Source organism: Schistocerca piceifrons, chromosome 11 (assembly GCF_021461385.2).
Source record: "Schistocerca piceifrons isolate TAMUIC-IGC-003096 chromosome 11, iqSchPice1.1, whole genome shotgun sequence".
NCBI lineage: Eukaryota > Metazoa > Arthropoda > Insecta > Orthoptera > Acrididae > Schistocerca > Schistocerca piceifrons.
The window spans coordinates 70,266,896-70,338,984 of record NC_060148.1 but is presented as its reverse complement, the minus strand read 5'-3'; the positions used below and the strand labels follow the sequence as shown (position 1 = coordinate 70,338,984).

The following is a 72,089-nucleotide window of genomic DNA, read 5'->3' as shown; positions in this document are numbered from 1 at the left end:
ACTCCTTAGGTTCTGCAAATACCCGTCTTCCCAGTACAGGCAACTGGGGCAGGTCGCAGCTACCGATAGGGGGCGTCGACATTGCCCCGTGGCGTAATGATGTACTCCGTGACGTCATATATACTTACGGATACAACAAAACGCGGTGATGTTTACATGGATGCTATATTAGGTATTTTTTCTAATATAGGTTGTGGTGGAAAAGTGATGTGTTGCATAGCCCGAGGTCCAGGCTGGGTTGACAGGTTACAGTACGGTTTTCAGTTAGCGGAGCCAAAGAAATGGAGTGTTACAGTAACGATAATTATTGCTGTGTCAGATATTTTATGCACGTTACATTTCGACGAGTGTTTTACGTCCGTTTTGATGTCGTCATGGATCGAAACACAGTTGGAACGGCAGGTTCAGTATTTTTCAGCATTGGGCACAGTTCGTAGCTAGTGTAAACGTACGTTTACACCTGTGTAAATTTGCGTGTGCGCAAGACGGACGCAGCCTTTGCACAAAGAGACATCGGTGCAGCCAGCCTCGTACGCCTGTTGACACGTGGGCGCGGGCAGTCCACACGTCCCAGACGAATACAGGCCGTGCTGTCCCGTCCACGGTTTTGTTTCGTTTGCTCCGTTTTGCTGCGTCACACTATTAAGTTCTAGTCTTTCGTGCGGTTTCAAATTTTTGTTTACCCATTGGCCTAAAAAGGAACAAATGGATCTGAAGAATATTATCGTGCATACTTATGACGCGAGTTATCGGAATCAACTAATGTGTCTTCTGAATGATATAATGGATAATCGAGTTGAGCTTTTTACCGCTAATGTTATGAGAAAACGTGCTTTCCAATGCAGTGGTAACGCGTATCAATTACTAATGGCCTTTTGAATAATATTCATGTTGATTTGAGACACACTATATAGTGCCTGCTCGCTATCGCTGCATGTTCGAAAACAAAGAGCATGAGAAACCTGGCTGTAGTAAAATTATAAAGATTACAACTTAATTAGAGCAGTCAACCACGAATATGATATGCAAAGTTTATTTACACAAAACCGTTACCGATTTCCGATTTTCAAAAAAAAAGTTGTTAGGTGGCTTTCAAAAGGTGATCAGTACTTGCGTTAACCGCCATTTAAAAGAATATTCGTTTCTGTGCAAAATATCAAACCTTCACGATCGGTTTTTCTCTGGAGATGTGAAGTTATCGACTAAATTTTCCCATGCAGATGACGTCCGAGCTTTGTGCTCGGGCACTACATTACTAGATGGAAGGCAACAGTGAACCCAGCTACAGAATCAGTCAGTATGCCTTAATTGAAAAATAAACAGGACGCAGGATCATTCGTGAGTGGTAACGAAAATGGTGTACATTATCGGTTCAAGCCAGTGATACAGGACAGGTCCATCTGCCCTTTAAAGAACGTTAGGTCAGTTACTGTGGCACTTCGTATCTTGTAATCGGTATTTCAGGTAAGGAAAGGAGCCACTCGATTCTATAAGTAAATTGTCAGCAAGACGTGAATTAAAAGTTAATGAATAGCAGCACTGATAGCTCACCATACCTGTTAGAAAACACTATGGTATATAAATTTCTCATCATTGTTTTGCAGGAAGAATAAAGCTATTGACGTATTAATTTTTCGTTCTTGAGGCTGCACAGAAAGAAGTTCTAGATTTAATTACGGAATTCAAACACATACTTCCTATTAACGATACCTGTGTCTTGGTCTATGAGTTCGTCAGTCAGGTGTGAAATTGCGTTGGGTTGCATGATGGTACGTAATGAATAGTGTACTGGAAAGGAGTAATAAAAGTCGGATACAAGTAGGCATATACTCACCATTTACGTACATCATCGTTGACTGCTTACGGCAAGATGGCAGATAGTAATGTATGCAGTATAAATGGTAGCATTGAAGTCACTACATAGTTTTGACACTGTAAGATTAGTTAGTACAGAAGTGCTAGTACATTTTGTGAATGAAATATTAGGCGCTGCGGTGATTAATTGGAGATGCACAGAAGTACTTTGATTCTTAACATTATCAGGAGAACCCTTGGAGGCAGGTTTTATGTGCAAATATTATCTATATTATTAAAAGAATTTGTAAATACAACATTGTCAACCTTACCGACAAATAATTAACAGAACTTTTGGCGTCACACGAAAACAGCAACGGGATCGAAATTATGAGTTGAGTCGCTCAGTGACCATACCGTCACAGCAACGCAAGACGACACAGGAGGCGAAATACAGGGCTACCAATAAATCATTCACTGGTTTCCAGAATTCTACATTTTCCGAAATATTTTTCGCCTCAGCGAGTTTAGACTGTGCCGAACAGCTGATCTTACGAATGCAGCGCCTTGTGAAAATGCCGAAAAGGCGAGAGAAGAGTTTTCGTGTGTTGTGATGTGCGGGATATTTGACCAAATGTGGCAGCTTCGGCCGTGGAGGAGGGTGAGCGAGATTTTTGTACAAAGAAGTCAACAGCAGCGACAAGCCGAGAACTCTAAATACCGCAGCAAGGTGTGTGGAAGACCGTGCGTCGGCTGTTACACTTCGAACCGTACAGTCTGCAGCTCGTACAACAATTAAAAGCGGAAGGTTGCGGCCGGCGTCTTCAGATTCGCGCCACAACGGAGGGAGCACTGGAGGATGAACCTCCATGCTGAACCTTCATGCTGATCTTCAGCGACGGAGCAACCTAGAATTTACCTGAAAAACTTAATCTCCGCAATGTGAGTGTGGGCTACTGAAAATCCCCATGAAATTGCGGCGCATGAACCAGATTCGCAGATGGTTAATGTTTTCCGTCCAGTGTCACAGACAAAGCTCAATGGGCCGTTTTTATTCTGTGAAGGAACTATGACGATCCACAGTACGCCACACTCTCACATGGCGGAGATAAACACTTTCCGATAAATGCGAGGTTGTTTCGTTGCTGAATATGAGCATCCAGACGAAATGTCCATCCTCAACCGGTCCGTGCATTGTGGCGCAAATCTGAAGGCGCCGGCCGCATCCTTCTGCTTCTAATAGTTGTGAGAAATGCAGACGTCGCGGTTCAATGTGTGACCGCCGACGCACGGTGTTCCACACACTTTGCTGCGGTATTTGGAGTTCGCGGCTTGCGCCTGCTGTTGACTTCTTTGGACCGCGTACATAAATCTCGTTCACCCCCCCCCCCCCCCCCCCCCCCAAATGGTTGCAGCTGCCACATTTGGTCAAATATCCCGCATATTACAACACGAGAAAACTATTCTCTCGCTTTGTCGGCATTTTGGCAAGGCGCTGCATTGTTAATGTGAGGTGGTCAGCACAGTTTAAACTCGCCGAGTTTGCTGTTATATTCGTGCTCCAATCATATTTCTACATGTAATATTTCGGAAAATTTAGAATTCTGGAAACGAGTGAATGATTCATGGCAGCTCAGTATTTCGCCTTCTGTCTGTCGTCTTCCGTTTCTGTAACAGTATGGTCACTGAGCTCATGGTTTCGATCCGGTTGCTGGTTTTATGTTATGCCCAAAGTTAGTTCAATTTTTAGTCATATCGGTTGACAATATTGTATTTACGAATTCTTTGAATAACGTAAGAATATTTTTACAGATAATCTGCCTCCAAGAACACCCCCTAAAATGTTTACAAACAAAATACTTCTGTGCCCTTACTATTAATCACAAAAATGGTTCAAATGGCTCTGAGCACAATGGGACTCAACATCTTAGGTCATAAGTCCCCTAGAACTTAGAACTTCTTAAACCTAACTAACCTAAGGACATCACACACACCCATGCCTGAGGCAGGATTCGAACCTGCGACCGTAGCAGTCCCGCGGTTCCGGACTGCAGCGCCAGAACTATTAATCACAGCAGCGCCTAATATTTCTTTCACAGAACGTGCTGGCACTTTGCCCCTTCCTGACCACACAGCGCCGACACTGAAGGTACCGCCTCTGATGCCAGTACTTACACTGTGTACGTTACTGTCCGGAATCTTTCCGTAAGCAATGAACGATTACGTACGTAAATGGTGAGAATATGCCTACTTGTATGGGACCAATAATACTCCTTTCTGTTACACAACTTACGTACGTACAGTCATGCTCAAAAGTATCCGAACGAATCGAATTGCATTTCGCCTGATTCGCATGCAATCCGCATAACGCAGCTGTTTAGCAGATCCTCTAATCGCCCCTCAGTACAGTCGTTTGACTATTGAAAATGGTCCCAACAAGTCACCACTAGGAAACACTGGCCTGTATCGCAGTAACTCAAGATGTAAAGTAATACCACGATACTACAAATATCAAGGAACCCCTTATCACATATAAACTGTCCTTAACGCTTGTAAGCTCACATTTATTACAATAAATGACATACCTCAAATGTTACCACTCTCATTGTTACGTCGGATAGGTAATGCACGTAGTAAGTTCGTCATATTCATGATTTTTTCTTCAAAGTAACATACCGTACTTATTATTTAACGCAAAATGACATTAAAAACTTATATTACACGAGCAGCTAGTTGAGAGTATGTATGAACTTCAAATGATACGACGAACCGTCTCGTTCTGCATATGGATTCAAACCCAGGTCATGTAGACTAAGCAAAGATTTCGTGACTGACGGAAACTAACAGTCATTCCTGACTAGGCATACAGAGAGTGATATACCTCGATTTTAGACAGTATCAGTTAGCAAATATCAACTATAAATTACATAACGTAAACATTTTTAACGGACGCGGATTCCTACCCAGCATCTATTGTCCTTGTTAAGGAACTACGAGAGATGTTAAATATTGCTTCTTCACATGTAACTTATTAGAAATGCCGTGACGTGAAGCTTTGTGTTGGACTGGGGTTCGAACCCAGAACCTATTCTCAGCAACATTTCTCCTCACACTGTCACCCGCCTATTCCTGTTCCGCTCGCGAATGTCGCGTGGCTGGGGCAATCCTCGGCAGGGCCTCTTATACTGGCTGCAATTCCTCAGTTTTTCTCGTCGTAGTCATTTCGCTGCAAGCCTGAAAGCTGTACAGCGTGTAGTTCAGGATCGCTAACAAGAGATCAATTTTTTGCATTCATATGACACAATTGTATCGTCAGTTGTTTTTCTAACCATTTCAGGAGTGAAAATTTTTTTGATTGATTCAGATACTTCTTTCCCAGCTGTACTTCTTCGCTGAGGTTTATGGGCCAAGTTCGCACAACCACTTTTACGTATTCTTGGAGCTGCTTCTGGATGCACTCTACCAGAACTTGTAGCACATTGGGAGTGTTGTCTGTGTGCATTGTTTCTTCATTGCCTCCACCCCTCCCCGCATCTTCTTTATTTTTATTCTCTTCAATGTCTGTATAATTCTACTCGAAATCCTTTAACTCTGATACTTGTTCGTCTATTAGATGTTAAGCGAAAATTTCCGCCTCGTTCAGGTCTCTATGACTCATTGTAGAAAATCTTCCTCAAAAGAAACACGTTTGCTCAACTGTGACAAACTGCTAATAATAATGGTTAGTCTATAAATCAACCATGAAAATGAAACTAAGCAACTAGACATTCAACAATGCGCCATCAAACTGGCATTCTGGGTTGCCAAATGAGATTTAGACCGGATTAGAATAGCGGTCGCAGGTGGCGTCAACCCAGTGCAAAATATGCCCTTGGGCACAAAAGTTAGTTGTTATTCCTATTTTCAAAAGTGATGATGGGCGATCTGTTATGTTAAAATGTGTGGATAAAAGTCATATTTCAAGATCGCTAAAACTCCTCTACTGATTACTAGTTTCAGATCATTGACGAGACTTCTTCAGATCTAAAATACAAAAAGGTAGCATAAAAGAGGGCAACTATAGCATAACACGTTTTATGCTTAAAATTCCATAGGATTATAGTAGCAGCCCTTGGTGCTGCAAGCATACATACGTTTACATATTGTTCTAAATCATCTTGTATGCAACATTCACTTACATAACACACAACATCGCTTAGAAACGCTTTCACATATACTTGTCACTGTATTTGTCTGTTGCAATCCATAGTGCACTGCATAACCAATACAACTTCACGACACTTTTATACAGGTCGATGATGGTTGCCTTATTGCTACAGATGTTCATCTGAAGAGGAAGTTGAAAAGGATCGTAGTCTGTTGTCATCAACCTCTCAGTGTGCTTCATCGGCTAACAATGCTCGCCCTAACTCGTATCTGTAAATTGTGTTTTACATTACGACGGACATCTTCAGTTTCTACTATAACTTCACACTCACGATCTCATGCTAATCCTACATTTACATGTTTTGAACCATAAGCTAACATGTATGTACTAGTAAATAGTAGCATTCTGAAATGAACTGATAATATCATAGAGCTGTATGGTTTATATACCTCTCTGCAGTATAGATGACCTCGAAATCCCAAGACTTAATGCAATAACATACAAAAATTATATAGCACGACGACAGGGCATTTAACACACTTTCTAAGCAGTGAAGACATAGTGAAAATGACAATGTGCCGCGACTCTCGTCGGTAAGTACTATTTCAGTATCCACAGTCCAGTTTACTTGAGGATACAGAGACCAAGACCATGGGAGAAGCGTAACTGATAAATCATATGTAATTATTTGATGAAATTATGACATACACCTCAGGATCCAGAAGACAGCCCCTGGGTAATTACATATCCTGATGATAAAGCATGTAAATAATCGAATCAGCACGTGTGAGGGTAAAGAGATCTCTGGAATTAGAACGATTTGATCATCATGTGACGTCACAGCAGCGGGCAAGACATGCAGCTGTCTCAAGCATGTTGCAACATGTGACCCTGTTTCTGTTATGATAATACTGAGGCCATTGAAACTGGAATATTTAGAAAGCGACATTGAATTGTCTGCAAAAAGAGCACTCACACCATGCTTGAGATAAGCACATCAGCCTTCTCCACTGCTAATCCATTTCAAGATCCTCTACTGATGTCTAGGGATATCGAATCCTGTCTGCAGGAATGGGTCCTTGACTAGATGCTTGTTGACTATTGGTGACGGATTCCACTGAATTTTCCGTAAATGGTTGACAATCAAAGAGAACACAACGAGGTTTTCTGCTGTGCATGATGAGGGTTTCCTTAATTTCAAGTGTTGATGTTCTGCCTGTAGAGCATCTCGATGACTGGCTAGCTGAGGATTCTTCAGAATGTTCTTCCAGACCTTTAGGAGAGCTGGTTTCTTAGAGCTGGGGGTGGGATGATGCTGAGAACAGGAAGTCTTAGAGCGATTGTACTCTGAATACATTCCATAATACCTGATTCAGTTGGACATCTATCTTCTTAGTATGAGCACTATTGATCCTGGTCGAACAGTAATCTTCAGAACAGAGCACCTATGATAGGGTTAGAGCTATGGATCTCAAAACACGAGCATTAGCTCCCCATAAGATACCACCAAATTTTTAAGGCTGTTCTTTCTCGTTTTGAGTTCAGGTGCTACTTGTAAGTCAAGAGTTCTATCTAGCGCTGTTCCTACGTATTATGGTGTAATGCAGTACAACGAGACTTGGTCTCTGAATCTGTCTTCTGGTGTGCACTCTGACTGTCTTCTGCATAGATGTGATGTAGATACAATTATTTTCCGTGGATTTAGGTGGAGCCACTATTTCTTGATGTATACATCTAAGACTTCCATATCAGTGGATAAAGAGGTTTCAGCATCATAAACGTTGAGGCTCTGGGCTACCAAGCAAATGTCATCAGTATAAATCAATTTTTTTGAAGACTTTTGGTAAGCTGTGCATGTACAGACCAAAGTGGTAGTGGACTCAGAACAGACATTTGAAGTAAACTATCATTTGGTTTAATTACCCTGCATCTGTCATTGTGAGAATGGATATGAAATGATCTATTGTTTAGCATGTTGTTAAGTAAGTCCTTAAATTTACGACACAATCGTGAATTTCTAAAGAAGTGCTTCTCACCAAGCAGTGTCGAGAACAGCTGATAGGGCCAAAAAGGCAGCTACACTTACTAATTTCTGCTCATACTCATTTCCGATATAAGTAACTAGAGAGAGTGTCTCTTCCTTAAATTACTTTCGCTTCTTAAGCTGGGCTAGCGCCTTTATTCTTAACGAAAGAGTGTGTTTCGATTGTTACTATATGTTGAGAGTTGCACTCTGTAACTTCGTTGGTGTAACCAATAGTCTATGGAAAATGTGGTTCATTAGTCAGCATGGTATGTTTTCATTATTTCTATTTGCTTAATTCTTTAATATCTGAAAACAGTTTACTATTCACATTCACCCGATAGGTACTTTCCAATTACTTACACAGTTCCAAGATATGCTATTAGATGATGGCCTTCAAGCCTACAGAATTCATAGCCACATTGCATTTACCATGATTGGCATATCATTACGCATTACTACGTAACTTCCTCAAATTTGGTTAAATCTGAGGCAATTCCCTGTTTATTGTTTCTTTCACAAGCTAACAATAGTTGATTGGCAACCAAAACGTGTAATGAATGGTAAAGCAATGTGTTTTTGCGATCAAGAAAATGAAAAGGTTTCGTAATTAAGTTTTAATGTTTTAGAAATACATAAGATCACTTAATGCAGCTCCTGATAAGTCAGGTCTTAACAACATGTGATTAATGTCAAGATCATTCGTCGACTACTTCAGACTGACTTTGTTAAAGAATGTCTGTTTCTGAGTTGCTGATCCAAATTACAGTCACTGTTGACAGGAGAGAGGTGAAAATGAAAATATTTAAGTTTAGTACAAGCAGCAATGTGCCCTAGCAGACGTGTTACTCTTTGAACGGAAATGTGCTTAATGATGTGGTGACAGTGTTCATCTTAATCTGAGGCTCTTATTTGGTTTGGACGCAGCGTGTAATCCTGGTGGATTGGAGGACGATGTTACTCTTACAGCTGAGTCCTGGCATTCGCCTTATGAGTGGGTTAAAACCTTCCTTTAAAAAAGCATCACCTGCGATTGTTTGTCGATCGTTATGGCATTTTGTGTCCTGTTACATTGTACTAGTAGTCTTTAAGACTAATGCTTAGGAACTAATCTCTAGTATGATACGAAGGGATTTGTAACATAACCGTGTAAGTCAGAGGTAAGTGCCATGTTATATAGAAGAAACTGGAGTCATTCTGAATGGTGTAGTGGTCTATGTCTTTGTATAGTCAATAGCACAGCTACATCATATTTAGAATTTCTGCTGTCGTGACATCACATAGGTTTTGTTTTTTGCTAATGTAGTTATGTCAGATATATATCTTACTGAAGGCAATATTATAGATAGGGAAGTGGTCATGGATGTAAATGAGGTGGGAGATGTAACTGTGCGAGATCAAATTTGACAGTGTTCTGAAATATCTAAGTCGAAACGAGGCCCAGGGAGTAAACAGTCTTCTGGCAGGATTACAGGCAGCCTCGGGAGAGCCGGCCACGGCGGTGCTCTCCCACCTGTTGTGCCAGGCGTATGAGACAGGCGAAGAATGTAATGTTATCAATTCCAAAGAAAGCAGTTGCTGGTAGGTGTGAAAATTACTCGTCGTTGTAAAATACTAACACAAATTCTTTACAGAAGAATGAAAAAACTGGTAGACGCCGACCTCAGGGAAGATAAGTTTGGATTCCTGAGAAACGTGGGAACATGCTAGGCGCAACCTGACCAAATGGAGGCGCGGTTGGTAGGACACGTTCTGAGACGTCGACAGGTAACCAATTTAGTTTTGAAATGAAGTGTGGAGGGTAAAAATCGTAGAGGAAGACCAGGTGGTGAATACAGTAAAGAGATTGGGATGGATGTGGGCTGCAGTATGTACTTGGAGATGAAGCGGCCTGCAAGTTATTCAGTTGAATGGATAGCTATTTTTAAAACCAGTCTTCACACTGAGGGGCGAAACAACATCTCTCTGTGTTATAACATCTTATTTTCCAGTTGACGTATTTCTTCATTGTTTATAACTGACTGTCAGAGTACCTCTGAAGATGACGTGAGGAATACATATTTATTTAAAGTGGGGGTAGTTGAAGATCACAGGTTGGTGCAGAAGGATAGATGTCGTGGATCCACTGTATTTTAATCTACTCGACTTGCTTAGCGATGATTCCTGCTTGTTTGTGAAGGGGCTGACCTGCTCGTTAATTCTGCCCCATGTCGGGCCCTGACAACAGTACGCAGTGTCATCTGTGTACAGGGCTCTTCTTTCGATCCTCGACCCTTAGCGATGTCAGCCGTGTTGTTGGTGTGTAGCAGTGGAGACGTGACTGTCCCACGTGGCGTCTCTGCGGCTGGCATAATACTTGTCCAATGGTGATCACCAAGCAGCGCTTGTACTTACCTGTTTCCAGTAAAGTTTTTAGCAAACTGCACACTTTGGCATGCGAAGTTCAAAAGTAACGTTTCAAAGAGCAGCCCAGCATGCCACAACCAATGCAAGGCGCGTTCGCCGTCCACGAGAAAGCGTGCTGGCGTTGCGCCTGCCGTGTTGCGTTCAGCCTGCGTCGCTCTGCTGCTCAGTCCTGGGACCGGGTCACCTGTGCTTCAGAATCTGGGTAGCTATGTTGTACGTAGTATATGCCATAGTGATTGATAAAAGGCGGCGAGTCATTTCTGAGTCTTGCGTGATTCAAAATGGCTACAACAAGTTTAATATTTTTCTTGTTCAATTTTTCAGCAAATATCGCAGATCTAACACTGAGTCTCCTGTTCCTTTAGCTGGGTAAAATGAGGGTATATAATTAACGAGATCAGTTGGCAGTTCCTCGGCAGGATGCATCGTTGTGGTGTTTTATATGAAAGACTCTGAAGCATCTATCTCAGCTTCTACTAGGGTCTGGTTTGCGTGACAGATACAGTTATCTAGATTGATTTCTCTACCTGCTCATGAGGTACGTGCTGCGACTGTAATACCAACTTCTTTTTCTCTTACTATGCCTTTAGGGAGTTTGTTTTTAGAGCAGAAACCCAGTGTGTTGACAATGCAGATAGTGGCAATATCTTTCTTAGGCTTGAATGTGAAGGTTAATTCTTGTTTCCTGGTGTCTCAGGCTAGGTTGGGCATAGGCCTCCTTGTCTATCAATATGGCGATATAGACGTGGATCCGTGTTCACCAAAGAACGTAGCTTTTTAGAAACTGCTGTTATTATTTCCCTTCTTTCAAATATCATGTTGGGAAGGGCTGTAGTGAAGACTCAGAGTATGTTTTCCGTCTGATTGTTTTCGTGTCATTCTTGGACCAAGACCGTGATAGTTTAATCAATGCGCTTAATGTTTTCAGTTTTGTTTGCTGAGATAGGCTGTTTTGGTCTTTCTTTGCAACTCTCATCACTATTAACGTTATCAGTGTTGCTGCTCCTGCATTTTGGTGCTTCTTGTTTCGGGTCTATTTTGCCATTAAAAATTCTATGTGCTCGACTCCGTTCTTCACATTTCTCTTTATATCGCAGCTTTTCGTGTCTTATTGGAAAGTGTTGCAATATAGACGTTGCTGTTATTGAGGTAGTGTTTAAATAGTCCAACCTTGTGAGGTACACAGTGCATTCTGAAATGGTGAACAAGTAACTTGTTAGTTGGTTCTTTGTAACTGTACATGACTGGAAGGAATAGCGGGGAATTTTGATTTAGTTTCCCGGTACCTTTAGGTCCCCTTCAGTTTTTTCGTTTGTTGTATCACGGTCAAAATTAGTTATCACAAAGGCGAGCGTGAGTCTGTGTGGTTTCTCTATTGATTAGTGTTTGGCGTGCGGTGTGATTTCTGTTACTGTTGTTTCAGATCGGTAAGTAACTCAAACTGTTCTCTCGGGTTTCGATATCTTATGGGTGAGTTGTGATGTTGGCAAATTTTTTCGGATTTTTTTGTGAACGACTTGGTGGCCCAGGCAACTGTTTTAGTGCAGGTTACAACGATTTGGCGGTTTCTTTGCCACCTTCTTAGTTTATAGTAGGGTTTGCTAAAGTGCCATAAGTTGTGTTAGATGTGCTTTAATTCCATCTGCACCCAACCAGTTGTAAACCTTGTTCTTCGTGACATGTATTTGGATGAGTGTAAACTTTTTGTAATTGGAGTATCGTGTTTGTGGCGGCTTTGCCTGTTTACTTCGGGTTTCTTGTGCGGGTTTGCGGCTAGTTCGCGTAGCGTTGCGTTTCTGGAGATCTGGTGGAGACAGAGTTCTCTACTTCAGTCTGGTGCGCTGAAAACTGTTGTTGCACATCGGAAACAGGACGCCCTGCTTGAGAGCGCTCGCAGTCAGCGTTGAGTTCTGTGCCTTTAGCCTCGGCAGATGCGAGTTGGTCGTCCCTGTGTCAAAGTGTGGCGGTTGTGCAGACTGCCGATCCCAAGTCTGAGTCGCTCTGACAATGCTGCATTTGACGGCAGTGGCGCGAGCTACGCATGATGCACTTTGCGGGGGACATCGTCTGAGTAACACCAAGGAATATAGAATAAAAAAGGTATGCCAGATTGGCTTAGTGCGCTCTCATTGGTCAGCGAATTGTTACGTCACCCGGCAGCCAGACGGCAGCAGTCTCCGTTTGTAGAATATGAGAGATTGCAAAATAAATGTTTTCACGTCTCTTCTCTTCTCATATAACTTAAAGGTTCGCGCTCACAGGGTTGAACACACTTCATGTTAATATTATATACAAGGTTTCCGAAAGAAATGCATTAAATATTAGTAGCAATGATGATATATCGCCACGCATAACTAGTGGACGATGTTCGTATCCGCATTCATGCTCGTCTTTTAGACATCTGACTACGGTAAATGTTTTACAATTGGGTACTGCCCATTTCACCCATGTTTTTGTAAATAAAAAGATAGTAATCTTCGAACTTACCTTACAAAGCTGATGCAGAAGCTACGTCGAAGATGCTGAAGGCGACGCTGACCAGTGCCGATTTTTCCTTGCCGAATTCCGTTTCATTGCATCAATTTTGGCTCTTTTGTTTAAATGTCTAATCCGTATAAAAGTTCTTGTTCTGACATATAACTGAACTATTTTGCTATTAAGTTCGGGAAATTTCGCACTTAAACATGATCTGCTAAGGTTGTCATCACTCTATTACAATGAGAAATATTTGATCCGTGAAAAGCAGCAAATATAATTTCTAACTCACGTATTTTAGCAAACCAGTCAGTAGAGGGAGAAATGAGGCCCCCTTTTGAAATAATAGTAATCCAGTCTTGCTTCAGACTTAATTCTGTATCAACAACACACTGCCCTGCTGTATTTCCCAAAGGACTGTCAACGTTTTGGGACTTGAATGCTATATATCCTGCTAGATATTTTAAAGCACGTCTTCACTGGTACACACTGAATCACTGTGCTCGAAATCTAAGAGCAAGTTTTCGTCATCTGTAGCGACGTCAAATGATTCAGCAGTTACTCTTATACATAATTCACTCGAGAAAAAAACGTGCAAAATCTTCCTCAGTTTCATCAGCTGGTTCGGATAGTTTTCAGAAGCAAAATTCTCATTTCTGTCCTCTGAAGTCGAAGCACCAGAAGACAAAGGTATTTTACTTGCACTTCCAGTCAGTATCAATAAACGAATTCTGTTTTTCACCTCGAAGGGAGTGGGATTGTTGTAGAAGACACCAAGGCCACGGATTCTGGAAAATAAATTTTCCAGACAATCTTGATTAAGTCTGGCTGTCAATATATAAATAGCTCCGGAATTTTTCATGTCATTGTAAAGTCCAAAAATGAATTTATTGATATAATGAATCCCTTCTGAAACGGGAGAAGACTGTTTCTTTTTTCTACTCGCATATTAGAATACATTTCAAGAAATCTTTTTAGAGAGATTTCCTGACTTCTGATATTAAACCCGTAACCACTTCTAAGGGGAGCTTTCTCATCTTGAGGGTCTCTCGAATTCAGCACATCGAAAACATCGTTCACGAGCTCAATGAAGCTTCCTTCGCGATCTTTATGCAGAACATATCTCACCGCTTGGGCAGTGCGACGTGAAAATACCTGTGCAGCCCTTCGGACATTCTGACGATCACGTCCACTAACGTTGAGATGAACCTCTGATATGTGGTGATTGATCGAAAGATCGCCTTTCTGATGTCGAAGAAGATCTTCTATAACCATTTTTGTAATCACAATACCATCAGGCAAAGTGATTCCGTCATCAAGAAAATGATTTCTTAATGACTTAAGCAAATGTGGAACATCAAAAATAACCCAGACTTTTCTGCTATGATCGACAGGGTTTGAAAAGAATGTCTTGGATGTAGACGCACCAAGTTGTTTCCACACATTCATATTTTTTTGGTCCCATGTCACACGTAACAGCTACGATACGGATTCCTGCTGTTTCAACTTCTTTTGTGACATTCTGCAACAAATCACTAGACATTGCAACATCAAAGTCATAATACACTGGCTGCTTCCATTTTGAAAACAAGCTGCGAACCATGACGACTTGGACATTGTTGTGTGGTCCGAGTACTACATCGTCGGATGAATCGTAAGTCACACGACCGTCAGTGCTCATGTCGTCAAAGCTTAGGACACCAATCGCCTCTAATGATGTGAACATTTCTGACCTACCTTTAATTAACTCCAAAACTGGTTTCAAAACACCTGGTTGGCACTTCAACTGTTTCGTCCATGTCTGGAGTGTTGACCTGCAGGGAAAAGGATAATTCTTCCTCCTCAGGTAGCCATATGCTTTAGGAGACAAAGCTCTCAATGTGAGAGCATTTGCAATGTCCTCTGAGCACCACTTTACTTGCTTCCTCTTCTTTAACAGACAACGAATTTGTCCTGGTGTGAAACACTGAGAAAGTGTACTTCTCACATCCGAGCATACACATTTGTGCTTCTTAGTGTGAGACACATCACGTTTTACAGATGTAGCTTGCTTTATAGCTTCCTTCATGGACTTAATTCTTTGTTCCAGTCGAACATTTTTAATCTTCAAACTAACCAATTCTTTCTTCAGTGCTTGAATTTCCTGGTCTTTTAGTGAAATTAGCGGATCAGTAAAAAGTATGTGTTGCTGGATTTGTCCAGCTTACGTTTCTTGGGAGATAAAGATTTCAACGTTGAGAGAGCTCTTCTTTTGACTGTTCTAGTGTCACAGCGACGTTCTCTCTCTGTTAGAAAACTACCGGTAACATTCGCGGTGCTGGGACCTGGAACTTCGAATACATTTCCGTGCCAGTTTGGTATTTTTAGAGACGGAACAGCATTGTCCTGTAGCAGTTCCCGTGTAGGTAGACCTAACCATTCATTCTGCAAGTCTCGTTTGTAATCGCTTTCACAAAAATGTTCGGAACAAACTGTTGCATTATTAACATTAATTTTGTCCTCTCGTTTACAACGAGCAATCCACTTACGCTGTAGTTCAACATTTTTTTGGAAAACGATGATAAATTACGCCTTCAGTCTTGCGTCCACTATTGCTACATTCAGCAACTGCACAATACGACGTAATTGTAGGCATAATACCGAGAACGAAGCTACAGGACTCACGGAACAATTCCTTTCCAACTGAACATTCAGCAGGACAAGAATTACACACAAACTAACGTGTTACACGAACTCACATGCACGCTTTCGATAGAAACACTGAGAGACACCGTTGTAAACAAACTGCAGCAGCTGCCAGGTGACGTCACAGCTCGAGATTCATCATGGCTGATAAAGGAGTGGGAGGTCGCATTGGCACTCCCGTGAGTAACACGTGTGCTGACGAACAACTACGTACATATAACAAGAGTTCAAGCAGTTTCGGCTGCGAGAATGCTTGTCTCCAGATATATCAGAGGAAACCTCTTAGTAGGTATATCGGTTGCAGAAGTTAATGCTTGATACCCCACGAGTGAAAGGGTTGTAACAGGTGATTCCCTGACCACCGATATCTGCTCGCTGGTTCGCCTTTTTGAAGATCAGAACGTGACAGCAGCGGCTGTAAGCAGCAGCAGGGAGTGGCCAGTGGTGGGGCTTGCAGTCCTCTGCTGCTCCTGATTGGCTGAAAGGCCCACGTGTAGAAGGATTTCGTGGAGAGGCTCGGAGCTCGGGGAATCGAAAGCTGGCCGTCGGCGCCCGTGTGGCCGACGTGGCGGGTCGCGGGCGCTCTGGAGCGGAGTTCTGTGTCGCGACGCACAGCGTTCTCGAGTTTCCAAACGCCTTCTCGTTTGCGCGCATCCATTACCGCTTCAGAACTTTCCTGTCGTTATCTGCGAATGTTGAAATAGTAATTAGTGTGGGCGTTTACGGCGAATTGTAGCTCAGGGAAAACTCGGTGATGTTAGCGAAGTGGTAGTGGTCCTCCGACTCAGACTGACTTGGCTGGGGTAATTGGATAGCGATAATCTCAGTTTGTTATCCAAATCTGGGAGTAATGTTTTTTGAGTGACCGTCTTCCTGTTGGCTTTGAACTGTGTATTTCGTGCAGCCAGTCGAAAGTTAATTCCTGGACTCGGCTGTGAATGTTCCCAGCACTGCGGTCGGAACTCGGGATCTTGCCTGGGGGTAAGTAGGTAGCACGAGGGCCGTTAACTACTGGCTTTCGAGCGATGAGGTTCGATACTTTCCAGCGGGTCGAGGCTCGGCTGGCGACCACTGTGTCGGGCCGACTTTACGCGTGTCCCGGTGGTGCAGGACGCTTGTGTGGGTGGGCCCCGTGTCGGCTCTGGCCGCCACCACCTAAAGAGAAGGCCGCGGCGCGCTCTCGTGGCGTCACGCAAAGCGGGCCAGGGTTGGCTTGGCGCTGCGCTGACAGAATCGAGGCGCACGGCCTGCAAATCTTCGTCAAACGGGTTTACAGAATCTGTTGAGCTGCCGGCGCCCCCCTGCGGCCAGGCGGGCTACACCCGGCACCTGCCTCCCTCGTGGCGCTGCGGCCTCTGGTTCCACTGCGTCCAGACGGAAACCGCGGTTAACTCTGCAGCTGCCTGCTAAGTGCGCGATGATGGCTGTACTTTCACAATTCACGAAAATCACTCCACGTAGTACTATTTATCACAGGACTTTCAGTTGGGCTGGATACTAAATTCACACAGACACTCCTTTACTTTGCTCACTCAGGTTTTATTTGAACAAATGGGAGATCGTCTATTGATTACGAATCACAACAATTTCGGCGTACTGTGCGCTTCTAGTGAAGCTACTATGGCACATGTTTTCCAGGACTCACAGTACTGGCACAAGTTTATCCTTCCACAGTACTGTTCCTGTAAATACGCCTTTAAGTAATGTTCTTCCTTGCCCAAGAGTGGCACATGGAACATTAACTTTTAACATCTGCCATAGTACCCTTACAAACCTCTAGCTTAACAAATCACCATCTTGTCTCACAAACCCAATAATGTTAATCTCATATAACTCTGCCATTCGACATTTTGCGTTCACTTCAAGCCACATTTCGCACAACAAGTCATGTGTTACTTTCTTACTATACCTGTTTGAGCCACTCTATGTAATCGAACCACTAATAAGCTCAACAAACCCATTTACACTTTCATGCACACACCACTTCAGTCATTCACCCCTCTCTTTTGATTTTATAAGTATCTGAATGTCTCTTGTCATGGTACTTGAATTACAAATCATGTAAAAGTACATCTTTCACACACACACATGGAAAATTTCTTTCTTTCAGACATAATATGATATATACAAATATCATACATTATACATTAATAAAATCGACAAACTGCAAAGAGAGATCCTCGACGGAAAACGGAGAAAAAACGTCCTACGAATATGTGTCCAGAAATTCACCATCGCCACGGTAGATGACACTGACGTACGGGAATTCCTCCGACAACGTGCTGCGTTTTCCTTGTATTTAACACGCCGTGTGATTGACGCAGCCTATTGTATACACAAAGCATTTCCCAACAATTTTAGTAAGTAGTCTCAGTGCATTAGAATAGGTAGACAGAGGCTACCACTCACAAAGAAGCACACAGTTATAAATGAAGGAGACGTTAGGAAAGAGAAGTACTGGCTGTACGATATCAGATTGAATGACATTTAATATTGTCATACCAGGTAGAGTCCATTTTATTGCTGGGTTTAATGCAGTGTAGTGTGGAGACAGTTATTTGCGAAAAATACTGAAGGAGGCTACAGCGAGGATTCTGAAAAGGGAGACTGTTCATTGTTTCTCCTGGCCAGATTCCTCTCGGCTGCCGAACACAGCTCTACACCTGCAGGGATGTCAGTTGGGTTCCACCAAAGAAGTATCCTGTTCTTGAGTATGGGGAGCGTCGTTCCATTGCAAACAAAACAGACGAAGAGCACTGGTCCTTGCACCATCGTAACTAGATGCATATAGTACACAAACTGCGCTATGCCCTGAGCCTGGTGGAACCCAATTCTAATAATAATCCCTGTTCCACTTAATATAATGGCCTTAACTGACATAAAAAGACATTCCTTCTTTGAGGCAAATTTCTTGTTATCAACAATTTCGAGTTGCCGCATGGAGCACCGATTACGTAGGTACATGTATCCAAGCAGTCCGAGACAAACCAAGTTGAATGCCACAGACAGTGAAATCCCTGCAAGGACTACTATGCGACTGTGGATCAGGTAATATTTACTCGTCTTTTCCAAAGCAACAGCTGCCACACATACTATACTCCACGGTATAAACACACACAGCACCTCACGACGGAATAACTGGCTTACTTCAGCAGGTAGTAGCTGGTTAGGAAGCCTGAGATGGCGAACACAAGAATACATCTGGTAGCAGAACGAGTTCAGCCAGATACAGCTGAGAAGTGTGAGGGCGCTGTCTATCAGCACTGCTGTAGGTAAGTCAGGGACGCCTGCCATACGATACACGACCTCAGAACACAGGATCTGGGTTATGCACGTGATCTGAAAGGACAAGAATATCTTTCCAGGCAAGTTGCGTAACTGGGGAAGGTACATGTATACTCCGGCAGTCGAAAAACGGAAAATGATATTTATCAGTATAAATGAGATTTCTAAAGGCTTCAAGCTGTCTATTTTGAAATCCTTGTATTTCAAGGTGGCGTTGTTTAAACTGTTTCTGTAGTTCAGTGTTTCTTCTGTTAGCTTCTGATACAGTACACTGCTACTACTATGGAATAATGGAAATGCGTAACTAGTGAACTTACAATTATAGGAAGTCCTAATGGAGGAAAACTCGCGACACTTTAGCAACAGAATAGCTCTGGAAACAGAGCAGATGGCGTCTGTAGCGTTCGACTGCAGACATGATTGATCATCAGGACTATCGAAATAGCAGCGAGCATCGTGCACCGACTGTATCATACTAAACGGGACGTCCTGACAAATGCCGTACGAGTTGACAGCCATCCAGGCCAGCAGACAGAGGTTGACGTTTATCCTCTGCGTGTAGGCCAGGTAGCTGGTGACGGGTAGGTGGGGCGACCTCTGCACCACGTCGTCCCACAGCTGCTCGCGGCACCGCTCGCGCTGCTTCACGGCTTCCAGTGGCAGGTCTTCCAGCGGACACGTGGGGTGGTCCAGGGCGTTCACCAACAGCTGCACGCAGTCAGTGTCCACGGAGAGCGTAGCGTGGCTTCTGTCCTCCACCTGCCACTCCTCGTCTGCAAGAAAACGACAGCAAGTAGGTGGTGGCCGTACACTGCAGGCAGCTGAACCCAAAGTCTTCTCTGGATGAGGAGCCTGGGCGTCGTTTACCCACATCATACAGGTTTAGTTACCCAGAAGTATGTAAGGCGGCATGTCAACACAAAGTAAGAGTATTAACAAAGACAGGTATCATTGTTAATATTCACGTCTATTTCATCAAGTCCAAGAAGTCCCTGCATCGCTCTTGACGTAGTAAAAATGAGGAAGTTTATAGGTTTTATTGATAGTCCTGCACTGAAGATGTTAAAAAAAAACAATGTTATCAGAATTATATTTTTGCAGTCTTTGAGTTCCGAATCCATGGACCAACAGTTATCTTGTAAAGGAGAGATTAGTGGAGGATTCGTGGGTTCATGAACATCCGCAGATAGGAAAAACTATGTAAGGTATGATGAGACCATTTGCCGCAGTCCCCCTCGTAAAGTAGCCATGCCTGATTGAGATAAATGTCCTGTATTTTTAGGCTGTCTCAAAGACAGACCACATATTGGAAGCAATAAAAAGTGAGAGGAAACGTGTGTCACCCACTCTTAATCAGATGAGCAGTCTCCAATGAAAATCATTTGCAAAAGAGCAGTTGGACTTCAAGCATCTTCTTCAACAATGCACGACCACACTGAAAAAATATGAATACGAAAGGATTTAGGCCCATGTTTGTTACTGAATTATCTGACAATGGTGTGGAGCAACGATTTGTAACCTACTGTACTTCGTTGTGGCGACTTCTGCCATGTCTCGCTCAAGAGTGTTGGTTACTTATAAATGTGCCATATATCACTGTTTGCTCAGGAAAAAATTGTTTTCTTGTCTAAGGAAAGTACCCATTATCAGCAAGAGTTGGAAAGGAACCTACCTCACATTATGTGGGTCATTGTGTGATCAGAATACCTGTTAGGACCACATTCTTTTGAAGCTTGCATGAATGGGAACTTCTATTTCTCTGTACAACAGAAGTTTTCAGTATCTCAGCTCCATGACAAGGCAATCACGGATCTTGTGTGGTTGTAGAAGAAAGGAGCTTGAGTCTCGTTTTGTTGTTCAGATGTGTGGGTTTCTTAATGAACAACTTATTCTCGGATTGTATTTGGTTCTGCAGCATTTAAAGCCTCATTAAAATGGTTATCACGAAATCCCAACATTACCACCTCAACAACCTTTTGAAATCGTCATGACAAACTTTTGATCTTACCACGCAAGTAACTGAATATGAAGAATAATAAAGCCGCATGTGGCTCAACGTTGAAAGATTAATGGAAAATTGACACAAGTGTTGAGGAAGTCTTTCTAAGCAGAATTACTAGAACCATCCGCAATAAAGCAAGGGGGACAGCGAGACACGTAGATATCTGAGGAAGGTGTGATCGTCCATACACTGATCCGTTGGATACGTATTTTTTTTATATCTAACTACGTCCGTATAGAATATACTCTTTTGACATAACTCCACAGGCGTGCTGTACAAAGAAATAGGATGCAGGCTGAATTCTCGTCTGTATGATATTTCACTTTCCTCCGTGAACTTAGTGACCCCATCACGCAGCGTAAAAAAAAGTGATGGAGCATATTTGTCACCAGTTTGTTTCGTTAGCACGAGATTGTCGAGAAAAAGCACAACAAAATACAGTAACTGACGATTTTGGAAGTAAAGTACCTTTACCACAATGAACGATTTACTGTTAATAGTCTGTTTGCATGAATTCAAAAACACGCAGAAAAATGTAATTACTTCGTCTCACTTGTACCTTGGGTAATGATAATGATGCAGCAATAAATGCAATTGTGACATATATGCCTCAGCTGCTGAGTGGATGAATGTGGGATTACAACTCCAGAGATTTGGGATTCAGGCATTGCTCCCGAGATTCCTTATGTCAGTTATCTCTTCTTTCACCTCTGACATTGATTTATGGAAATCGAAAATGTTGGAACTGTAGAATTGTTCGGAGACCCAATAATTAAGTGTGTCCCACAATTATTAACTGGGTAAGTTAGTTCAGAAGTAGGAAGACGGCGAGTGACCACAACCTGCAGTAGGACAATGGCTCGTGAAGCACTGTGGTGACCAAACCAGGCTTCAGCTTGATGACGGCTTTACCTACTGCATTCTGAGAAGTCCTGATGGTCGTTTTCCTCGAGCACTATTCCTGTTCAGAGTACAAATCAAAGGAGAATGATACTGATGTGCTACACATCATCCAATGTATACAGGGTGAGTCATCTAACGTTAGCGCTGGATATATTTCGTAAACCACATCAAATACTGACGAACCGATTCCACAGACCGAACGTGAGGAGAGGGGCTAGTCTAACTGTTTAACGCAAACCATACAAAAATGCACGGAAGTATGTTTTTTTACACAAACATACGTTTTTTTAAATGGAGCCACGTTAGTTTTGTTAGCACATCTGAACATATAAACAAATACGTAATCAGTGCCGTTTGTTGCATTGTAAAATGTTAATTACATCCGGAGATATTGTAACCTAAAGTTGACGCTTGAAATCTCCGACGTTCAGTTGCGTCTTGTAACAAACACGGGCCACGGTCGGCGAGCAGCATCTACAGGGACATGTTTACGATGACGACCGTGTTTACGGGTGTGGCTGTAGTGCACTGTTGTGGTTTGGTCTAGCTGTCGCAATGTCCGCATGTAGCGCTTGCTGCTATTGTTATTCTGCATTCGTCTCCGCACGCAGACCAACTGTAGTACACCGTGTTACCAGACGTCTGTGATAGTGTAGTGTTGTAGGAACTGTGACCATGGTGTATTCGAACTCTGAAAAGGCGGAGATGATACTCATCTATGGCGAGTGTCGACGAAATGCAGCTGAAGCTTGCAGGGTGTATGCAGAACGGTACCAGGACAGAGAGCATCCAACGTGCCGCACATTGCAAAACATCTACTGCCAACTGTATGCAACAGGTATGGTCGTAGCACGCAAACGGGTCCGTAACAGGCCCATCACAGGAGAAGCGGGTGCAGTCGGTGTGTTAGCTGCTGTTGCCATGAGTACACGGGACATTGCGAGAGCCGGTGGACTGAGTCAAAGTAGTGTCATGCGCATACTGCATCGTCACCCCTTTCACCCGTTTCATGTGTCGCTACATCAGCAATTACATGGTGTTGACTGTAATCATCGAGTGCAATTCCGTTAATGGGCATTAACAGAGAATCCGTTGCAGTTCTACCTGTTTACCGATGAAGTGGGTTTCACAAACCACGGGGCAGTGAATCTACGGAACATGCATTACTGGTCCGTGGACAATCGTCGCTGGCTCAGACAGGTAGAGCGATAGAGACCGTGGACTGTAAATGTATGGTGCGGAATCATTGGCGACCACCTTATTGATCCTTACTTCATTGCAGGGGCCCAAACAGCTGCAACATACATCGCGTTTCTACAGAATGATCTGGCAACGTTGCTCGAAAATGTCCCACTGGAAACACGTCGACGTATGTGGTATCAGCATGATGGTGCACCTGCACATACCGCAATTAACACTAGGCAGACCCTTAACAGGATGTTCGACGGGCGTTTCATAGTACGTGGAGGATGCATAAATTGGCCAGCCCGTTCTCCTGATCTTACACCTCCGGACTTCTTTCTGTGGGGTACGTTAAAGGAGAATGTGTACCGTGATGTGCTTGCAACCCCAGAGGATATGAAACAACGTATTGTGGCAGCCTGCGGCGGCATTACACCAGATGTACTGCGGCGTGTACGACATTCATTACGCCAGAGATTGCAATTGTGTGCAGCAAATGATGGCCACCACATTGAACATCTATTGGCCTGACATGTCGGGACGCACTCTATTCCACTCCGTAATTGAAAACGGAAACCACGTGTGTACGTGTACTTCACCCCTCATGGTAATGTACATATACGTCAGTGAAAAAGACCAATAAAAAGGTGTTAGCATGTGGACGTAATGTGCTGTTCCAGTCTCTTCTGTACCTAAGGTCCATCACCGTTCCCTTTGGATCCCTACGTAATTCGGTGCTCTCCGATACACACGATCGAACAGCGGAGGAGTGGTACTCAAGCGTCAACTTTAGGTTACAATATCTCCGGATGTAATTAACATTTTACAATGCAACAAACGGCACTGATTACGTAGTTGTTTATATGTACAGATGTGCTAACAAAACTAACGGGGTTCCATTTTAAAAAAACGTAGGTTTGTGTTAAAAAACATACTTCCGTGCATTTTTTTATGGTTTGTATTAACCAATTACACTAGCCCCTCTCCTCCCGTTCGGTCTGTGGAATCGATTCGTCAGTATTTGATGTGGTTTACGAAATATATCCAGCGGTAATGTTAGGTGACTCACCCTGTATAGTTCATTGGCGTGTTGAGCGCAAATGTATACCCAGTAAGACGAATAAGTTGTGAAAGATTCTTATACACCGGCACATTCTGTGAAAGGCCGAATGCACGACTTTGTCGTAAACACTCCATTTTCTTTGTTATTCATTCCACTCCCACCACATTATCGCGTGGTGCGCAAGCTTCGGACACTTTGCTGCTCTTCAGCCTATCGAAGTTAGGCCAGTATAGTTTTTATGGGAGAATGAATAAAATGATAGGTTTCAAAAAAATAAAAGACATAGCGTTTCTACATAAACACATGTACATTGAAGTTGATGATGGTGCTATGGTGAAGATAAGGCTCTTGCTTCTGGCAAGTCACTGGCAGTCAGTTCCCAATAACTACTACGAGGGTAATACAGTATGATGCAGGTGCCGGCCAGAAAGGGTGTATGTATTCAAGGTGTTGGAGTGGGCTGGGAAGTATGATTGACAAGTTGATGTGGGTAGAGGGAAGTGTGAGGGAGGGATGACAGTGGTCAGGAGGCTGGAAGCGGGATCATCTACATATTGAAGAGGCGTAGACGCTAGGATTATAGCTGGTTGGAGGAGTAAGTGTCTACATACTATTCTGGAACAGGAAGAACTAGCCAGCTGAAGTTCCGCTCGAATAGGATACAGAAGGGTGGCAAGTGGAGGGTGGATATGACATGTTGGTATAGGCGCACCAGAAGCCTAGGTATCCAGAGGATAGGCGAGAAAAAGTGCTTTTGTTCCCCAAGTTTATGGGACGTTTACAATTTGTGACAAAGTCTGATGAACTTCAGAAGAGAGGGCAATCTAATCAGCTGGTAGAGGTTCGTCTGAGACTGCAGATATGATACAGAATGCAAGGTGTTCTAAGACTGTAAGGAATGGTAAATTTTTGAGAGTGCTGAGATCCAAGCTATATTGGCGAAAGTAACACTGGGGCCACTAAGGCTTTTGGAAAGACGAAGGAAGAAACAAGATCAGGGGTTAACGTCCTGTTGGTGAAACAGCTATTAGAGCATAACCCAGAATTGGGAAGAACGGGGAAGCAGGACAGCGGCGTCCATCCATAGGAACCGTCGTGTCATTCACCTTAAGCTGTGTAGGGACATCACAGAGAAACTAAATATGGTCGAAAATCAAGTTTGGAGCCAACAGCTTATCACAGCATCGCCTCGTTTAGTGGGTTTTACCCAAGTACAGAGGATGGCTGAATGATGGAATCCCCACATTATCGAGTTTTCTGTCTTTCCTGTTTGTTGTAAGCTGGGGATGCGTGATTATTCCAAGATATGAGGAAGTGAGAGTCCTCTGCCCATGTCAGCAGAGAGGAATGGAGCAGCAAGTCCACCGCCTTACTGCAAGCGCTTATCTTCCTCCACGTAATTGGGCACTGTCCTTGCATTATGAGAGAACTGTGACTCGGAGTTATCTGTTGAGTGTACATGACTGTAATGGATGTGTTAAGAGCTTAACATCCACATCTGACACACATGTTGTTGTGTCATGCTTTTAATAAATTTACAAGTAGATAGATGAAACAGTCAATGATCAGAACGCCTTATTGTTTGGAAAGCAATACACTTATCTTTAGCTCCTCGTGGCTGTGGCTGTGTGAGCACGTGTGGTATTAATTGGGGTCCAAATACACAGGAGCTGCTGAAAACACTGAGCGGCATTACAGTGCAAGTCTGCACATGATGAGCACTGAACGTTTACTACAACTGTGCCAAATATGTGTCTGTTGTTGGCCCTCGACTCTCTGTACGTGCATGCTTGGCCTAGGCTTGACTGAGTGACGTTACGCCGACACTGCACTCTGAAGGCAGAAATTCGTCGCTTCTCTGCAGTCGTCATGGAACTGTTGATACCCTCGTAGACAGAACAGAAGTCAGGCTGGACTCTGGCAGAACTCGTACCAGGCACTGGCAGAGCTGGAAATACTTGTCGTGTGTGGCGCCTCGAAGCTACAGGAGGAGTGGCTTACTACTTCTTTCTCATAGGCGGTGGCGATGCTGCTTGGGTGTACAGCATCTCTACGGTAGTCGATTGACGATTTGCTGCAGGCGAGTATCGTCGACACCACATGTCACCTTCAACAGTGTCACAGGCGTCATCAGTGTATCATGATACACTGAGGAGAGGTAATGTAATGTAGAACACTGACACGAGGTCTGGTGATGAGAAACTTTATGCTTCAATTCCCCCTCCCATTACTGGGGAAATGCCAGCAATGCAAATTTCTTCCATCACCTGGATTCGAACCAGCTTACCTTTGAAGAGAGTACCACCACACAGTCATGTTTATGTGTGCCATGGTGGAAGTTAGGGAGAGAGAAATGATTGGTGGTATTTCTTGTAATAATTCCTTGGGTTTTTAACGTAAGTGATTTTGATGTAGCAGAGGCTACACCAAGAGGTGAAGTTATCGAGGCAGATGGAGATACGCTGTTGAGTAAGATTTACAGTAACAGAAGAAGCATGGTGTGCCAGACAAGGAGCTATACAGTAAACATAATTCATTGGGACACCTGGCACTTGCCAGTTTCCTCCCAGAGATCCGAATGTGCGACTATTGCGGAATATTTCGCCAGTGGAGCAGTCATCATACCACTTTTCAATTATAGGCCACATGTCCTGTGGACAGACACCAGTGGTTCCCATTACCTTCTGCATTCTCATGCCTTTGAGCACTGCTGACTATTCAGGGTTTTAGGAGCAGGGGAAGAAAGTTCCTTGAAGCTCTATCCGCCCATCCATCATTACTGATGATTTTTATTCTAAATTTAAGCAGTAGCGAGGTTTGAGACTGGGTCCCATGACGTTTTGATTAGTATACAAAGACACTACCCTCAAATCATAAGTGAGCCGTGGGATATAAACTTGCATACAGTATGATATCACACAACTTGACTAGAGCTAGTAGGAAATAAGAGTTTTTTAAGAAGGTCGAAAGTAATGGAGTCATGAGCAGCCTCTCATAAGAATTTCCTGAAACTGTAAGACGTCGTGGTCTCCTTCATTGCTTACATATTCCGCCCTCACAATCATATTCTGCACATCAAGACGCTTCATTCGAGCCCAAACTCGATAAGATAAAGTCAGTATTGTATGAATTCATGTAAACGATGTGCAAATAACTAATAAATCGCAAGTGCGCACTGTGGTTGAAATACTCGAGGCTGGCGTACACACATACATTCCAGACTCGACGGTCACAGGAGCTTTTAGCTCGAGAGAGGCAACTGCACCCCAGGAGGCCGGTCCCAAGCTATCTACGTCGGCCAGTGACCGCCTGTAGAGCAGACAGCGTTAGCCCGAGTGAAAAGACGACCCCGTGTTCGGCTTAAAAGCAAATTCCGCTACATTGTGTGGGAGCGGTTAGCCTACACATTCTTTACACATAGCACGCAGTTTCAGAGATTTTCACAGGGAGACAGCAAACGCCAAACACCGATACTACAGATTTCCGGATTGGTCGCCTTAAACAAAACGTCATTCTCGCGTTTTAGAAGAGCAATTCTGATTGGCAGACGATATTTCTGACGCCTTGAGCTGAAGGAGTAATGGGAGAGATCGAAAGGTATACCGCTTCTCGTCTGGCGTGCAGAGGGGCCATTCCGTTGTCGCTCTTGGAGCGAGAACACGTAACGAGAGCGTGCGCGCTCGTACATGTACTCAAAGAGCGAGGAACAAGTCTGTCCTCAGTACTTCACTGGGAGAGCACCTCTGTCGAGAGCCAATCGAAGTGCAACTGTATATTGAGTCCTTGCGATTAAGCGTTGTTCACTGTGTTGGCCACCACACTTATTGTGCGGTGTGAATGGACTGAGTAATAGTTAAACGCCTGCGAGCGAATTTTTGAGTGGCATCGTGGTGGACTGGTTATCTGACTGGTGTACCACGCCAACAGACTAGGGGCGAATAGGAGTCTTTGAATTCATCAAGGCGTAGGGAGAGTTTGATTGGTGAAGGTCAATCCAGATAGAACGAGAGTTATCTTATTTGTCGGCAGCGAGCGGCGCAGACAGCAGTCATCACAGCTACAGCTCTTGCGACCCCCACATTTCCTCCACAACAGTACCCTTCACTGCATATCACACGTGACAGCCTCGACTGTACCTAGCAACATTCTAACCGGTAATTATTCGAGTAGGTGCGGCTCTCAGCCATTCCGCCAAGTCAATAACAATCTTAAACTTTGTATAGAAATTTCATTAGCGAATCCTATCCTTAAGAGGTAACTTCACATTCTGAAAAGAACCCGCAAATAACGTGTTCAATTCATGACTAAAAGTGCTATTGTGATTTCTCAGAATTTTTGCAAAATAAATAATAATTTTCGTTACTTTCATGTTTATCTTACACTAACTAGCACTACTCCAGTACCCAAGTATCCCACTAGTTACGTAAGACATTTTGTGAATTTTTGTGTCATTTCCTTACAGTGGACGACTCCAGAAGGTATTTATTGCTGAAAGTTTTTCAGGCATTTCTCTTTAGAACTTTAGGAGTGTCCATCTGACTTCTGTAGTAGTGTGGGGGTGGAAATTGCATCTTGCAGGGGCCAAAGGGTAAAGGGTACATCTCAGATTAATCTGTTGCGCAGAATGACAGAATAGCACCAACCCACACACTCACAAAATGTGTGACTTTATAGTCTTGTGTTGTAAGTGCTATATTTAATTCGTTTTGTGGCGTTATAGACAGGTATTTTAAACTGGGACCAAGAGATATGGTGGTCGTATTTGTGTGACATTGTACGTACCGAATTGTCGAGCAGTTATTAGATACAGTGAGTATATCTTTAACATATGAAGCACTGAGTCTGGCTTGTTGAGGTTGTTTGGTAACGTGTGGTTGTTATGGATGAGAGGAGAATGAATGCTTTTTCAAAAGATTGTTCAGTTAATGGAAAATGTGGCAGTGTTTTGTTCATGTGTACCACCAATCCCAGGGTTTGTTATCTGCAGAATGAGGTGCTGGTATCAAGATATCTCACAAGCACCCATTGGCAGTACCATCTGATTGTATGTTGTAGCAATTATCTGTGCCTTGTAGAGTGTAGAGTGACTGGGACTGTGTTACGTGACTGTAACAATTTTCATTAAAGTATAGTTGTAGCATTGAGATAACATGTGAGTGATGAAGATCTCGTTGGAGCTGAGGGAACAGACATATGGATGGAATGCTATGCTGCTGCTTTGTCTTGATGTTTTATGTGGCGAAACAAGGTTAGGTATAGGTTTTAAGCTGATGTTTTGGTGTGGCTGAAGATAAAGTTGGATTGCTTTTTGGAACAGGTGACTTGGATGTTAAAATGGAAGGTGGCTGTGGCTGTTATCGTCATCTGTTGGACGATATGTGGACGTTGAAAGAGAGTGAATGTTGTCGGAAACAGTGATCCTAAACTGTATGTCTTTCATGTTAGGGATGCGACACAAAAAACTGTTGAGATGATGACGGTGAGCTCGACTGACGGTGTAGAAAACTGTGGATCTGAACTCAATATCTTTGATGGTGAGGATGCAATGCATGTAGTTGTTGGGATGCGGAATGTAAGTTTAGTGTCGTGAATAATGCGTTTACTTTATACTTATGAGATCATTCGAGTTAAGGCTGTGTAAATGATGCAGTTGTGCAAGGATTGTACATTTGGGCACAGTTAAAATGGATGGTTTTACGAACTTCCAGTATGATGCAGTAGTTTGGGTCAGCAACCCCTGGTAATCAGTGAACGAAAAAACGTTCCAAGTTTTTGTTCATTCGATGAGTTATCTGTATGCGCTGTAAATTTTCATTGCACGTTATTGACATCTTCGGAAATGCCATTTTCGACTATGTTATGGTGATTTGAAAATGGGTCTCGGTCCGAAACAAGTCATCGAACGAATAAAAAATAAAAATTTGCAACTAGGACGGGTTTTTCGTCCTACTGATGGGTGGTCTTGTTTGTAACCGGGATAGGTCAGATGCTTCTGCGATACTGGGTCAGATAGTCGTCACACTGGAGGTATTTGTGAGATCTGTAGGCTTGGATTTGCGATTTAGGTGATTTTACACAATGGCAGCGACAACAGATCAGGGCTTAGTTCTTGATACGTTGGTCTGTTGTGGGCAAGCATCTAGTTCTGCTGGACAGTGATGCGTAAAACAGCCGACAGTAAAGCACCACGGTTTTAATAGTGGCGAGGGCAACTCTTTCAGACAGGGCCGTTGTAGCAGCCTGCTGGATGTCGCAAGCCATCTCCAACATCACCACGTGCTCAGAAGAGATTCGCACCCGTTTCTTCTTCTCCCCCCCCCCCCCACCCCCCACTCCCTATCTCGACCGAACTGCCACAATCTCTCTGAATTATCATGACAACTTTTCCCTGAAGATATCTTCAATGTCGGGTTTAAAGTTAGCTTCCAGACAAACGGCTAGTGGTTCACAACTCTGTAAGCTCTTGTCGCTGCTCATTCTTTAATATCTGGTCGCTACTCGCGAGGAATGGAAACATCAACTTCATCTCACACGTTTGTTCTCGGTGTCCATTACAGTTTCAGTCATACTTATAGACTTGCTGCCGAGTGCAGCTGAGTCTAGAAACAGATGGGGTAAGAGTCTGCTTGTTTAGTAACTTGCTAACAATGCGTATTTCCGTTTATGTGCCACTATTATTCATGTGAGTGTCTGCCGTAAATTATCGGCTGCAGCCGAAATTTTGTAAAGACCGTTCTTCGCAGTATTACAGTCCCTGGTTCTAATATACGCATATTCGTATGATAACTTAATTCTTTATGTGTTGTAGCCCTTTTAGACCACCTTAGTTTCTTAATTAGTCGGTTTACTACCAATGAAAGCCCTGCAAGTTCGATTGCCTGAAGCGGTCAAGAGTGACAACGGCAGGCATAAATAATTTTTCCGCTGAGGGAGCACAAGCTCAGTGTCCCCCCTTCCTCTCATTTAAATGGAGTTACCCTCTACCGAACAAGAAGCTATCAGACAGTTACAAAGAAAAGAACGATTACAGCTTGTTTCATGTCTGGTGGAACGATAGATAGATAACCGAGTAAGTGATAAAGCCCAGCAACGAGAGTAAAATAATAAATTTAAAGAATATAGTGATTCGAACAAATAGAGTTCTTTAGCAAACAGGTGCGATAGCTGAAAATACAGTGTTTCCTCAGTCCTACTACAGTTCATAGTAGTAACATTTCTAAGGATAATATTAACAGTGTATCTCATACAATTAACTGTTCTGTTACAAATCTAAATATTGTTCGTCAAAGAAAATTAGTAAATACGAACAGTATCGTGCTAGAATCACACATGAGAAATCTAGAACACTACACCAGTTACAGTATTGACAGAAAATTAGCTTGTCTGTAGCAGTTATGTTGCAGAGACCATTCGCCATTTTTAAAAAGCCTTAGACTAGGTCTGAAAAAAACTACATGTACAGAATTTTAGAGTGTTTATAGAAGATAAAGAGGAACATTTTTTTATATGAGGCACGTGTCGCATATATATGAAGGTCTTATCTGCACTGGCGTTCAGAGACGGAGTTCAAAGTGCTTTGGGATGGGCACTGTTTTAGAGGTGTTGCGTGCCTCCTACGGGAGGGAGAGAGTTGTTCAGTGTACCAGACCCTGGCAGACACCCCAGGTGAGGTGGTTGCCTGTTAGGCTGAGGCTGCAAACATTATTTGTGAGACACCCACTTGTTTCGAGTGTGTTACACAATCGTTAGCACCCAGCTGGCACTTGAGTAACGTCTCTAAAACATCACACCTGTGACATTTGTGTCACATAAAATTTGTTCTTTTTAATCTTCTCTAAACACTCCAAAATTTTGTGTACGTAGTCTTTTTTTAGTCCCTGCATAATGAAGAAGACAATAATACATCGAAATGAAGTAGTTAGGTTGTCATAGATCCAGACGGAGAGTTGCCGAGGAATCTAAAAACTGACTTTGGAAAGAGCACCAGAGATCATGCGTGGCGTGCAAAATCACGCAAGATCTAAAACTACATGTTCAGAAGGATATTTGAATCTCAGTTGTCAGCGCATAACCGTGAAGTGGCCGGGTCCCAGTATTAAACTTACCTACAATCTTGAAGTCATCTTCGTAGAATGAATAGATGTAGTCAGCTGCATTGTACCAGGAGACACGATGGAAGGCGTACAGTTCGTCAGCGAGGCTGAACATTTGCGACGCCTCTGGCTGCCGCTCCTTGCACAGCGCACTGAAGTCGTCGTCAGAGGAGAGGCTCCACGGCTGATAGCGCAGCAGGCGTTCACTCAACAGCGGCCGCCTGTAGCACACAAGGTGCCAGGTTAAAAGTTGAAAACCTGGCATGTATAGTTTATGCAAGAACGTACAAGTATTCAGAACGGATTTCCACTCAGCAGTGGATTAGAAACTTCCTGGCAGATCAGTACTGTGTTCGAGACTGGGACACAAACCTGGAACTTTTTCATTCTTTAAAGGATGCATAGAAACACAGCAAACAATCGCAAACCCATTGGTCTTTTTAGCATTTTAGCGCATCGAGATTTGATCTTTAGATTTCAGAGCACTTGAGTGAGGTACCGATTGTAACTATTTCTTGCAGATCATCCACTCCGTTCTGTGCTGCTATATCGTTTTAACTTGTTTCAGGCACACCAAACAGCAGAACTGCAGCGCTTCCCGCAGAATACCTCTTTCCTTTAAAGAAGAATTTCGTATGCATTGCAGGAGAGTGAACATGTGATATTTATGTTAAGGATATGAATGACTTGTTCAAATTTGTTATAGATGATTTTAGACGCTGACATGTACACACGTCTGTTATGAGCTGAAGCAAAATATTCCACATTACCACTTGAAAATGGCTCAAAAGGTCGAAACTGCAATAGTAAAACAAATAATTTTTAAATTCAATGGCGAATATGACGTCCTTATAGAAATAGACGTCGAGCTGGGCTGGCAGAAACCGAGAGCCGCCGTCACAGCCTTACTTCCGCCAGTACCTCAGCCGCTGCCTTCCAGCCGTCACAGAAGCTCCCCTGCACGGCTGGCGGGACCAGCGCTCCCTGAAGGATGGGCACTGCAGTGACCAGAGGCCTCGCGAGTTGCTTCCTGGGCGAATCCTCACTCTGCAGTGGAGAGTGCAGTCACTTGAAACGTCGGGGATCCGACACACGGCTCTGACCTGCCAGGGAGTTTCCTATCTGCTTTAGGTGATGTGACATCTGCGATAATTTTCCGTAAAGACTGTATGACACAGGAAGATGAGTTCAGTGGACAAACGTGAATGTACCGTCAAGCAGGTCCACTTATTCAGTCCCTTTCACCTAATCCAACGGCTAAGGACAGCGCGATACGATGACTTAAGCTACTTCAAATCCGTCTTTGCAAATACCAAACATCTGTTTTTATTTCGCAATACGTGTTTTGCATTACTCATTATACCCCTATCAGCTTTGGCATTTTTATAATGTTTCCGCTTACGCCCGGCAGTGCGCATCCCAGGATCTCACACTTGTATACTTGACGTGCAGAAGTACATGTCTGACGACGTAAAACTTGACAAAATGACGCTTCACTATTGCATAAAAATGTTTGTTTACTTGGCTCTGAAGCATTCGCTCGGTCTCGTTTCGTGAGTGGTTGGTGCGGGTCTCTCGTCTGGCAGTGGAAATTATCATACAGAAATTGTTGGCCTAAGGTCAGTGTTTCGTACATAGATTCGATGCATCTGTGTCAGGTACATGTTATGATGAGAATGGAGCCCTCAGAATCGGGTATGAGACAATTTTTTCCTGATTAATCTACGACTGCATTCCCTATAGCCCATCAACGATGGAAAGTTTCCATACTGCCAGATACAATGCAGAACAATCAGTACTCCCTCTACTCCTTGTAGTATGGTTCTTGCTTATCAGTGTTATTTGACAACGACGTTGTCAATTAAAGCATGAAGCTGCATCATAATGAGTTCCGTGTGATGTCTGGGTCCCCAGTTTGACCGGAAGGCTGTCCCTCCCATAAGACATGTGGTGCCATGGTGCTAAGGCTCGCAAATCATTTACACGCTACGTACAGCAGCACGCTGTTCTGCTTGGAGCTACAGTACCACACCTACTCCACTGACAAACTGGGACTCAGAACCCGTGCCGTGATGAAAATCATCATTTCTACGCCCCAGATGGAGGATGTATGTGCACACTGACTATGATCTGAATAAACATTATACGGAGATTTGGTTGGGGAAGAATTTCGGGAAAGGGCTGTTTTTCACGTAATAGAGCCGTTCATTCCATAAGGCAACGAAAGAACGGATTTAAATGCAGCAAGGAAGTGAACAAACAATATCCACTGAAACAAGCTCTATAGAAAATCTCGAAACTTGTGGACAGTTGCGAATGTACTATACAGCTATAATGATACAAAACTGACTGCTATATTCAGTTTAGGAGCAAGTGCGTTGCAACACAAAGTGGCAAATCAACAGAGGACGCAATAAATACTCGCCACATGGAGGTGGAGTGTCGACAAGCGGGGCAGACCGCTGCCACGGGAGGCAATCGTCGACAATTTGCGTGCAGAGGCAGGGTCAGTGTCATATAGGCGGCTTTGGCCTGTAGTGCTGGAGCCATTGCTGAAGGTATCATGCGAGTCCAGTAATGAAGTGGATTGGCGGAATTTAGAAATGACCGATTGTAAATGGCGATACGTGAACTCCAGAAGAGACACGAAATGGTGCGCTGCCTGGACTAGGAGGGCGGTACCTAAACTGCACCACTGCCGCTGTGGCCCCTCATGCGTCTTTGGTTCTCGCCTTTGTACTGACATCCAACAGAAGTTAAACACGCTGGGTTGTATGAATAAACAAGACGACGTTCTCTGGAGAAGATTCTCCGAGCAAAAGAACATTCTCTGGGAAAGCTCTTACGAGCAAAACATTCGAAGCCATAATCTGTGACGAGAGTCTTCCTTTTTCTCACTACCTCTGTTCCCTGCTGAGTTCTCGGTGTGTGGTCTGCCTAGTCCGGCACAGAAAGCACGCGCAGTGTCACGTGTCATTCAGCTCGCTCAAACGGGCGACAAGTCTGGAACCGGCATCAGTGTGTTCAGGCAGAGTTGCACTGCGTTTCATTTTGTTTATTTTATGTGCGGCAACAAATTATTAAGACAATTACGTACAGTTTACGAAAATGTATTTACTTGCGATGTTACCGAATTTACAACATGCGGAAAACTTTTCAGTTATAGAAGTCAGGCGAACATCATGCGAACGAAATCTTAAGATTACATGACTTTTTATCTACTTCAAGCCGGAACTCTGCTAGAGTTCTCTAACACGAGATAATTTTGGTTAAATACGGCCCACAACTGTCTGCTCGCGTGGCAAGCACGTAAGCGCCACACCATGCGTTCGATATGAGTAACAGGTCGCTAGGTTTGCAATAAACCAGTTATTAATTTTTCTGGTAACCCTACTTATTTCTAACATCACACTATATAAGACTTATGCTGTGAGAAGACATGATGGTGAACGTCTGGAAAAGTCAGCGACACGGTTGTTTGGTGTAGGCCTACAGCTAAATGTTCTCGTACGTCAGTCTGAAAACTTGGGTCTACTAAATAGCAATAAAAATGTTTCAGTTTTCACTTCTTTTGAGAGGTAGTCCGCAGATTATGTTCTTATTGTCAAAGCGATATAAACTTCTACAGCTCCTCAATTCAGCACTTCGTTGGGATATATATTTCTTTTTTTGCCTCCCAAGCAATATGAATTCTGCCATCATTGCCAAAATGTAGCTAAAACTTAACAGAACTTACTCAGCCCGAAGAATGCTACAGATCTCGCTTCAATATTTTCCGGTTGTGAGAAGCTCCTCTAGTTTTGTTCACACGAAATCGGAGAACGTTCTTTGTTTCGAGCAACATCCCTCACCCTTTTACTCGCGATGAGCACATTATCGGCTGGAGTACATTCTCTGACTCGCTTTACTCATGCGAACATCAAAATGTCCTCCCAAAATTTCCAGTACGAAGTATATCCTCCGTTTTACTGACACGCCCCACTACACTTCGCCAGCACCTCAGCTCTCCGAGCAGATCCCAAGCACTCGAGCAATGCTGAACAAGAAGTCGCTCTGGCGTCCTATACGGGGTCTCCCTTACATACGAACCACACTTTCACAAAACTCTCCGAATACACCGAAGCCGTCCGTTGGCCTTCCCTACCAGAATCCTCACATGTTTATTCCATTTCATCTCGCTTCGCAACATTACGCCCAGATATTTAAACGAACTGACTGTGGTAAGCAGGACACTTCGAATGCCGTATGCGGATATTACGGGTTCGTCTTTGCTACTCATCCGCTTTCTTCTACATCACACCAACTAGAAATTTTGTCGACGTCATCTAGTGTCAACCTGCAGTCACTCAACTTATTCCATGTGCTCGTTCTTCCGTTAGCACCCCGCAATGGGACACCGTGTCAAATGCTTTCGAGAAATCTAGAAATATGGAATCTGCCTGTTGCCCTTCATCCATAGCTCTCAGTGCATCATGTGAGAAAAGGAAAAGGTGAGATTCACAGAAGCGATGCTTACCAAAACCGTGTTGATTTGTGCACATAAGCTCCTTAGTCTGAAGAAAGTTGATAATGTTCGAACTGAGAATACGTTCAAGGATTCTGCAGGAACCAGGTGTTAGGGATATTGGTCTGCAATTTTGTGGGTCCGTTCTTTTACCTTTCGTATACACTATAGTCACTTGCACTTTTTTCCATTCCCTTGGTTCTTAGCGCTGATCGCAAGATTCGCGGTAAATGCAAGCTAAGTAAGGGGCCAATGCCGTACACTACTCTTTATAAAACCAAACTGGCATTCCACCTAGGCATTGCCACTTATTTATTTTCAGCTGTTTCAGCTGTTTCTCTACGCCAGCGGTACTCATTACTATGATTTCCACACGGGACTCTGTGCGATGGTCAAACGACGGCACGTTTGTACCATTCTCCTGCGTGAGCGATTTCTTAAACGAGGAATTTTTAACTTCGGCCTTCCTTTTGGAATATTCTAGCGCCAAAGCAGACTGGTCAACGTGTGACTGAATAGAAGCGTTGGATCCGCTTAACGATTTTGCAGAGGAGCAAAACTTTTTCCGGTTCTCCGGTGGTAGCTGTTGTATGCTTCGCGCACAGATCTTTTCACAGACGCACGAATCTCTACAAATATTGCTGTCCTCATTTGCGCGTTCTCTTTTGAACCGAGAATGTAACAGCCTTTCGTTCCTCAGCATTTTCCGAATTTCGTTATTAAAGCACGATGAGTCTTTTCCGCCCTTGATCCACTGAGTAGGCGCATACTTTTCCGGATCACGATTTACAATCTCTTTAAACTTTAGCCATAATACCTCTATGGCCATAATTCAGGAATTAAATGATTGTATTTTATTGTCTAAGTGAGACGCTGACAACTGCATATCTAGCCGGCCGAAGTGGCCGTGCGGTTAAAGGCGCGGCAGTCTGGAACCGCAAGACCGCTACGGTCGCAGGTTCGAATCCTGCCTCGGGCATGGATGTTTGTGATGTCCTTAGGTTAGTTAGGTTTAACTAGTTCTAAGTTCTAGGGGACTAATGACATCAGCAGTTGAGTCCCATAGTGCTCAGAGCCATTTGAACCATTTTTGAACTGCATATCAACTCTCCTAGCGTTCTCGACTGATTTACTGACTTTCGTAACCATAGTCGCTATGATAACATCATGATCACTAATCCCCATCACTATGCTGACGCCATCGATAAGGTCCTGCCTGTTTGTGCTGGCTGACGAACTAGCTGCTCAACACAGTTTTCGGAAAATGTGCTCAAAAGTCCTTCACAAGACTGTCTGTCTGCACGACCTGCAGTGAATCCATAGACGTCCCAGTCTATACTCGGTAGGTTAAGGTCACCGCCAGCTAGTGTCGCGTGATCTGGATATTTATGCAATGCTGACTATTTACCTTCTTTGAATGGCTCCACATCTGTCCCAGCGGAGTCGGGTGGGTGGTAAAAACATCCAACAACTGACATGGTTTCACCTAGTCCTGTTATGTGCGACCACGTAACTTCACTATTGCACTCAAATTCAACGTCAGTAAAGAGAATATTTTTTGTCAACTGCAATGAACACTTCCCCTCCTACGGCGTCGAATATGTCTTTCCGATAAACATTCCAAGACTCGCTAAATATCTCAGAGTTTTTCACTTTGGGTCTTAACCAGCTCTCAATTCAAGAATAATTTGAGGCTGAGAACGTTCATGGAGGAGAGTAAATTTGGGAACTATGTTACAAATACTTCGACAGTTGACTGATAATAGTTTCAGAGTCGAACTCACTTTACTCTGAAAGCTATCTGATTTCCCTAAATGTGTGCCAACTGGCGAGTGTTCATGAGAGCACCTCAAACTACTGGCTAGCCTGAAACCCCCCCATGTACTCTCCACAAGTACTCTGCTATCCGATTAGCTGCTTCCTTTGTGTAGTGCCCCCTTGTCTTGAAATCTACCCATCTCCGATTTTCAGTTCACCTTCCCAACCACTGTTACCTTCATTACCACTGCCTGACACAATGTCGATAGTTTTATCCCGCCACACTATCTGCCTGTGTCCGTGCACAGTGAACCGGTAACCTACTCACAGTTCTGATGACAGATGTGGAGTAGCAAACCAAAAAACCCCACACGATAAACATTGTGGAGTAACAATACCGTTCCTCAAAAACAGCTCCAGTTGGCTGCAAATCATGTTCAATCATCCTGCATAATATTTTATCCTGAGTGTGTATTTTACTACCCTGACCGTGATCTGTGCTACTCCCAGTCATCATCCTATAGCACATAATTTCGTTACACTGACCACTGCCTGTCCACAGCTGTTTACCCACATCAATTCTCATGATGAACTTAACTGTGGATGTCGGTTGATCACCTTCGTTTCAAAAGACCTAGTCCATTTCCCAGACACACTCATCCCAAAGTGACTCCCCTACCGACCTCTTCAGATATAACTGCAGAAGTCTTTCATCCAATTGATAGCAATCACGACTGAGTCTAATTGTCCATTCTAATCCACGTCTTCCACCTCCATAGCTACCCCACAATAAGCCACCTAAAAGACTCCAAGAACACCGCCACAAGACCTGGGGTGCCTGCTGGGAGCTTGCCCATTCCCACACAGGAAGCCACCTGGTCACCCTCCATAGTGCCAACGTATCTCCTACACTACTCCATTCCACGGCCCCGTATGTCAACCACTCGAGAGACTATTCCGCTTTCCTCCCGCTCACAACCTCCACTATTTACGCTCTATGCTACGGACTGATTTAAACACACCAATCACAGGACAAAATATAAGAATGACAGCTATCCACTTCCTGCCCTCATCGCTGCTTAGATTTTTCCTCCATCTATTGAGATGAACATGACAAGTGGCCTCTTTTCCTCACCGACTGGATGCCAGTATCTGGACTAGAGTCGCAACTACACGGTATTACCGTAATTACTCCCGAAGTGTTTTTGTTTTTTTTGTCCCGAATAAGACGAGGATACGCTCACTTTTCGTGCCAGGTTCCACATCATTGTTTCCACAAATTATGAAAAATTCGGAAGTATCTGTAACCATCAGTACTTTCTCTAGTAAATGCAGTAACATCGTTTATTGTGTCAGTTTTCTCCGCTGGCCTGTTACGTAATACGTGGCACATTTTAAGACACAATACGAATCAAAAAATCGAAGGTCAAACACAGTCAAAATCCTTTGTAAATCACGAGTTTCTTTAACCATGTCCTTCACTACTGTCTATTAGTGCTAGTTCTTTGATCCATTTTGAATTAAATGATCCCTGTGTTTTCTATAACTTTAATGAATACTTCCATGGATAAAAGTGAGATAAACTCCAATAAACCATAGTGAGTACGACAGACATTTGAGTGTACACTGGTTTATACCTGATTATCAAGTTCCCTGGCCCGTCCTTGTCTTCTTCCATCTCGTAGTGCTCCACCTGTTTGCTGGCTAATTGCATGTCATGTACCCATCCGGTTAATTTCGTGCGCAGCATGTCTTTCACACGTTCCATGTCCTTAACCCAACCGTGGAGTTGCTGATCACTTGCGTTGTTACCCTGAGACACACAGAAAATAGTTCAAATTACTTTCATAACATCCACAAGCAGCAGCCTGTCTTAGTATACAGTTACATGTAGCACTATTACATGACACTGAAATTACTGCCAGCGCATGAGTGCAGTACATTCAGTTTTGTACATGCATAAAAACATTAATGCACAGCAGATGCCCGGTGGTTTTTTTAAAAATAAATACATTTCTCAAACTGTGACATCAGATAAGAGAGGTGCAGATATTTGTTGGTAGTTGACATTACAGACGCCTGAATGTATGAATGTATACTCCCGTGACGATGTATCCAACTGAAATGTTCTGCAGCTGCCAGCAGCGTCGGGTTCCTACGTGTAAAGCCACATGGCCTGGCTGGAACTCTGACGAGATTCTATTCAAACTTTTGAACGATTTTCGAAAACAGAATGGCCAGACTGTTGACAAATACGTCAAAATCCTACTCGTTACCAACGCTCTGAGAAACCTGAACACATGTTATGACCTTCTACAAACGCAACGATAGACATCAGCCGCTCCATATCTGAAACATTATCTGAGGTAGTTGTGCACACGGGAAATGTCAGTTTGACTAAAAATTTTGTAGCGTTTGTCTGTTGCCTGGCTGATCGCTTTTGCAGAAAATTTGCGTTTGTTGCTCGTCATCTAACACGATGTCGTCTGCATCTCAACACGTCTCGACTATTGCAGATTTGAAGGAATGTATTAACTGTCCGAGTGTTAAGATCATTTTTTCTGGACCATTTTCGGGTACGAAGTTCACATTTGTGTCACATATTAAGGTCTATGCTACTTTGGCGTTGTAAAAATCGTAAGCTTCTAAGTCAATGCAATAAAGATATGGCCATTTAAATGATATATTTTGATACTCGAAACATCACTCACAAAAATCTATAAGGCGCTCCCTGTTGATTTAGTATCATGACATTTTGGAAGAAGCCAGATTTCACAGTGCAAATAAAGGAAAAAATCTTAAAATCCATAATTGGTAACTATATAACTCTAGAAAATACTTTTCGTATTATTTTTTATCAGTCTGTCGATTTGTCTGTCCATCTGTTGTGAATCTTTTTCTCTGGATCAGTTCTGGGTATCATGTTCAAATTATGTCACATACAAAGGTATACATAAAAATTGTAAGCTTATAACTGACTCCAGTCAATAGATATGGATGTTTATGTCTCGTGTTTTATAATCGAAAATTCACTCATGGAAACCTATAGGGTGCCCTCCATTGACTTGGAATCATGAGATTTGGCAACAACTAAGTTTTCCAGTACAAGTAAAGCAAAAAATCTGAAACTTGTTAATTTTTCATGATATCACATAAAAATGTCGTTCTCGATTTGGACTTACATTGTATTCATAACCTGTTGAAAGTATAACATACGAACATTACTGAATCCAAACATAAAATGTATGTTGTATTCATGATGTAGTACGTAAACGGAAATGTGTTATTAAATCTTCTCTCCCTACATACATAAACTAAAGTCCTCTGCTTGCTTGTTCTTGTTTGTTTTGGCTGGTCTGAGGAAATAACGTAGAATTTCTGAATCGATCTTGGTATTCCTGGGACCAGTATCTTGCCAGTAAATCTACAAAGTGTCGATAACAGGCAAAAATTATTGGGAATCTCGATTCCGAGGATGGGGAGTTTGTACAGAACCCTTAGTGCGTGAGTCCCTCTCGCACTTTCCCATTCTGTTTTCCTTTTTTCTATCTACCCTAGCATCACCCAGTATGTTGTTCTGGAAGGTGAGTGCTCACCACAGACATGGGTGCCGTCAGGAGTGTCTGAGGGAAGTGGGACAGAACTGCTCTTGTTCTCTGTACGTGGAGTCCCCAATCCTTTTGGGTCACACTGAAACAGGTGACAGTGGTTCCACAATAGATTATATTGAGATAGGGAACCAATACTCGAAAGTGCATATTTGCTGTGTTAAGGACATGCACAGCATACACCACCCAACAACAATGTAGCTCACAGCAATTCTTCAAAGCAACGACTGTCAGTCTGAATGAATGCATGTATTGCAATGATGCCTGCAGTTCTTCACACTCTTGCAAAGATCTCGGGTGTCCGTTGTGCACTCGAACAGTAGCAGCTGATAAACAATGTACACACCTGACCACCAAACGGACATACTGTACACAGTTGGTCTCACAGCACTCAAGCATTGTGGCGCATTAACCTGTGACGCAAGCACACCACTGACCCTGCTGTCAGCTGTCCATTGCATCAGATAGCTTGTGTCGTGTTCATGGTGAGGTGTGTTGCTGTGTACAGTGCACAATGAGTAATCAAAGATGAAATGTGCAAGCACGGGGACAAACGGATTTTGAGCCCTATGTCTGCTTGTGTCGATCCAGTATCGTTCACAGCGCTGTACTGTCCAACTTCATACAGTTTGTATTGTTTATGGATGAGGCCTCATTCATCCGTGATGTTGTTTTCAAAAGCCAAACAGGCAGATCTAGAATGAGGACAACACCCACGCCACCCATATGGGAGGCCAACAGCAAAGATTCTCAGTCAAGGTATTTTAAGGCATTATCCAAGATCGTTCCACTTTGATGTTAAAGTTTACAAGCACCTGAAGAATACTCACTCTCATTGTAGGACTGGAAAGGGGGGTCCTCTCTGATGGCCATTGCGATCGCTGTATCTTACAACGCTAGACTTCATTCTCTGAGGTTATGTACGAAACACCTGTAGATACAGCTGAAGACCTGCTTGCCAGGGTCCAAGCTGCCCGCCTCCTGGTACAACATTGTTGCTCACGGGCGAGGCCTCCACGACGAGTGCGGCCGCCTCATGTTTAAAGATGATTAAAGATGTAGCTGTTGTCACACGCATCGACTCAGTCTGTGTTTCGACAAGTCTCTACACAGTTGTCACTTCTGCCCAGCTGCTCAGAACAATAAAGTGTGACATGTCTTGGAAGACAGTAGCGTGATTGACTCGATTCCACTATCACAGTAGCCGCCACGATACAGGAATGACCTGTGAGGATATGCTGACATCACTCCGAAACTGTGATCACAGAGAGAGCGTCATGCAGTCAAAGGTCGTGAGATGGTGGTATGAATGTGGGAAATTTTCAAGAACACTGCCATCCTGAATTTGGAATCATTCAACTGTATGTCAGTCAGACACCTTAGGCAAGTGTACGGTGGTGGAGAGAAAAACGGATTTACTTGTGTTGCAGATATGTGCAAATATTATTTTCTTAATAAAATTTTTGTACTTATTTAGCTACTCCGAGATCATTTTTTACAGTTCTTTTGTCAGCTATGTTTATTTACCAGGTCACATCTACACTCTTTTTGGAGAACTGTCGAGATGATTTCCCAAGTTTCTGCAATGTGTCACACGAAACGTAACCGATCAGCAGCTACTTGCAGCCAGCATATTCCATTTCGCGCATTTCTGTCACAGCACAATCCCACTCGTTTAACATGTGGAAGTTCTTCTTCTTACGAGAAATAAACCCGTTTGTGCTGCCTTGCGTCCACGCTTGGTAAGTAATGAGAGTAGTAGCAAGTTGAGAGAGGCATGTTCAAATGTGTACCAACACGCTGGGCACTGTCGCAATGCGCTATGTGTAAGTAATGTTAGTGGGGAGAGAAGAAGCGTGATGAACTGCGACTTGAATTGCTGATCAGCGCACGCTGCGTGGCTGAAGGGGTTTGTAAACAGCCCTGCGGAGGGCGACCCGAGTCCTTCTCTCTCTCCGACTGCCAGCCAGCCCTGATATCGGAGTCAAGCGCTCGTGCGGTATCCGTGACGACGATGGTGACTGCAGTCATGGCCACGCACGTTGGATAACAATGACGACGCCGCACTGTTGTCACTGTTTACCGACGACGGTGTGATGTCATTCATCATGGTCGCCTTGGCTGAGGATGAAAGCAAGTATACGTATTTTCTATACTGTTTTTGTTTATACACTAATGGCCATTAAAATTGCTACACCACGAAGATGACGTGCTACAGATGCGAAATTTAACCGACAGGAAGAAGATGCTGTGATATGCAAATGATTAGCTTTTCAGAGCATTCACACAATGTTGGCGCCGGTGGCGACACCTACAACGTGCTGACATGAGGAAAGTTTTCAACCGATTTCTAATGCACAAAGAGCAGTTGACCGGCATTGCCTGGTGAAACGTTGTTATGATGCCTCGTGTAAGGAGGAGAAATGCGTACCATCACGTCTCCGACTTTGATAAAGGTCAGATTGTAGCCTATCGCGATTGCGGTTTATCGTATCGCGACATTGCTGCTCGCTTTGGTCGAGATTCAATGACTGTTAGCAGACTAGAAACGGTGGGTTCAGGAAGGTACTATGGAACGCCGTGCTGGATCCCAACGGCCTAATATGACTAGCAGTCGAGATGACAGGCATCTTATCCGCATGGCTGTAATGGATCGTGCAGCCATGTCCAGATGGAGACGTTTGCAAGACAACAATCATCTGTACGAACAGTTCGACGACGCTTGCAGCAGCATGGACTATCAGCTTGGAGACTGTGGCTGCGGTTACCCTTGACGCTGCATCACAGACAGGAGCGCCTGCTATGCTGTAGTCAACGACGAACCTGGTTGCACGAATGGCAAAACGTCATTTTTTCGGATGAATCCAGGTTCTGTTTACGGCATCATGATGGTCGCATCCATGTTTGGCGACGTCGCGGTGAACGCACATTGGAAGCGCGTATTCGTCATCGCCATACTGGCGTATCACCCGGCGTGATGGTATGGGGTGCCATTGGTTACACGTCTCGATCACCTCTTGTTCGCAATGACGGCACTTTGAATAGTGGACGTTACATTCAGATGTCTTACGACCCGTGGCTCTACCTTCATTCGATCCCTGCGAAATCCTACATTTCAGCAGGACAATTCCTGACCGCATGTTGCAGGTCCTGTACGGGCCTTTCTGGATACAGAAAATGTTCGACTGCTGCCCTGGCCAGCACATTCTCCAGATCTCTCACCAATTGAAAACGTCTGGTCAATGGTGGCCAAGCAACCGTCTCGTCACAATACGCCAGTCACTACTCTTGATGAACTGTGGTATCGTGTTGAGGCTGCATGGGCAGCTGTACCTGTACACGCCATCAAAGCTCTGTTTGACTCAATGCCCAGAACGTATGAAGGCCGTTATTACGGCCAGAGGTGGTTGTTCTGGGTACTGATTTCTCAGGATCTACGCACCGAAATTCCATGAAAATGTAATCACTGTCAGTTCTAGAATAATGTATTTGTCCAATGAATACCCGTTTATCATCTGCATTTCTTCTTGGTGTAGCAATTTTAATGGCTAGTAGTGTAAGTGATTCTTATGGGTTCTACTTCTTCCTTTCCAGGTGTGAGCAGGCGTTACTCGCTGTGTGATCTGAGCCCAGCAGCTGATAATGATGATGACGATGATGATGATCTCTGGGGAACGACTTAGATTGTTCAGAGGCAGATATCGCTTATTCTACAGTATTAAATTTTTTGTTTGTTATTTTTGAGATGCTCTAGTTTGTAGATGTTCTCAATGCGAATATCGGTGTTTTGACACGACCACCAGCTACTAGTTCTTTTGCACCTATGTTTTCGTATGGGTTTGTTCATATTCTCTTAGACACATTCACCTACCGACGTCATAAATCTCCTCTAGTACCCATGCTGGATATGCCCTTAATGACAAACATGCCCACTGATGATGAGTTGCCGGAAGTGTATTCCAGTAATGAACATAACAACAATTTCACTTGTAAGTACTCAGAATTTATTATTATTATTATACGAATACGGATTTTTATTTCTCCTTCCTTAGATATTTATCAACTGCGTCTCTTTCTCCTTCTTGTGTGCAGAGTTATTAGGATTTCGACGTGTCGTTGAGGGGAAGAGCATTGACCAAGTTAGGGGGAGAGCTGTCGTGACGTCATGGGGTGAGTCGATACCAGAGCGGTCATACTGAGTCACTTTTCTGAGGTGCAGGAAAGGGGGTCGTGTAAGACACTCAGCTGTATACCCTGCCTTGATTTATGTTCATAAGATTTTGATCAACTTATTGTGGGGTCCAGTTGCATCTCTCTTCAAAAGTATATACTGCTAACAAAAAGCATGTCCTAATGCCCAGAATCATGACGAGAGGAATTTAAATTGATTTCCATGGTTGCTTCTCGCTAGCGATAGAAATTACCCTAAAAATACAGGGCATACAGATACACAACAAACACCAGATATCCACTGACGATCTAATTTCTCGTATATGGCCGGATGTTGGAAAGCCATAAGGAGAAGACGAACATTAACACACTGTGTGGCCCATCGACAAAGAAGTCAAGCGTAAATTAGGTGGTCCCCTCTTCTTGTCCATATTAGCTGAGAAACGTCCAAAAAGTGTAGGCCTGCTGCTACTCTCTGAAGGCGATAAGCAACACAACGTTTGGATCAAATGCATGTCCCACCTACGTTCCTCTGAAATGAAAACAAAAAAGGTGCAAGACATTTTTGCTGTGGATGTCTCGTATACCAAGAGCATGTATCTTGAAAGACCTAATTGACTGCTAGAGCCAGGAAACAATATGTGTGGAAATGCTTATCAAGGATAAACGGTTCTAGAAGTTTAAGAATGCCTCTCACCAACACTTCTGTCCCTTCGTCGTTTACGTCGATTTAGAGCGCCTCCTAGCTCCTGTGGTACAGTGTGAACGTGGTGCCTCTGCCTCCCATATCACTGTCACAAAATGATGCATACGATATGTGGCTACCCATCAAGTTCTGTGCACTAAAATTAAAATCTTATGTCAAGGGAATAGTGCGAGATGGCTGCTCACTGAGCTTGAAAGTCTTGTCCGGGATGTTTATAACATTTATAGTGAAAACGTCCTCATGACCAACGTGAAGGAGAATGATGCACTGTGCAAGCAGGCAGCTGATCGTTATATCTGGGGACTGTGACTGGACAGAGGTGAGGAAGCTCCCTGTAGAGACTGTTGCCACGTAACGGGGAAGTCCCAGAGTGCAGCTGACAACCCATGTAACTTTAAGTACTAACTGCCACAGCACACAGCCATCTTTTCCACAATTTAAGTGAGGATGATGCCCACTTTATAGTTCAGCACTTTGACGAGTCTGGGTAGTAGGATGATAAGATCAGTGTCATTGTTGACACCGTTGACAGATACATGCCGCTTCACAGAGGATCACACCACTTCCTGGATTCACAACGCTTCATGCTCACGTCTCTTTAGAAATTTGCTGAACCAACGCGTCCTGAAGATATTCTTAGCAAAGGGAGCCACTTATCTCGATGATGTAGAGTTTCAAGAGTTTCAACTTGTGACGGAGAAGGGGTCTTTCCATAGGAATATCTGGATTCTCTAGTAAACTAAGAGGCATTTCCATAATGAATGGAAAGAACAGGCACTTGGTGAATGAACAGCAGGACTTCGGCATCTCTGATTTATCACAACATGTAAAATGGTGAACACGAATGTACATCTGACCGACAACATCGAGAAGTTCTGTAGCATACGGCTGAGATTTCGTGGGATGCCATGTTAAGAAAGACACAAGCCGGCAGCGAATTCTTGACCAACGTTGACATGCTTGTCTTCCTGGAACATGCGATTCACGAGTTACTTTGCCAACGTGTGCGCAGGTATGCCAAGGCAAATAACCTGCAAATAATCGAGGGGGAGTACACGTTGTCTGACGATTTCAGTATCATCCTTTACCTGGATGTAAACTGTCTCTACAGGCAAACCATGCAACAACGTCTACCATTTGGAGGGTTCTGATGGATGTCCAAAGGGGAAATCACCATACTGAGGAAAGAGATCAAATATGTGGCTGCTGATGCTGTTGAGGGATATGTCCTAGAGGTAGAGCTGGACTATCCCACAAGTCTGCATGACAAACATGGTGATTTGCACAGCCTGAAAGACTTTCACGTTCAGGGACTTCAACAGGTGCCTCCTCTAGGGCATTGGCGCTGCACCACAAATGCTTATCAGGAGACCTTTCGACCGAGGTTATATACTGAGGTATATACTGCAATTCCAGCTGGAAGCAGGGGTGTCCTACCACGATCACAAGTGGTTCACTGGGGGGCATAGGTGTGGAAATCTGCTGCACTCAGACTATTTACTGATGCCTCTGGGTGGGTTTATTTGTTAGTAAAAAGGTAAAAGAGTGTTCCACTTGACTGGGTGTGTGTGGAATAGTTTGATGAACTGTTTGTCACAGTTCTGACTGCATGTTTGAGATTATGAATGTTTCATTGCACACTGCGTGCGTCCACGTGTGTGTGTGTGTGTGTGTGTGTGAGAGAGAGAGAGAGAGAGAGAGAGAGAGAGAGAGAGAGACAGAGTATATATTTCGTGTGGAACATGTACAATATGCATCCGTGTAAAGAAAGTATTTTATATGTTTATGGTTCGTGTGTGTGTGTGTGTGTGTGTGTGTGTATGTGTGTGTGTGTGTGTGTGTATTGTTTTTGAGCTGCCATTGCTTTTGCTGTTCTAAGTATGTACACACTGAAAACTTCTCTCTCTCTCTCTGAGTTACTAATAAGTGTTTAATAGACGTTGGAAATGAAAAAATTACCTTATTCACAAAAGAATGTGTATATTGTAATGAATCAAATACGAAATAACAAAACTGTTACGTATATAACAAATACGAGAAAAAATGGAAATTAAAAAGCTTTCAGTTGTTTTCACAATACAGTTGTTCTTCTTTTTCATATTTTTTGAATGAAATACCTCCTTTATCAGTTTTATATTGATGGCAGGAGCCAGAGAAAAAAGAAATCCTTTTCGAATACAATATTTTTTAAATTTACATACATACATACATGGCCGACCGGTTCTAGGCGGGATCGCGATTTATCGCCTCCAAGTCGTATTTGCGTAAGTGGAGCTTTGCGGATGTGCGCCAGGAATACTGCACGCGTTTACGTGTGTGTGTGTGTGTGTGTGTGTGTGTGTGTGTGTGTGGGACGTGCATCACGTCCTCGCTGTGACAGCGTGCGGTTAGCGGTCAGCGTGCAGCCAACATCCCGTTTGTGGTCTGAGCCGCTTCGCGCTTCCGCCAGCCCGGCTGTGGGCGTCACAACAATACAGGGCGAGGTGGGCCAGCGAGCGACACGGGCCGAGTCCACACAGTAGGGGGCCCGGCGTACGGCCCGACCCAAAAGCACTGTAGTGGTGACACGTGGCTGCAGTCGACTCTTACCGATACGTCGATAAGCAGCATAGAAAACGAAAAATAAAATTCAGAATTTCCCTCGTTGTCCAGGAGCAGTGAATTGGAAGGTGGTGCACACTTTTGAATCGGCACCTTCCAATACTTTGAATCCGTCGTCCTTGCCATGGCGCCACTGCGCTTTCTGCCATCTAGACCTAATCTATGCCGGCCGGTGTGGCCGAGCGGTTCTAAACGCTTCAGCCTGGAACCGCGCGACTGCTACGGTCGCAGGTTCGAATCCTGCCTCTGACATGGATGTGTGTGATGTCCTTACGTCAGTTAGGTTTAAGTAGTTCTAAGTTCTAGGGGACTGATGACCTGATAAGTCCCATAGTGCTCAGAGACATTTGAACTATTCTGACCATACATACATACATATTTGTACACAGTATTATGTGAGAGCCCAGTTACCAGGGGCACAGGGTCAAAATCGTCAGCTGCGTCGTTACCTGGGCCACAGCACGCTTTGCCGTACTACTCTGCAGGGCTGCAGTGAAGAACCATGAGAGGAATTATCTCGAATACGAATACCTCGAGACTGCTGCAGCTGTCTGAAGACTCAAGTTTCATTCAGAGAGCAAAGTGTGTCTTTAAATCGAAACTATCTGTACAACATTGGTTTCACGGAATAACTTATAGCAATTACACTTTTCCTAAGCAGGTGCAGTGTATGATCAACGAAGCGTAGCTGCACCGCAAATGTAATAAAGAAGTCGTCCTTTAAACATTCTCGCAAGCTGTGAGGTACTAACTCTACAAAATATTGGATGCGTATCAGGTAAATTGCCTTTGCTGCAGTGAAATGCTTGGGTGATGGTAACGAAAACAAGATGCAATGATAGGACATAATACGATGTCAGCAGAAACCATTCTTAAATACGGAACCCGCTACTGTCAATCGTTGAAATTACCATCCAGCAAACATCCGTAATATTTATAGGAAAAACATTTAATCTACCCAGAACCTTTTCAGTTCACTAAAACAGGTATCGCGTAATTCTCTTCTCAAAGGATCCAAAATGAGGCTCACACGATACTTTAGGGACTGGCACGTTGCTACATACGCCACAAAAAGTTACACAAAGACACAGATCATACTGCGTCTTTTTGCTTTCCATGTATACTACTGTCAGAATCCAAATAGTCATAATGCACAGTGGCCATTCTATGTGTTAAGGTTGGGTTGTTTGGGGAAGGAGACCAGACAGCGAGGTCATCGGTCTCATCGGATTAGGAAAGGATGGGGAAGGAAGTCGGCCGTGCCCTAAATCAGAATGGCCGGACACGGGATTGAACCGTCGTCCTCCTGAATGCGAGTCCAGTGTATGTGTTAAGAGCACATAGCTTTTACTCTCGGTAGTGGGAAAATCACTGGTGGTGGTGTTCATAAATCATAGACAGAGAATTCAGACTCGATAATGGTTCGAGTTAGGCCACGAGACACGTGCAGAAATGCTAACGACTGAGATGAATGCTCTCAGAAAGCAGCATCCAGTTTCCCGTTAGTCTGGCACAGATTTTCATTGGCCTTGACGCTTGTGACTGTAGTAGCACAGTGCCTTTAACAAAGCCACTCTCAGACGCAACACGCTCCAACTGGTGGACCTCAACTGCAGGTTTTCGTTATTGACGCGCGTCCTCTGTGGCTGCGGCGGCTGGGGCATTGCCGTGTCACACGGACAGTGCTGGCTGGCAGTGGTGAGCACAGGGGGCCGCCATTGGCGTCGCGCCACAAGTGTCAGCTGCGCTATCGTCTTGTCATGGAGTCGTGGGAAATGGTCACGTGAATGTTAAGGTGGGAAGAGTTTGAGCAGTTGTCTCGAAATGTATGAATTATGTGGTACGTATACAGGTTAATAAGGAGATTTGAAGTTGACGAACCTCCATGTTGAGAGAAGTAAGTTTATAGGCCTTCAATATGGAGTAGAGATTCTTAGGAAGAGAAGATGCTGATGGAGACTTGAATTGCCACACTGAGACTCTAGACCACTCCCCACTGAATATGAAGCTAACATCCTTCACCTTGTAAAGCAGCATGCAAAGTTATCTGAATCTGTTAAAGAAGTAGCTAGCAAATACGAGAAAAGAAAGATACAGACGATTTTCTTCGATCTCTAACCATTCCGAACTTAGCCTCCCTGTATCATAGCCCCAAAAGGCTCACAGAAGTAGAGGTTGGTTCAGAATTCTTCCAGATGGTTAGTATTAGAACTGGAGAGCCAAAGATAGCTACAGGATGAAAAAGGTATACTGGGAAACACTCCCCAAGAACTGACCAGGTGGTGTGTGTCATTTTCTCACCCCCTGTACGTATAATACAGTTTATAAGAGGAGGAAAAAACTCCACTTACCATTCGTTCGAATGCGAGGGGAACCAACAGCTGCGAGGCGTGCGTGGCACCGAGTGAGAGCAGCTGCGCCAAGTCCCGCCAGTAGCTGGAGAGTCGCTCCCGGAAAACAGCCGCCTGGACCTGCAGTCCTGCACAAGACGGGAGACGACGGACTGGTGAACAAGCCAGTGGATCAGACTTCTGTAGGAAGCACAGCTTTCACTTTCTGCCCCCACAAAGCGTATGCAGGTAGCATTTACCTTTTGAAACTAGATCAATATACAATGTCAGTAATCGTATGAGTTATAGCACAGACACCTTGACCGGACGTTACAAAGCTCATATTCCAGCGACAAATTTAAAGAGCACATCAAGCAAAGAGAGAGTACCATCACCTAACGTAGATCCAGTAATAAAAATTAACCTAAGGGTAGAAGTATCAAAATACCTGAAGAAGTGGAAATATACAACTATTTCAAAAATCACCCACACGGGTTGCCCAACAATAAGACAGATTTAAGAAATAAGAGATCTTGAGATAAATTCCAGTGAGTTTTACGTGCTAATAATAGAAAGTAACATAAATGAGAATGCATAGTTTGGCTATTTGACTTTGACTTACTGACAAGCATAGGACGTAACGATTTGCACAGAATCGTGTCTATGCTGGTTTTATAATATGAGTAGTCTTTACTATGTTTCCCGTGAGTTGTATGATATGTATGGAAATGAGGAAGAATTATGTCCACTCATAAACGTTTTTATATTTAGGATGTATTTATTTTAACATAAGTAATATATTTTAGTAATTCAGTAAAAAATTGAATAAGGTGTTTTGCAAGTGTAGCTGAAAAAGCCATTCACGGCCTAAACTTTCTAAGGAGCATGGAAATGTATGACTACATTTGTACTGCTACAGTACCTTACATATTAACAGTACATTTTACAATTACATGATGATACACATAATGTTCTGTAATATGTGACATGTATCCCATCACATGTTTTTATCTCTTTTTTTGTACTCCTTTTTCTTTTTATTTGTCCACCAGATCAATTCATGTACGAATGTTGTTGTGAATGCGATCTATACCTTTGTGATGTTACTGTGGTACAAAGAATACACATGTAAAATTATATATATATATATATATATATATATATATATATATATATATATATGATTATTACTGCCATATTTTTATGAGCAGCCAAGCTACTGTAAGCCTTTGACGATGGATACCATATGTACTATTACGCACTATCACAATAAAGAAATGTCTTATGTTTTTTCTTTACGCGAAATGCTTGTATCGTAAACAGAATGCCAAATTTTGTTAACAAATGTAAACACGATATTAAGATACTCTGGTATAAAACCTTTATTGTGGGATGTACAATCACTGCTAAGGGCAAAGAAGAAACGACTTGTGAATATGTTCCCCACCAACCGCCTCAGTTGTCATATGAACAACATGAACAGTGGTTAGAGGGGATTCATGTTAGTGATGTTAACATCAGTAACAATAAATTTACCTGATGCCCATTGCTATGATCCTTACGCTCATGTAAAGTTGATGTACTCTCGGAGTTAGGAGACTCAACATACAGAGACAACAGTGAGATATACACACGTCAGAAGATTTGTAAATTTTGACACCTCCAGTGGCCCGATGCAAGAGATGTGCTGTTTTTAGCATTTTTTGTAATATAACTGCTTTATGTATGGGAGGATAGTGGCGTTCTATACATGCCATCTGCACTTCCCTCTCCGGTTATTGCTGTATACCCGTATAAAGGGCATAGGATCGAAAATGTAGTCGTGAAAACATATAATGTTATAGTTAATGGCAGACACAACGTCTTTAAGAAAAATACTGCACTATTTTTATGCCTGTGCCAGATTTTTGGCATTTCGTTCTTATGCGAGCCTATTTTCAGTACAAAAAAGACATTGCTACAGATGGAGAATGATGTGTGGACACGATGTTTGTTCTGTTCCTAATGCTATTGGAATTACTCAGCGCAAATCGCAAAAGAGAAAGTCCAAAGAACGTGCATCTTAATAACGAATCATCGGCATGAGGGACTTGAGAGCATCGTACCGACACATTACACTGGCATCTGGCTGTAGGGCAACGACTGCAGAATGTATAGCCACGGGTTGGGAGAAGTTCACCAGCCATCACAGACAGACCGGTGTAACCTGGGTTGAGATCTGTGGCTACCACTGACACCACACCACAAGCAGCATAGTGTAGGGCGCTCTGTGGTGTTCAGCGGCGGGAGTCGCTTCTGCCTGTGGCGGTCAGGTCGACGCTGCTCTGTCCTCAGGTGGCCTCGCGAGACGTCACGGGAAGCAGCGGTCGTCGAGATGCCTACCTCTCCAGCCCACAGAAACAAACAGGGGTCAGGAAGACTCGCGATCATATGATGTGGAAGGCATATGGAAGAGTTCTTAGGAATTTCGAAAATTTGGAAGCCAAATTATTATTCAAACTGGTTCTCCAGATAAACAATCAGTATCTCTCGAAAATATCATTCACATAGTTCTGTATGTTCAAGGACAGACAAGTGCGAGGACATCCGCACAATTACCTAAAGCGCTCTCACACTCAAGTTGCTGACAAGAATATGTGTATAAGAGGAAAAAGTAGATTGAGGAAGTGCTAGATGACGATCAATTTCGTTTTAGGAAAGATAAAGGCATCAGCGAAGGACTTCTCAGTTGGCGATTGATGATTAAAGCGAGACTTAAGGAAAATCTAGGCATGTCCGTAGGATTTGTAGTTAGATAAAAATCGTACGATAATTTAAAATGTTGCAGGATTTCCGAAACTCTAAGGAAAATGGGTGTAACCTCTAGGGAAAGAAGGGTTACGTGCAATTTGTACATCAAACAAGAGGATAAAGTAGGAAGACCAATAACAAACAGACTAGGTTAAGAAAGGTAAAAGACATACATCTAATCGCCCCTACGATTCAATCTGTACATCGAAGAAGCAATGACGGAATTAAAAATGGGGTTCAGAAATGAAATTAAAATTCATGTTGAAAGGTTATCAGTGACAGGAATAGCTGAGGTCATTGCTGTTCTCAATGGAAGTCAGAGGTAACAGTAGGAGATGTTGAGTAGAATGAACAATCTAATGGGTAGACTCTATGAATTAAGACTAAACCAAACAAAGATTAAATTAATGATGTCTAGCAGAAATCAGATCAGTGTTCAACTTGTAGAATTGTAGACGAGGATCAAGACGAACTGAAAGAATTCTGCTACCTTGAGGACATAGTAGCCGGTTCAAGTGGCCGTGCGGTTCTAGGCGGTGCAGTCTGGAACCGCGAGACAGCTACGGTCGCAGGTTCGAATCCTGCCTCGGGCATGGATGTGTGTGATGTCCTTAGGTTAGTTAGGTTTAACTAGTTCTAAGTTCTAGGGGACTAATGACCTCAGAAGTTGAGTCCCATAGTGCTCAGAGCCATTTTAACCGAGGACAAACTAACTCATAATGGAAAAATGAAAGAGAACATGAAGAGTAGAGAAGAACATTCAAAGAGGATGTTCACGGCCAAACGAAGTCAACTAACATCAACTGTCAGTTTTGTAACAACGAAATCAAAGAATCATTGATAAAATTATTTAATAGGATAGATAAAAGAATCGACTCACGAAGCAGCGGCAGAACACACATAGAAACTGTTGTGATTGGCAAGCTTTCGGAACCAGTGGCTCTTTCTGCAGGTAAAAGGGTTGAAACGGAAGGAAGAAGGGTTAAGGAAAAGGACTGGACAGGTCTAGGAAAAGGGGGAAAAAGGGTAGATTTTCGGAAAGTCACCCAGAACCGCGGGTCAGAGGAGACTTACCGTACAAGATGAGAAGGAATGTTGGGGACCGCATCCAGGGAGCTTAAAGGTGGAAGATAGGTTAATATACAAGACAGAGGTTACTGCTAAAACATTGATCTCGAGTTAACAAGAGTGTGTCCTCCTATAATAGCCCTGTAACTGGCAAAACATATTCTATCAAAGGGAGAGCCAGCTGCGAAAAGATACAAGTCATATTCCAGCTACTGCGTAAACACTGTTTAGCATTCTACATAGGCATGACTACCATCACATTATCAATTAGGATGAATGGGCATAGGCTGAGGGTATATACTGGTAACTCACAATATCCTGTTGCAGAGCACGGTCTACGACGTGACATTCGTGACACCAGCGCCTGTTTCACCACCTGGATTCCTCCCCCAGGCACCAGTATCTCAGGACTCCGTAGGTGAAAACTAACTCTACAACGTGTGCTTGGTTCTCGCCACCCAGCTTTTTATCACTGTAACTACTCTTTGCTTCACTCCGTTTCAGTTTGCTGCATCTTTCATTGTCATTCCCATCTATTTTTCACCGCCCCATCCCACCTCTGTTATGTACAATGTGCTTACCTTCTCACTCTTAATAACTTGTGATCAGTGATTTAGCAGTAATCTCTGTCGTGCATATCACCTTGTCTTAAGCTCTTAGGTTTTCAAATCTCGTCCGATGCAGTCCTCAACAATTAGTCTTCCCTCCTCATCTCGTACAGTAAGTTTCCCCTGACCCACAGTTCTGGGCGACTTTCCCAAAATCTACCCCTTAAGTTTTGAGCACAGTATTCTGTGAAAGTGAAACATGGACAGTGGGAAAACCGGGACGGAAGAGAATCGAAGCGTTTGAGATGTGGTGCTAGAGAAGAATTTCGAAAATTAGATGGACTGATAAAAGAAAAAATGATTAGGTTCTCAGGAGTATCGGTGAAGAATGGAACATACCAAACGCTTTGGTAGGAAGATGGGACAGTATTTTGTTCTTGGTCATGCAACCTTATTGTTTCCTCTTGGTTCTTGTACGTATTACCCGTCTTTTTTGCAACTTACTCTTATTTTTCTCAATATTCCGAACATTTTGCAGAATTTTACATTTCCGGATGCTTTTCCTTTCAGGGCCTATGAATGTGTCCATTTTATCTTCCAAGTTTTGCTTCCCGCATCAGTTACAATGTCAGACTTGCCGCCCTCTTGTGCTATTAGCCTTCTGACAGTCAAAATGATCGTCATCTATCATATCCTCTATTATCTTTTCCATTCCTCTGTATATATTATTCCTGTCGACAAATTCCATACATGAGGTGTTATGCTCATTGTGCGGTAGGCCTCGCAACTATCTGCTTATATCTTCAGGGTTGTTTCTAATGCTATAGCGCCATTCTCGTATATTCTAGACGCCAACTTCAATAATTCTTGGTTGACACTTTCGCCAATGATTTGCTGATCAATTGCTGTGTTTTTTTCTGTTTCCCAAGGTTTCTTTTCCGTTAGCTCCTTATATCTATCTTTGTTTGTCCAATTCCTACGATGCCCTTTTCATAGGTGTCCATTTCTGTTCAAATGAACTGCCTGTGTGGTATTCATCAATGTAATATCTACAGCCCAAGAGAAATTCAAATGAATTTCGTGATTGCTTTGCACTTTAGTGTCCCACTCCTTTCCGCATTTTGTTCATCCAGACAATTCTCTTAAACTCCTATCCACTCTTCATCGCAATTCAACTGACATCTGAGCTTATGTCTGGGCCTAGGTGTGCCACACAATCGAAGAGCAGGATTTAGAAAACGACAGATTTCGACTTCTAGACACAGATAATCGGACAATTCTTCCCATAAATACAGATGTGCGAGTATTAAGAAGAGTCTCGCCAGGACGTAACCTCAGATGGAACTTTCCTGTGCCTCGATCCTTTTCGAAGCATACCTCCCGTGGGGAAGCGAGAGTTTTCTGTAGCTACCGACGGTTGCGAGTTAAAACAAAGAGCGACAGAAGGAGAGAGAAAGCGACTCCCCTCTCTTCCACTCCGCTCCAAGGCCAAACGTCGTGTGCAATCATGACTGTTTGTACTGAAGCCATAATGTTATGTAATTGCAGTACGTGAAGTTTTGATATTTTTATCATGTAATTTGTTAAAAGAAAGGCGAACAAACATGTAAAAGTAATGCATCCACAGTTTGAAACAGTTACACTGTTTTACATTTAAGTCAACTTAAGGATGCAGACCTACAATTTTTGTAGTATGTGTATTCTGATATAAAGCATAACGTGCTACAGTTGCAAAATTGTACATCAGCAGTTGATTTGTTCACTGGGATGTGTATCAACAGTTGTGCATGTCCCATCAACAAAAACGTGTGTTCTTATGTGTCTCCACTGTTGTTGTTGTTGTTATTAGCAGAAGTAGTATAATTGTCACTATCGTGTGCTGCCCGTGTACTTCGCATGCCGTAATGTTGACTCATTGAGATGTCAGGTTATATATAAGAGAGTGCACGAATGCCTTAATTTTATCAGGTGGAATAAACGCATGAAGAAGTAAATAAATGTACACGATGTGCCAAATTCCGCCACTTTTTATAACGCACATTACACTATTTCTAAGGACACGGGCTCTGTCGTTTCTTGCGACTCTTAGTGTCTGTTCTGCTGAGGTTGGCATCGTGTAGTGGATCCCCGTACGCTCTGTAGCGTATGGCATTAAAGGTCTAAAAATTTCGTAAAAGTTGCTGTACGTTCCTGCATTGTCACTTTTATCGCAACGACAATGAACGGGAGTCTTAAAACGTCACGTGCCTCAGATCTGTGCTGAAGTTTAGTGAGCGAGCAGTCTAGATCGCATCACATCGCATAGTGATTTTTTAATCCGGACCTGTGCGCTACCTTCATGCTGAGTACCCTGGGGACGCTCCCAAGACAGCAGCCGTGTTCACAGACCGCGTGGACACGCTCCTGGCTGGAAGACCGAACACTCAGCCGTCCTGCCGCATCCCGACATGCCCGCTAAGCCATCCGGTCTCAGCCTCACAGCAAATGTCTGCGACCAGCGTGTGGACAGCGGCGGTCTCAACGTCCCTGCGGTCTGGCGGCTCTACGGGACCTGTTGAGTGACGTCAGGTGAACACGACACAACTGGAGAGACTCGTGGACTCTCTTTGTCGGCCAACTCAGGCCCTTGTCAGGGCTAGAGGCGGTGTGCTCTACTCCTGTGTCAGCATGATGTCTCCTTATCTGACATCGAATGAAATCTGTTCTCAACCTTCACGTTTATTACTTGTAACCTTCCACATAAACATAACTAACTCGACCTTGTTTTGTAAGGAGAAAAACGTACACTTGCGAGATCTCAACCCTAGATACCAAACACCCGCCCTCTCTTAAAATAAATGGCCATACTTATGATAATAGTCATTTTAGACGTCTTGAGTGCAGGTTGCCTGCCACTGGCTCCGCCGCACTGCAGCTGCCTGATGCACGAGTGCAGAGTACTGTGCAGCGGGGTGACGTCCAGAGCCCTCAGACCCTCTTCACGTCGAAGACGTGGGAAGACGAGTGTGGAGCCGGTCACTTCTGCCCCATGTGTTTCACACACACACACACACACACACACACACACACACACACACACACGGATCTCTGTTACGGACAGAGGCAAGGTGAAATCTGACAATATTACCTCTTCAAAGCAAGCTTGTTTTATATAAAACACACACACGCACACACACACACACACACACACACACACACACACACAGATCTCTGTTACGGACAGAGGCAAAGTAAAATCTGACAATATTACCTCTTCAAAGCAAGCTTCCTAAACAATCAGTTCGTGATTTTACGTCTCTGTCGCATTGTGCCAATGAAGTTGTTTGACGAAAATGATCGTGGTGAAGGGGTATCGTCATCATTGTCACCACCATCCTCTCATAAAGAATAGTCTAACGTCAATCAACTATTCTTCTCTCCATTTAACGGGTCTTCTTTATGACTGCCGCAACTGATCGCAAGGTACAAATAGTAGCACAAAGAAACGCTCATAGAGTTTCTTTTGCCTCGTGTAAGAGTTAGTCGAATAGCCACATATAACGACGCTTACGGGTCACAACTGTCGCGAGCTTTGACGTTTAAACGTGGCAATTTGACCGTCACTGTATACTGCTCCTGCAGGTGCCACACTGTCGCTTGTCGGTTCACCGGCACTATAAACGCGAACCTCTTACTCACCGTACCGTACAGTAGTTCGAGCTCCGACTATGGGCGAACGCAGCGGAGCGTGCCAGAAACAAGTGGTACACGAGCGTTGAAAAACTATGTGTTCAGAAAGTCTAACTGCGTACAGTCATAATCGTGGCACAAATCTCCGCGCGACATAGACAGCTGGGGCTCACACCTTGCAAGTGTGCGTTTTGTATGTGAGACCAGGTTGGTCATCTTCTCTTGTTAGATGCAGTCGGTTGTCATTAGATAACTGTTTCTTTTCTTCAGAGTGATTATTATTTAGTTCTTATGTTTTTATTTCTATGCACTATAATTAGGACAGAATTTTCAAATGTGGTGCAGCTCCTTCACCATGTGTTGATTAACTTCGACGAGAGTTTTTATAGAAAACCTAAATGTGCACATTACGCTTTATTTAACAATAACGAACTTCCAAATAATATACTCACCAGGTTTATTCCTCCACTTAAACTGATTATGACGCTCCCACTCACATCTCACCCTGCTGGCCGTGGCTCTTGTGATGCGTCGAACAGCATGCGCTGACTGGGACAGGATATGATGCCTCAGATCATCCGCTTGCAGCGCTGTCACGTTCCATTCCATGTTGTTCAATCTTTCAAAATAAAATGGAGTCAGCTTATGTGACAGATCATATTCTGAAACTTGACTGTATTTTGTAGACTAGAATAGTGAAAACTAAACTGAACTTGCCCTTCTCCAGCTTTTACGTTTCCCATTGATGGAGGTCGCCAGCCCATTAGAGACGAATCGAGGTGTCAGACAGGAATTGTTGCGTACATCACGGCTGGTATGCGAGTCTGCTAACATATTCTGGCGAACTGATCATTTCTGATGAAATACAAGAATTCACATACAAACAATTAGCCAGAACTATGATGGACAAGCACAGCAGACCGCCTTCAAAGGCATGGAGTGGGCGCTCCCCCACAACATGGCTCACCGTCTGCTCCTCGGCGCCATAGTCACGAGCAGCACTTCCACTATAAGACCACGATTTCAAGACGTTGCCATGTCTCTCTCGTGCCATTTGGATGAGGTTGAATCTTGGTCTTTCCTGACAAGAAAGACCATACTGCGCTACCTTACTCAATTGGACTGAATACTTTTTTGCACCCTGTCTTAGGAATTAGTACCTTGGCATCCTTGATTGTGAGATTAGCAGGGACAAAATTTGACAGAACATGCAACCCCTAAGTGGGAGCTGTTGTAGCAATGTCATTAAGAGTCAACATGGCTCCTTACGTCTTAACTGTGTGAGTGCCATTCTCCCACGCTTTAGCACAATATGCGACAGCTCAATAACCAAGAGAAATTGCAGCGTTGTTTTGTTTGTCTACATTTCCTCCCCAGTTTTTTTGCAAGAATGTAGTGCAGTTGATTTAGGATAGAACCAAACGACTTTCACAGGTCCGCGCAGTGCTGCATAAATGACAGTGACGGGAAGAGGGAGACACCAAGGTAATTAAGGAAGTAGCTGCAGGAAATTTTGGTCCTATCCAGGGGCACATATGACTGCCTGTGTGCCTCTGTATCATGGAGGTAGAACTCTGTGGGCTCACTTCCGCTTGTGTTTTGCTGGAGTCTCTATCTGTAAAAGTACTCCCTCAGTTTGGTGTCAACTCGGAGGCTCGTCGACACAGTCAGTAAGTATCCAGTTTCACTCGATGAATGTGGTCACTAGGCGACCACTACGAACAACAATAAAAAACTATCTGGGACCTTGGAGTGCGAAGAAATTGCCTAAGGGGACACGTGAAACGGAACTTGGATCAGTGGAGTGGGCTTGTGTTCACTGGCGAGTACAGGTTTCGAACGTCGACTGGGGATCGTCGTGCAAGGCTGTGTAGGTGACCAGGCACCGGTGCAGGTCTCTATGCATGGGTTCTGCTGCGGGGCGGGACTGTCGTATTTTGGGCTGCCATTATGGTAATATGAACAGTAGCAGGAAACAGTATAACGGGAGTCGGATTCTTTAGGAAGGTAGAGCAGAGAGTGTGTTACAGTGAACAGTTCAGTGATACAGTTAAGCTTATCACAATCGACAGCAAACCAATACCCACAACGATAGTTCAGATAGTACATGCCGACGTCGGAAGCTTAAGATGACAGAAAAGTATATGAAGGTACTGAAAGGGTAATACAGTACGTAAAGGGAGATGAAACTCCATTACTCGTGGGAGACTGGAATGCAGTTGTAGGAGAAAACGTGGAAGAAATGGTTACTGTAGAATATGGGGTTGGGATAGGGAATGAGAGAGAAGAGAGACTAACTCAGTCCTGTAATAAATTTCGGCAAGTAATAGCGAATACTCTTAATCACAAGAGGAGGATGTATAATTGGAAAAGGCTGGGTGATATGGGGAACAACAGTTAGATTACATCATGGTCCGAAGGAGATTCTGAAATGATATAATGGATTGTAAGGCATACGCAGGAGCAGATATAGACTCATATCACAATGTAGTAATGATAAACAGTACGTTGAAGGTTAAGAGATAAGTCAGAAAGAATCGATACGCAAATGTGTCAGATATAGAAGTACTAAGGAATGACGAGATACTCTTGAAGATCTGCAAGGCTATGGATACAGCAACAAGGAATAATCCAGTAGGCAGTCCACTTCAAGAGGAATGGATATCTCTGAAAACGACAATAATAGAAGTTGGAAAGAAAAATATAGATACAAAGAAAGTAACTGCAAAGAAACCATGGGAATTAAAATAAATAACTGAAGTATTTCTTTTATTACCCATGATGAAAGAAGGAAGTTCAAAAATGTTCAGGGAAATTCAGGAATACAGAAAGGCTAGTCACTGAGGGATGAAATAGACAGGATGTGTAGGAAAGCTAAGACGAAATAGCTGCCTGAAAAATGTGAAGAAATCGAAAAAGAAATGATTGTTGGAAGGACTGAGTCAACGCATAAGAAAGTCAAAGCAACTTTGAATGAAATTGTTAGCAAAGGGTGGTAGTATTAAGAGTGCAGTGGGAATTTCACCGTCAAAAAAGGAGGAGGAAGTGGATATATGGAATGAGTACATTGAAGGCCTCCATGAGGAGGGAAGATTTGTCTGATGTGATAGAAGAAGAAAGAAAAGTCGATTTGGAAGAGATACGAGATCCAGTAATAGAATTTAAAAGAGCTTTGGATGACTTAAGATCAAATAAGGCAGAAGGGGTAGATAACTTTCCATCAGGATGTCTAAAACCATTGGGGGGAACTGGTGACAAAGCGACTATTCATGTTGGTGTGTAAAATATGTGAGTCCGCCGACATACCATCTAGCTTTCGAAAAAATATCATGCACACAATTCCTAAGACTGCAAGAACTGACAAGTGCGACAATTATCGAACAGTCTGCTTAACATCTCATGGATCAAAATTGCTGACAAGAATAATATATTGGAGAATGGAAAAGAAAATTGAGGATGAGTTAGATGACTATCAATTTGGCCTTAGGAAAGGTGAATGCAACAGAGAGGCAATTCCGACGTTGCTGTCGGTGATAGAAGCAAGACTAAAGAACAATAAAGTTACGTTTATAGGATTTGTCGACCTGGAAAAGATGTTGAGCAATGTAAAATGGCGCAAAGTGTTAGAAATTCTGAGACAAACAGGGGTAGGCTGTAGAGAGAGACAGGTAATACACAATATGTACAAAAGCCAAGAGGGAAACAATAAGAGTGGATGACCAAGAATGAAGCGCTCGGATTAAGAAGGATGTGGGCAGGGATGTAGCGTCTCGCCCGTATTTTCAGTATGTACATCGATGAAGCAATGATGGAAATACAAGAAAGGTTCAGGAGTGGGATTACAATTGAAGGTGAAAGGGCATGAATGATGCGATTCGCTGATGACATTGCTATCCTGAAAGTGAAAGTGAAGAAGAATTACATGATGGGGTGAATGGAATGGACAGTCTAATGAGTACAAAATATGGGTTGAGAATAAATCGAAGAAAGACGAAAGGAATTGGAAGTAGGAGAAATGAGAACAGAGATAAACATAACATCAGGATTAATTGTCACGAAGTATATCAAATTAAGGAATTCTACTACCTAGGCAGCAAAATAACCAATGACAGATGGAGCAAGGAGGACATCGAAAGCAGATTTGCACCGGCAAAAAAGGCATTCCTGACCAAGAGAAGTCCATTAGTATCAAAGATAGGCCTTAATTTTTAGGAAGAATTTTCTGAGAATGTACGTTTGGAGCAGAACCTAGAATGGTAGTGAAACATGGATTGTGGGAGAACCGGAAAAGGAGAGAATCAACGCATTTGAGATGATGTACTACAGACGAATGCTGAAAATTAGGTCAACTTACAAAGTAAGGAATGAGGAGGTTCTGCGCAGAATGGAAGAGGAAAGGAATATGTGGAAGGGACACGATGATAGGACATCTGCTAAGACATCAGGGAATGACTTCCATGGTACGAAATTGGAGAATACATCCAGCAAATAATTGAGGACGTAGGTCGCAAGTGCTGCTCTGAGGTGAAGAGGTTGGCATAGGAGAGGAATTTGTAGTGGACCACACCAAACGAATGAGAAGACAGATGACTCAAAAAAAAAAAAAAAAAACACATGGAAAGGTCTCTACCGTTTCGTCTCCAAATGCTGGAGACATCTTCAGCGGCTATAAAGGCTCAGGCAGCAGTTTGAAACTTCTATAAACTCTACAAGCTGAACTGTTTGTTCGGATCCCTGCCAGTCGGGCTGTGACGTCATCAGACGGCTGCATAAGAGCGCAGAGTCACGAGTGCGTGTGCTGTCGAGCTTCTGCTGGGGAACACTTGGCGCTGGTTTCTGTATTCAGCACTGAGGTCAGCAACTAGTCTAATTTCTCTCATTCTTCTTTCCGTTAAAGTTGCTTTCGTGCTTTGGAATTTGAATGCCCTCTCTGTAAATTCAAGCACAGTAATATTGGTTCCGTATTGCAGAGACGAATTTTTAGTTTCCCTGGTCCCAGTGGATGTTCTGCAACTGCCGATTTATTGCTATTTCGCAAATGACAACTGCTCTTCTGATCCTTAAGCAAGAAATGAGTACTACACATGTGTGCTTCACTGTGTGTGCAAGACAATTTATATATTCCTCCTGTGGCAAGTGCTGGCCGTACATTCTTTACAGTGTTCGAAACATTGACGCTCCTTCATAATTGGTATAAACACTGCATCAATACTATGTATTCCTCGTACTCTGATCATGTGAACCATGACTGCTTTTACGAATGGGAGTAAATCTTTGTTTCTTCTTCAGGAGAAGCTCCATACCTTTATGGACTTATTGCCCTATTAAACTCTTTCTCAGATTAATCATTTCTTCTGAATGTAGTGTTTAAATGGTCGGAGCGTTCCTCCAACTCCTCTGGTGACACATTATTTAAGCCAAGCCCACCAATGTTCTCATTACCGCTCTTTTCAGTTTGTGACAATGACTGGAATTTTTGTGAATGTATCCACATGTGTGAGTGAGGTTTTTGCAGACCTTCTGTGCCTAACATCTGTGGATTTTCTAAGTAGCCGTACATTTTAAAATATTTCTTCTTTCTCTTTTTCTATACTGGATTTTATATTATAACTAATATCATTCGGAAAGTTTAGAAAGTTTGAGTTCTTTTTGTCCATGAGGCTATATAACGAAGTATGAGTGTCATCAATATAACAAAACCAACGATAGTAATTTTTCTTGCTGGGCTGATAAGCTATTCCTTCCAGTTTTACATATAGAGCTCCGTTGTAACTGTGCTGAGTGTGTTTCCTGTAATGAATACAGTTTCAGAAAACTGGATGATTTATTCCAGAGCCTCACAAACTGAGCGAAGTCAGTAACACTTTGGTCCGCCTCAGTTATTCGGCTTCGCATTTACTGGCAGAGCTGTTGAATGTCCTCCTGAGGGACATCGTCCGAAATCATGTCCAGCTGGCAGCTTAAGTCATGAAAACCCCGAGATGGTTCGAGTGCCCTGCCCGGTATGCCCCAAACGTTGTCAGTTGGGGAGAGGTTTGGCGCCCTTCCTAGTCAAGGTATGTTTGGCGAGCAATAGAAACACTCGTTGTGTGTGTGGGCCGGCATTACCTTGCTGATATGTAATGTCAGTATGGCTTGCCATGAAGGACAACAAAACTGGACGTGGAACATCGAATATCGTCGACGTACCGCTCTGCTGTGTGGGTGACTACTAAAGTGGTCCTGCTATGAAAGTGAACGGCACCCCAGATCATCACTCTCGGTTGTTGGGCTTCATGGCGGGCGACAGTCAGGTTGGAAACTCCCCCCCCCCCCCCAAGTCTCCAAGGCGTTTCCAGACACATCTTTGCTGGACATTGGGGCTCAATTAGAAGCGAGGCTCATCATAGAAGACTGTTCCAGTCAATGAGATTCCTGGCCGAAGTCGCATCTGGAGATGCCACAGATGGTCGTGGTATACCAATCTTACTGTCGTCCGCCATATGGTCTGACAACCTCGAGTGATGGTGTGGGGTGTCATTTTTTTCACAGCAGGATTTCTTTGGTTTTAATCTGTGGTACCCTTACAGCACAGCAGTTCGTCTATGCTGTTCAACACCCCGTTTTGCTGCCTTCAAGGTAAGCCATTCTTGGCTAACTTTTTTTCCAAAATAATGCCCTCTCGCATATGGGAAGAGTTTTTACTATTTGTTTTTAGACTTGCCAAACCCTACCTTGGCCAGCAAGGTTGCCAGACTTCTTCCCAATTGAGAATAATTGGAGCAATATAGGCAGGGACGTCCTACCAGGTCGGGATTTTGACGATCTACCGCAGCATTTGGACAAAATATGGCATGATGTTCCTTAGGGAGACATCCAACAACTCTGTCAATAAATATCAAGATGAAAAATTGCTTACATAAGGACGCATTATTGACTTACTTAACTTGTTAAGCTTCCCTCTTGAAGAAGTCATTCACTTGTTTGTCTGCTCATGTACAGCACAACATCTACTTTCTGTACCTTCCGGATATTTCCTTCACGGAGTGTTCTTTTTTTTGTCTAAGAGTGTAAATTCCATATGTGACATCGTTTTATTAAGAGCAACTATAGTAAACAGTAATAGAACGTCTAAATGGGCAAATATCTGATGGACATGAAGGATTCTATTTTTTGTATAATGAACTGAACCTTTTATACGTCTTTTTTTGCTACAGAGGTGTGTTGCAGACTGTCCAGGTATTTGGCAGTCACGCTTGTCGAACAGTCCATAGCGCTAACAACTGGTCTTAATGGAATGACGGGTTTGTGAATTTTCAGTATACCACACAATCTTGATGGGACCAGTTCTGATTTAGTAAGACATTTCTAGTTGGTGAGAGAAATCAAAGAGGCTTTTACTAGCTGATGCGTTACCCTAAGAACTGATCTTGGGAGATTGCTTTTAATCTCACTTTACCTTCATGGTTGTAATATAACGCAAGTTTTTCTGCAGTAGGTTCATTATTTCATGAGCATTGTAGCGTTGCCCTTATCTGCTGGAAGCTCTAGAATACATCAGAATTGAAATCTCGGATAGGTGTCTTTCCACAAGTTAGTGTTGTGTCATTGTTTATTGCCTCTGGTGGTGCCTCCACATTTAGGAGACGAAGTCTTAGGCGCAGAAATATGCCATGGACAGTGGCCTAATAGCCATTAAGCAAAATTCACCAGTAGGTTGTATTTAAATTAGTTATCAGTACGAGTACAGGTGTTAGTGTTTGCAGGAATTACAAAAGAAACGAGGAGTGTAGAAATGGGGTGGCCAAGACATTGGCCAGGCACAAGTGCATTTGGCTCATTATATACATCTCCCCAATTAAGATTTCTTAAATTTTCCCTGAAGTGTTCAATAAACACGGGGTTGAGCAACCTTACAGTTTTATTTCATGGTTTCTGAACTGTACACCTTGCTGTGTTTTCTAATTTAATCAATTGTACATCATGGGCTGATAATCCATTTATCAATGGAAAAGCATGTGTTAGTTTTACACCCTCTTGCTGTACAAATACATTATCTATTAGAGCGCTACTGCCTTGAGCTATATGTGTAGGGAAATTGATAGCTGGTTCTATGTTATATGCAATTAATAACACTCACACTTTTCCGATCTGAACTGGTTAGAAAGTTTACATAGAAATCATCACAGATTAATAACATCCTGTTTTTGTCTGACAGACAGCGTAATAGTTAGTCAAACTTTTTTATGACTAGCTCCCAATCTCCTAATGGGGACCTGTACACTGTTGCTAACATCAACACTAGATTATCTATCTCTAGTTTACATGCACAAACTTCAAAGTGCTGATCAATGCAGAATTTGCGTACTTCTACAGTTTTGTACTTATATCCTTGTTTTTTGTAAACGGCAACCCCTCCTTTATCCATGCTATATCTGGAAGTGTAAGGTGCTAAATTATACTAATTTATGCTGACACTATCCATCACCGCAGTTACATGGTGTTCAGACAAAGTATATCAATCCCACTGTTATTTGTGAGGTCATCTACAAAGAGAGCTTCACTCCAAGTTTAAACGCAGTGAAAACCTCTCAGACAAACAGAACCTAAACGATGTCAAAGTTAGCGTAAGGAGGGCTATGCGTGAAGCGTTCAGTGAATTCGAAAGTAAAATTCTATGTACCGACTTGACAGAAAATCCTAGGAAGTTCTGGTCTTACGTTAAATCAGTAAGTGGCTCGAAACAGCATATCCAGACACTCCGGGATGATGATGGCATTGAAACAGAGGATGACACGAGTAAAGCTGAAATACTAAACACCTTTTTCCAAAGCTGTTTCACAGAGGAAGACCGCACTGCAGTTCCTTCTCTAAATCCTCGCACAAAGGAAAAAATGGCTGACATCGAAATAAGTGTCCAAGGAATAGAAAAGCAACTGGAATCACTCAACAGAGGAAAGTCCACTGGACCTGACGGGATACCAGTTCGTTTCTACACAGAGCACGCGAAAGAACTTGCCCCCCCTTCTGACAGCCGTGTACCGCAAGTCTCTAGAGGAACGAAATGTTCCAAATGATTGGAAAAGAGCACAGGTAGTCCCAGTCTTCAAGAAGGGTCGTCGAGCAGATGCGCAAAACTATAGACCTATATCTCTGACGTCGATCTGTTGTAGAATTTTAGAACATGTTTTTTGCTCGAGTATCATGTCGTTTTTGGAAACCCAGAATGTAGTCTGTAGGAATCAACATGGATTCCGGAAACAGCGATCGTGTGAGACCCAACTCGCTTTATTTGTTCATGAGACCCAGAAAATATTAGATACAGGCTCCCAGGTAGATGCTGTTTTCCTTGAATTCCGGAAGGCGTTCGATACAGTTCCGCACTGTCGCCTGATAAACAAAGTAAGAGCCTACGGAATATCAGACCAGCTGTGTGGCTGGATTGAAGAGTTTTTAGCAAACAGAACACAGCATGTTGTTATCAATGGAGAGACGTCTACAGACGTTAAAGTAACCTCTGGCGTGCCACAGGGGAGTGCTATGGGACCATTGCTTTTCACAATATATATAAATGACCTAGTAGATAGTGTCGGAAGTTCCATGCGGCTTTTCGCGGATGATGCTGTAGTATACAGAGAAGTTGCAGCATTAGAAAATTGTAGCGAAATGCAGGAAGATCTGCAGCGGATAGGCACTTGGTGCTGGGAGTGGCAACTGACCCTTAACATAGACAAATGTAATGTATTGCGAATACATAGAAAGAAGGATCCTTTATTGTATGATTATATGATTGCGGAACAAACACTGGTAGCAGTTACTTCTGTAAAATATCTGGGAGTATGCGTGCGGAACGATTTGAAGTGTAATGATCATATAAAGTTAATTGTTGGTAAGGCGGGTACCAGGTTGAGATTCATTGGGAGAGTCCTTAGAAAATGTAGTCCATCAACAAGGGAGGTGGCTTACAAAACACTCGTTCGACCTATACTTGAGTATTGCTCAACAGTGTGGGATCCGTACCAGATCGGGTTGACGGAGCAGGTAGAGAAGATACAAAGAAGAGCGGCGCGTTTCGTCACATGGCTATTTGGTAACCGTGATAGCTTTACGGAGATGTTTAGCAAACTCAAGTGGCAGACTCTGCAAGAGAGGCGCTCTGCATCGCGGCGTAGCTTGCTCGCCAGGTTTCGAGAGGGTGCGTTTCTGGATGGGGTATCGAATATATTGCTTCCCTCTACTTATACCTCCCGAGGAGATCACGGATGTAAAATTAGAGAGATTCAAGCGCGCACGGAGGCTTTCAGACAGTCGTTCTTCCCGCGAACCATACGCGACTGGAACAGAAAAGGGAGGTAATGACAGTGGCACGTAAAGTGCCCTCCACCACACACCGTTGGGTGGCTTGCGGAGTATAAATGTAGATGTTAACAGATCATCTACTTTATTTTTTATTCCCCTGATATTCTGATGAAGTAAGTTGATACTACCCTTAGCTTCATCCCTATTTACTGTACATGAAGCTTCTGTTATTCTATTTTTCTTGAGTGTTATCTGTTTGGACTTTGACCTTAACATAAGAAACCTGTCTACCTGGTGCCATTAACCACAGGGGTCACCCTCGTGTGACTGAGGCTCCCCCTTACAGTGTCTGCTAATAGAGAAGCTGACTTATCTTTCTCCTTCCTATTTAGGTGCAGGCCATGTGTAGTGTATCCTCACCTACCAGTAGTATCAACAGGAACTTCGCGTGTGTGAGGTTTTGGGGGTATCTGGAACATCACGTTCCTCCACTACTTCAGATAGCAAGCCAGAGTGTTAACACGCCTTACAGCAGTGTTTACGCAGGACCGAACATGGCGCTGAAAGACCTCCACAAACACCACATTTGTGTGGCCAGTTCATGTTCCTATTTCATCCAAGTCTCTCGCAATAGTACACCTTGGATTCATACCACAGGCTGTTTCCTGCTGCCCCAACTGTAATTTCCTGGTCTCCCTAGCATTGTTTTCACAAAACTTGTTAGCTGGTACGCTGCACCTAATTCCTCCTGACGCTCCTAGCGTTGACTGTTAACTAGAAGCAATATTCTTCTTTTCCTATTCTGATTTGATCCCTACGTGTCTTTTTTTCTTGAAGCTAATATTCTGCTTCAAAATACATTCAACTACATCTGGATGAGGCCCTTCCTCCACTACTTCAGATAGCAAGCCAAACTGATTTACTAACTGAATTTCGAAGTTTTTTCAAGTTTCTCTTTTTGGTTCTACCTTTCCCGTCCCTGTTTCTTCCCTTAGCCTACATAATTCCAAGTCCTCATTTTCTAATTCAGCCTCAATGGCACAAATTTTTGCCTCCTTTTCAGCGACTTTTCTGTCCTTTCTACATAACGTACGTTGCCATGGAGAGCGTTTTATCTACCCAGTTTCCTCGCCGCTACATTCGCCCCAATAAACTATAACCTACACAGTCTTCACATCCCCGCCTTCAGATTTCTACAGCAAACATCACATTTGCTAGACATGTTTTGACAGAAAAATTTACGCAAAGGAAGATGATAACTTGGTACAAGAGCACTGATATTACGTAACCTGTATTAATACGCAATGAAGCGCTAATGTAAACAAACTTTTAAAAATCTCAAAAACTTCATAAAACTACCCTTGTAATTCTTTCTAGGCCACAGCGTATTCTTCAAACTTCATATTTTGTTTAACAGCAGTGATCTTAGGGAACTTCACTGTCTTTGTCAGAACGTGTCGGTTCCAGAAACGCGATTTTCTTTTTAAATGCATCCCCATCAAATGAGGAAAAAGTTACCTTGCAGTGCATTGCTGTGGGCAGTGTACAGTCAAGAACAGTTAAAATGTGAAATCTGCACTAGATTACACATGTTTTCATTTTCGTTCGTGCATTCCTTTTTCCGTCAAAAAATTAAACGCTAGCAAGTTTTAAGTCGTTCCAGGTATGTGTCTCGACATAACCTACGTACTTTGCAGTACGATACGAAGTCTCCATAGGAATCGTTCAGTTTCACTGAAAACTGTTGCAGCTGAAAACAGAAGATGCGTGTGACTTCAGCAATTATACTATGCTTTCTTCCAATTTTGCCATGTGCCAAAGGCCTGCAAATTTAGCACAAAGTGCTTTTTGATGTACAAAACAATGAATCTCGTCTGTCGACATTCGTGATTTAATCCTGTTTCATTGTCAATCAAATCTTTAAACTCTTTCTGCATATTCCAGAATCCGAATCAAGAACAGTTCTCCACATGAGTAACCTAGAGGCAGATATCCTCCGAT

At 43.2% G+C, this 72,089-nt stretch overlaps 1 protein-coding gene across 1 annotated transcript; it reads right to left on the bottom strand.

The window, feature by feature from the left end:
- Positions 1 to 18,673: 18,673 nt before the first annotated feature.
- On the bottom strand, positions 18,674 to 61,886 carry LOC124719706. Its single transcript, XM_047244911.1, has 6 exons — positions 60,263 to 61,886; positions 51,757 to 51,884; positions 39,958 to 40,133; positions 32,071 to 32,279; positions 19,282 to 19,588; positions 18,674 to 18,731 (listed from the first exon to the last, which is right to left on the bottom strand). The coding sequence occupies exons 1-6, from the start codon at positions 60,417 to 60,419 to the stop codon at positions 18,674 to 18,676; spliced, it is 1,035 nt and encodes a 344-aa protein (XP_047100867.1). The 5' UTR covers positions 60,420 to 61,886.
- Between the last annotated feature and the right edge of the window lie 10,203 nt (positions 61,887 to 72,089).

Excerpts from the sequence above, each read along its gene's own strand:
- LOC124719706 (XM_047244911.1), bottom strand. The coding sequence starts at position 60,419 with ATGGAATGGAACGTGACAGCGCTGCAAGCGGATGATCTGAGGCATCAT. Across the intron at positions 32,280-39,957 it reads CCAGGGAACTTGATAATCAG|GCGGCCGCTGTTGAGTGAAC; the intron begins GTATAAACCAGT and ends TGTGTGCTACAG. Across the intron at positions 19,589-32,070 it reads AGATGACTTCAAGATTGTAG|ACGAGGAGTGGCAGGTGGAG; the intron begins GTAAGTTTAATA and ends GTTTTCTTGCAG.